Source organism: Rhipicephalus microplus, chromosome X (genome assembly GCF_043290135.1).
Source record: "Rhipicephalus microplus isolate Deutch F79 chromosome X, USDA_Rmic, whole genome shotgun sequence".
NCBI classification, from domain to species: domain Eukaryota; kingdom Metazoa; phylum Arthropoda; class Arachnida; order Ixodida; family Ixodidae; genus Rhipicephalus; species Rhipicephalus microplus.
In genome coordinates, this window is record NC_134710.1 from 230,078,523 (window position 1) to 230,150,611 (window position 72,089).

The following is a 72,089-nucleotide window of genomic DNA, read 5'->3' on the forward strand; positions in this document are numbered from 1 at the left end:
CAGGTGGCGTTATCCTGACCTACGCATGGCTGGCCATTGTTCCGTCTGGGCAAATCATGGATGATACGGGGCAGTCGCCACGTGTTAAACAGACCAGTGAAGGCAATTAAATTTATTGCACGTTCAGGAAAAGTGCCGAGGGCTCTTCAGGAAGGAAACAAAGGGTCTGGGCGGAAATCACAGCACAGACACAGTGAAAGCAGGAATAGCGGCATTTCTAGTCCCCGTTGAAAATTCTCTTGAAGCTAGCTTGCAAGTACGCTCGCAAGGTACTTACTACACCATAAGTCCTAATTCTTGTTACATAGAGAAACCGCCACTTCGCCATTATTCACATTGTGCGGAAAAGAGAGGCATTCTCTACACATCTGCAAGACAATATGTTCACTTTTTTGATGCGGTGGCTGATGACGATGAATAATTACAGCTGAGCCATTTGATTGGAAGATTTAAACTGCCCTCTAGTTGCGTAAGTCACATTGTGTGACGCGCGGTCGTTATTTAACTCTCTTGCGCTATATTACATCACATGTTTACGTAAGAAGGAGAACTCTATTGATGTCCTGAGGAAATGAATCGTGGTGGTCTCGAGGGCTTCCTTGGCATATAATGCGGTTTTGTACCCTGTTCCATCCTAGATATTTTCATTTATTGGATTCTTTTTTTTTTGCTATAGCGATTACGAACACCAGCGGTGGCGGCTGCGAAACTATGACGCCAAAGACGGCCGATGAGTGTTCATATAACAGCTTTTGCTGTAAAACGTATCCTCATATGTCCGAAGCTATAACACCTCTGCGCAGGCTTTCGACCATCCTTTCTCTTTCCCTGTGGAACTGCGGACGAAGCCAAATGAAATGTTCAACGTCATCGATGTCACCGCACAAGGCACAAAGCGATGAAGCGCACCGCAAATTCTTGAAGGATGCTTTTTTTTGCGCTCAAACTATACGACTTTTAGGATCAAGGTCCCACGCGCAGTTCGCAATAGCGCCTGCAGGTGAACATCCAAAAAATAAAAGGTCCTCACTGGAGTTATTTATCTTAACAGATTAGGTGAACAGATGCACACAATAATGTGCGTTGTTCAACGTTGTTACACGCCGGCCTTGCCCATGAAAACTTAAGTTGGCATTGTTTTTCTGAACGTGAGGGTGTGAGATCCTTCCCAGGTAACGTCATGTCGTCCACAGTAAATATTAAAATTGTTCATGTACTTACATGCTGGCGTGATGGTACGAATAAATTCGATGGCCTCCGCTATACAGTGTTAGTCATAAACAACTTTGATTAACCAAAAGTTGTAATTTGTTTTGCACTTCAAAATTGCTTGTCCATGCTTTATGCGCTAATTGGAGATGCTTCTTGAAGATTACTTTGCCACATCACACCAATATAGAGTCTCGGTGCTCGTAACATTCTCTTGAAAACAACGGTGTGCACATATTACGAGCCGTCGCTTACTGTCGTCGGTCACATACAGTATTTACGCGGATAGTGCAGCCCCTTAGATGACCATATTTAGCCAGGTGAAGTAGCCAGCAGACGCCACTGCTGGCCGTTCGGATTAATGTGGTAAAGGAAGCACTGAACTCAGATGGGCATTTACACATTTATTTACAAAACAAGTTGAGTCTTCGAAAAAAACAACATCAGTTGGGTGAATATATTTGTCCTGAGCCAAACTGTCGTAGCTGACAGACCACTATTTCTACTATTTTACATTCTCCTGAATTTAATGAGACTGTAAATGCGTCGCGTGCTATTTTTAAGTTCATCTTGACACGATCTTGTTCCCTCTCCCCTAAGAAAAGTTTTTCTTAGTTGCTTGTCTTTCTTTATGTAGTGGGGAATGAATTCAACCATTTAAAGTACAGAAAATGGCATGGCTCTATCAATGGCATCAAACGCTTAAGGGAAACATACATACATCGCTATAGAAACGATAACCTTTAACAAGCGTAATCCAGGTAACGACAGCGAGGATGAACGTGTGTCACACTGCAATAACAATTCGTTTCTGTTTCCTTTTCAACATCGGGCAAAATATGCAGCATGTACAGACGAATGCGCGTTGGCGCTAATCCCTGGAGTTTCGGCCCACCTGGTTTCTACTTGCAGTATTCGGTCACTTAAAAAAGCTCCCGCATACAAGGACCACCCGTGCAACTATTGCCTGTGGTGTACCCCTCTGCATCCAGGTTCCTCCACACGTTTGTGTTCTGAAGTCAATATGCAGCGCGTAAGAGCTTCGCGCTCTTTGACAGTTCGTTCTGCTTAGCCTGCCCACGCTGACATGCAAACATTCTAACAAAGCAGATAGATGACTGAAACTGGCCATCTCCTTGCCTGTGCTACACAACACCAGATAAATTACCCATATGACATGTGACATCATACAAGAAAAAATAACATGCATTTAGCTTGTGAGCGCAATACTAATGATCCAACGTTCGACAATGACTGTGTCGTCAGAGTCAGCGTGACGTTGCAAATTAATGGAGAAAAGGGTGGACGAGTGCGCAGAGTGTAGTCGGGATGGTGTAAACAGTCCCGCCATAGCGCACTCACAGCATTCCGAGTAGCAATATACAAGCCGAAACCTTTCAATGTACAAGCCAGTTTCCTCCTCAGAGGCGCTGCCGAGTGTTGTGAGAAGCAGGTTGCAGATACTCCGCCGCGACTGCTGTCATCGCGCGTCAGTCTATTGTCCAGGGCTCTCAGAGCCTAGATGAGCTGTTCCTCTCGCCTCCTGCTGATCTCTTGTAGTCGTCGGGATAGTGGTGGCCGTTGATGACAAAGTCGACGGGAGGCGATTCGGGGGCGTATGCCGAGTTGGACAGACCGTTCCCTGAGCGGCCCTGCTTCTTGGGTGGGCCGGTAAAAGGCCGCAGGATTATCTTCTCTAGGTTAAGCATGGGCACTTCGAAGAGCAGTGTGCCGATGAAGGCCGCAGTATAGGAGAAGACTAGGTCCGCCACCACGTTGTTAGCCTGAGAATGAGAGGCAGTGGATGTTAACGGCAGCAGCAAAGCTCGTTTTACATTAATTCTCCTGCAGTGATCCCCCCGTTTTAAAAAAACATACGGAGTAGCGTTAAATGTACACATCACGACAAAGTGATCGATATTTTGAGCAATACCTTACAATGTTCTTTTAGCGCTGGACACATAGCAATCTGAAACGCTTTCAAAGGAACGAAAAATGGGAAAATGAAGATTCAGAAAGTGTGACTTCGCTAATTCGAGCCGTAGTGCCAATAGCGATTGGTATAAGGGGTGCTTTCTAGCATTTAAATAGTTTCGAAAGATTTATAGAGTACGGTGAGAAAGGTGGGTAGGTACCCATAACAAGAATCTCCAATCGCAATAATAACAGCATATAGTTACAGAGCACAAGCTCTCGGTTGTACTGCATAAGTTAAGCTGTTGTTTCGAACGACTGTGTGAAAAAAGAAAAGATCTGAATGCCCATGAAATACCTGGAAACAATGAAAAATTTGAATTTGTTTTAATTGGGGTGGTATTTAAAGGGGTGGTAAAGGGGGTGGTAACCAAAAGCTATATTAATCCCACAGAGTCCCACTTCAACAATAAATGTCGTTGATATACATTCCACAATAAAACGCCAATACAATTTGGATGAGCTGAACGTTTCAATAACGACAAAGTTACTTACCATCTCAGGGAAATGCCTGAGGAAAAAGCGCTCCCTCATTTGGCCCTGCTTATACCACATGACAACTGGATGCAGAAGATACGTCATGAAGGTCAACCTGCTCAATGGAATAAGTGCTTTCCACTGGAGAAACTGGCCAATCCAACCTGTGCAAGAAGGACCCCCGTGAAGGGCGTCTAAGTATGGAATTTGCATGAAACATCAGCAGAAAGATAGAAAGCACTGGAAAGAATTGCCAGATAAACTGACTTCCTCGTGCTTCGTATGAAACAGTTCGTCGAGTTTTTTTTTTTTTTTCAAGATCTCAGTACTCGGGAGAAACCAAAACAAATATCTAAAAAGAAATGGCATGCAGCAGCAAAGCATAACCAGCATTAATATGGTAGACAAATCTTCTGTGTTTTACCATCTGAACGGTCATCTCATGCATGCCTGTAACATATGACAATTTGGTGTCAGTCACAAAAACGTCTCTTTATCTTTCTTTACTAGACTGTTTATCAATAAACACATCCCAACGATTCAGGCTCTGCGTTGATGATTTGATTGATTGATCTGTAGGGTTTAACGTCCCAAAACCACCATATGATTATGAGAGACGCCGTAGTGGAGGGCTCCGGAAATTTTGACCACCTGGGGTTCTTTAACGTGCACCCAAATCTGAGCACACGGGCCTGCAACATTTCCGCCTCCATCGGAAATGCAGCAGCCGCAGCCGGGATTTGAACGCAGGCTCTGCGTAGTTTGTACATATATTCCTGTTGTATGAATGAGTTGCTATCAATGGGTTACGCAGAAACCCTCTTGCAAACTGTGCCGCGGGTGATGTATATCAGTTCTTGTGCGTCTATGTGCATGCACATATGCGTGGGCGTATGTGCGCCCTTTTTATCGTCATAAATAACCAATGAGTAACACCGTAGCACTAATAGATGCATAAAAGTATTCCAAACCTCATGCTGCGAGAATCGGTGTGTGCGAATCGTAGTATGAGCCCAGGTTTCAGTATGACACATTTCTGCGTGACACGCAACACAATGTTTTGTCAAGTAGGCGTCCCTCAACTACCTTGGCAGCCTATAGTAGCAAGAGCAAAGCTATCATTCATTATTAAAATGTGTGTAATTATAATACACAATGTACTCAACTCGGTAGAAGTGCGACACGGCACAACAATCGGATGAAAGTCGCGCCGCTAATTTTGGCGAAGAGCAGCGTGCAAAACTCGGCGAGTTGGTTTAGTTCTATGGTGTAGAGTGCAGCGCGTAAAGCCGGCATAAGGAGGACACAAGTCAAGGTAGTTGCAAGTTCTGTGTGCCCTTTGTTTTGTGCGTCGTCTTTATGTGCTGCATTTTACACCATTTGGCGAAGAGCACGTTTTGTAACTGGTATGTTTGCCTTGGGATAAAAAATGGTCGCGTTCAACTGTTACAAAGAAAGTGTTCTGCGTGATTAGGCACCGCTAATGCGTGAAGCATCTCAAAGGGCTGTAACATTGATATGGAGAGTCATTCAGGTGCATAATTACGACTTTAATTGCGCTGCCAGTACCTGATTGGCTACTGTGCTATAAAGCACATTGTAATTTACAAGCCGTGACACCTTATAATTTAGGGTTATAAATAACTGGTCTACTCTGTTCGGAAGTTCAACTCCAAAAATTTTTCACCACAATGAATATTTCAAGCTATCTGTTGTGTGAGTCGTGTAAACACCAGTGCCGTATATAGCATAAAGTAGGCTCTCGCACTAATTTCTTTAACAACCATCAATATTGTCACGTGACCGTGTGGTTGAAGAAGGCAGCAGTTGGTGGGTTTAAGACGAGTACTTTTATTTGGCCCAACCTGAGCCCGAGAAACGCAGTCAGACTAGAAGCGATGCAGACTACTGAGAGCGGCGAACATAGCGTCGGCCATCGGTAATCTGACAAAGCGGTCAAGCTCTTCTACCTTTGTACACGTATCGCTGAGGATTCAAGCGTTATCGCTTTCAGCTGCCTAAGCGTAGATCTCTATTTCGTAAGTTCCCGAATTTTCTCGCATGTTCACGTTGAGCCCGTAATTTCATCTGAATTTTGTAGGATTATCTATAGATAGTTCCCAGAGCACGCATTGCGCAAGACAGCCCTTACGTCGTAATGAGGTGGAAGCGTGCAAATATACAGAAGCACGTCTGACATTGCTTCCCTTTGATAAAGCATTTCTGAAATAGCATGAAATGGCGAATGAAAAAGACGTGTTTACATAAATATTCAAGTGCATAGCAATGTCCAATAACAACATCAGGGGCTTAGCGTCCTAAAACCAAGATATAAGGGACGCCATAGTGGAGGGTTTTGGAAATTTCGACCATCTGGTATTCTTCAACACTAACATCGCACGCTACACCGTCTGAACCATTTTGCCTCCATCGAAAGGCGACCGCCGCGGCCGAAATCGAACCCGCGACCTTCGAGTCAGCAGTCGAACACCGTAACCGCTACTACGGCGGACGCATAGCATTATCTAACCACAACAGCATAATTTGATTCCGCCTACACTAGAATGTGGTCACTGCGACAGGGAATCAAAACCACGACATCGGGGTCGTCAACAAAACGCCATGTTCTCGGAGCCAAGACGCTGGGATTTCGGTGATTTCGTACCAGCCGTTACCTGTAGCAATTTTCCTCGCATCCTAAGTCTGATAGCTGAGCCCTGCTGCGAGGCAAATAATTGACGCGAATCTCTTTCAAAGGTAGGATGTACGTACAGGTCTTTTAGCTATTGCAATGCAAGTGCAATCAAGCGTAAAGCACGGATCATGCAAGTCAGTCAGATTACTGCCGTGGAAGATTGTTCGGGCAGATAACGTGCTCATTCTTGGAACGTTTTACGGTTCGTCGCGCCGCAGACATGACACGCTACTTGACGTACCTCCGAGGCCAAACTGCGCAGCGAACAGGACGTAGGCCACAGTGGCTGCCCAGGCTGTCCGGTGAGTGATGGCGAACACGTAGCCCACGATTCCCACTGTCTCGTAATGCTCGTGCCAGCCGCGGATCCCGTAAATCATGGCCAACTGAAGTGTGATGGCTGCTGCCCAGCCAAGGATGGCCAGCGCCTGCAAGACACAAAATATGGGTTGCGACCACACATCTAGAAGAGTTGATTCCAATTAGTTACCACTGTGGACTCGATCGTCGACAGGGTGACATGAAACGGACGACCACTGCATGAAGTACACGCTTCTTTTAAAGATTTTCGTAGCTTTTGTTTTCCTATTTCTGTGCTTCGAAAACTATTGGTAAATCTACACCAAGTATTTGTTGAGCATAGCACTTTTGTTTGTTGTTTTATTATTGCACTGCTGCCACGCCTTCGTCTCTTCACTTGTACCCGTGCGCAAGAATGATTGTCAACAGGCGACACACCGAGTAGACCAGTGGGAACCACATGGCGTTCACTTGCTGGGCGCAAGTGCTCAACTTATATCGACGACTAGGAACATTATCCATCACCCTGTTCATGCTTCTTTTTGCATTGCATTAACTAGTGGATACGCCCAGTATCCACTAGTTAATGCAAAAAGAAGCATGAACAGGGTGATGGGTAATGTTCCTAGTCGTCGAGCTTCGCATATAAAGTTGAGCGAGAGTGCTCAGAAGCACTTGTATTGATTGATTGATATGTGAGGTTTAACGTCCCGAAACCACCATATGATTATGAGAGACGCCGTAGTGGAGGGCTCCGGAAATCTCGACCACCTGGGGTTCTTTAACGTTCACCCAAATCTGAGCACACGGGCCTACAACATTTCCGCCTCCATCAGAAATGCAGCCGCCGCAGCAGGGATACGATACCGCGACCTGCGGGTCAGCAGTCGAGTACCTTAACCACTAGAGACCACCGCGGCGGGGCACACTTATATTGAGCCCTTCGGAAAGCTAAGAGACACGGCAAGAAATATTGTCATACTTTCACCCGTTCCCGTTGCAGGTAGTGTGCAGTCAACCTCAAAAGTTTACGGACTACGCGATTGCCTGCTAAACTGTCTGTCTGGACCACCAAACATTAACATCAGCACGAAGATGTAAATTGGTCTTCTTATTCACAGGTATATCAATTTTCAACTACTATGCAATCCATTGTTTATTAGTTGTTTGCGCGCAAAATACTCATCTGCAGCAAGGCCGTCACACTGCTACCGTTCTTTTACCATGGCCTCTTGATGGCAATGAACCTCGTTTTCACCAAGTGGCCATATTTTGATAGAAAAAATCGCAGCAATCACATAGTGTGTCGAACAGTGTTTTGTTGAATTATCTGATTGGGCGAATGGTTGTGGCTGAAAACAGTCACACTGGTATGCTGCTCTCGAGACGCAAGCACGTAGTTATGGCTGCCAAAATGCTCGCCACGCTAAAAAGAGAACGCTAGGGAAAAACACAATATTCGTATCACGGGTGCCACAGCGTATATGTCGCAGGGAGGCTGTTGGCCTCACCTAGCGTGGTCTTAAACTTTTGCGCTTGTAATTACCTCAAAGAATGCAGGGTAGTTCAGATCTGTGGTCAACATCTCAATAACATTCAAAAGGCTGATGTTTTGTACGTAATACAAAAGTTATTATTTTGTTTATCAACGTCGTATAACCAACATTTTACTCATAGAGTAGAATGTACGCTGTCGATTTACCGGCTTGAATACTAAAACGGTATTATTCTAGGATGTGATATGTGAAGTTTAATACCCCAAAACAGCCTTATGATTATGAAAGACGCCGTAGGGAAGGGCTCCGGAAATTTCGAGCACCTGGGGTTCATTACCGTGCACCCAAATCTGAGAACACGGGCTTACAACATTTTTGCCTCCATCGAAAATGCAGCCGCCGAAGCCAGGATTCGATCCCACGACCTGCGGGCCAGCAGCCGTGTACCTTAAGCACTATACCACCACGGCGTGACTAACCTTAGATGTGGTCGAGCCTGCATTAGTAATTACACAACCGGGTTACCGTTAGGCAGCAATCCCTACTTCACTCCGTGGATAACGCTGAAGTGACAACTTGGTGGCACTATCCACCATAACAAACCTTCCGTTAAATATCTAAGAGTATATAACTGATGTGAAGGCACATCATTGTAGATTCTAAACTGAAAAAAATAAATACTCACGAAATTTAAAATGAAGGTTACTGTTGCACAAGAACCACGGGGAAAACAAATAATTTCTGGCAGACATTCAAAGTGAACAGATGTGAGAAAAATTGCGTACAAAAAGTGTGGGGAAGAGTAAAAACTAACAAAGATAGTATTCTTGAAAAAGAGTCTTACGGCAATGGTTGCTTTCGTATATAAGACTACGGTATGTTCACGGTGGTGCTACAATAGCGAAAACAAATACCGCCATTTCTCAACACTTGCCTATTGTCGCCAACGCTTTCCTTGTCTCTAAGGCGCTCAAGCAAGAAAAATTGGCTCTGTGGGGTGACTTGAAGGAGTCAAGTGGTTGCAATCACTGGAGTCAAGGTTATTTCCTTGCTTTGTCTCTGACTATCCTGAAACAGTATCACTACGGCTCTTTAGCCCCATCGTATTTCACCAGCCCCAGGTATCCAAGGCGTGTTCTCTCATTAAACCCTTCAGCAGCTGCGCGAAAGTGTGTCATCAGGAGCGACGTAGCACATTGATCAATTCAACGCCACAAGGACAGTTGATGTGCAGTTCCTAGAGCCCCCTCCTCGCCCCTTAAAAGACGCACACTGTATTGGAGGTACACAAGGCTTCCAAATCAGACACGTACCTTGCTGAAACGAATTTTCTGCTTCCTGAAGAAAAGGAGGCCAAGGAACAGTCCAACGGCGTAAGGTCCGTAATGTGTGTAGGGCCTCCAGTGAATATAGAACGCTTCCTTTTTGATGAGTCTGCAATGGAATACGCACAATGATATTTTTTGTAACTTTAAGACAATGTTGTACTTCGGTCACTATGTTGTAAGCACGGTGACCGAAATATGAACCATGATGGTCGAGCAGAGGCCGACAGAACACTACGGAGCAATTATTACCCCTTAGGTAGCACTTCAAGCTTACACTTCCATTCCAATATACTCATTTACAATCTTTAAAAGTATTGTACACTGACGTCGTGAGAGAAGCCAAACTTAAGTTTTCTTGGTGTGCTCACTCTTAGAGATTCCCGAAATTCAAGCATGAAGATTACAGTTAGTTCGCCATTATGTCATTACGGTTTGGCCTTCCCTTGCAAAAGCAGTTACATTCTTCCAGCCCGTCTAATAGTGTTGCTGCTCACTGATCGAGCCTTTATGTCTCTGAAACAACTTTAATCAGTTAGTTATGTTGTACTTTTGCTTTAACAATAGTTCGATATAAGTTTCATGGTCATTTAAAAAATGAGCATTGTTCGATGATCATAGGTAAAAAAAATTAGTGTTCTCTTTCGTAAGCGCAAGCAAGGAAAAAAAACTTAACCATGCTTGGCGCAAACGTACACTTACTCGACATCAGGGTGCAGGAAAATCATGATGGCAGGGAAATTATAATAAACTATGATGACCGCCATTATTATAAAAGACACGACGAGAAACATGAGGTTGATGAGACTTCCCAGGACAGGATGCCTGCAACAAAGAAAGTAAATAGGTTTTCATTAAAACGCAAGAAGTCTTTTCCTCGCGTTAAATGTTCAGTTTCTGCTTTGTTCTTGCTGCATCTTTTGTCGTATATTCATTAGTGAGATAACATAATACACGGTTTAGTGGCGGATATCCCTGCCTAATACCACCGCCTATGAGACATTTAGTTTATGAAGCATTAAGTCTTGATATGCGGCACCAACTTGAAAATGTTAGTTTACCAGAAATTTGCTTTATTAGAAGGATAAGGCTGATGTGACAACAGATGAACGTGTATCAGGGACATTGAAATACAGTTGGTTAGAAAAACGTCACGATGAAATTCGTAATTTATACAACTGCCAGACTTTTCTTACTTGTACATGGGTAGAACGACCAAAAGGGCAATTATGTAAAACTGCATGTCGCACTGAAGGTACCAAGTTGTCTCCAGACACTGCAAGGAAGATGAGCCCAAAGCAGTCAGTAACAATGAAAACAACATTCATCAATTTTCGTTGAATATCAGCGCCTCAATAAGCGTTCACCCGCAGCTTAGCGGCTAACTTGATCGCATAATGCTTGGAAGCAAGAAAGTTTCTTTTTTCTAGTGACTGACCTCCCGTTGAAGAAACGTGCGTGAACACATCTAACAAAGCCGCATGCTGTGAACAAAACTTGTGTCATTATAATTTACTTTTGAAATAAAACATAACGTGGAACAGAAAAGCAGCTTGATTTGACTTTCTTTCAGCCGAATGCACTTCCAGACTACAACGCTATTGGATATATAGCACGCAGTCCACACATCAGCTACATATCTACAAATGCTGGGGTGCTTATCCTTTTTTGCTCAATCAACGCGTCTTGGCACACTGAAAATGAAATTCAAGGCACTCACTATCGAGTCGTAGGTGGTGACGAAATTCGCAAAGAAAAGCAGAGTCTGCCACCAGTTCTGCTCGCACTTATTCGCCTGCACGTCCACAATTTCGTGCCACACGGGTCCCCGGCCGAACACGGGCAGCAGAATGATGAGTGCCAGAGTGAAGCCCAAGGGTGGCACGATTCTATAAAAAGGATGGTGGCAGTGAAATTATTGACACGAGCTAGAATGCGACGGTATTTTGCAAAGCTAAACCGGGAGATAGCTTACAACGTCTCCAAACACACACGCTGCTTTAGTACTCACAGCCTTAATTGCATGGCGCGGTATGTCGCTCAAGTAAAAAATGCAATCGGGTTGCTTTGGATATTCAAGGGCCCATTGAGCCGTTGGAAAGTTATGCAATAGCGTTAAGTGAAGGCTCCAGGCGTGCATAAAGTTCACGTTGTACGAGTGCTGATTCACTGGTGTAAAACCTGCGAAACAACGTATCGCGATCATGTTAATACAAAGAACAGGAATGTTTAAGTACCTTAATATGCGATGAAAAAAGTAGATGAATATGTTGAGACGTCCTTTGTGTTCTGCCATATGCCGCAGAGTTGAGTAGGCAAGTGTTACTCCGCTGCAAAATTGAAGCAGATTTAGTTAGGCAACAAATGTATTAATCGCGAAACTATTTGTGAAAAAATATTACATACCCGAGCATAAAAAATGTGTCCACAGCCAACCAACCATTCATCATTATTTGGAAGTGCCATTTGAATGGATCTTCGTGAATATTCTCCAATGACACTGAAAACGACGTAAAATGATAAACATCATCTCATTCCTCGAAACACACCACGCAAATCGTTGAACTTGTATACATGCCGTGTATTGATCAACGTGCCTTTTTCCCGTTTAGAGCATGTTAATACTGAAAAAGAGCACCCTGGCGCAACCTATGTATTGAACAATCAAAGGATAATGTTCATCGGTTATTTTCACCTTAACGGTATAAAGAGGAGACAACGTTATGACGTTAGGGGAGCACTTACTAAAGCCAATTTTTGTGGCACCTGCGATTAGCAAGTGCATTCGTCAGCCGATTAATAAACGCTCCGCAGTGTGACCTGGTCCAGCTTGGACTGTGCCACAAAGTGTCGGTCACCATGTTCGCAGCGGTTGACGACAGCTGTAACTGTCAATACTGAGCCACTCCTCCCCGCCGGTCAGACTTTAGCGAAAGACAAGGCGACCAGTGCAATCAAGCTGTGGTCCAGCTGTCGTCAACATACCGAGACACGCTTCGCGGCAATGGCGTCAGTCGAAGTTGGTCTAGGACACGCTGCAGAAGGTTCGTGTTAAGAGTGGTGATAGCTGTACGCTGCCGCAGATTCCTGGAAGACTCTGGTAGCATTAACCTACTGAATAGAACCTTTTGCTACATGCAAGTCTGCAATCAATAGAAATCTAAAATTGGCAGAAGAAATTCAAATTTATAGAAACCTACAAATGCTTACCAGACCAAGCCCCAGCTGCTTGCTCTCATGCATTGGGAAAAAGTAAAAAAAAAGAAGAGGAATGCGAAGTACACGCAGCACAGAGAGGAAGCCGAATAAGCAGAATTTCTTGAGGTCATTGTAATTTTTGGGGGGATGGCTACTACAACTATACAGTTGCTACGTTCCCACTAAGCTATAAATCATTGTAATTTTGGCAAGTAGACCGCTACGCCATTGTTGACCATTCTGCGGAGAAGCGAGGCACCCGCTACCCATATGTAAGGCATATGTACACTGCACTCACGCTGTGGCTGTTGATGAACACTATGGCTGAACCCTATGCGATGGGTGGGAGCTTTAAACCCTCCACCTATTACGCGCTTTGCATTGTGTAACGCCTCCTTGGTATTTTGCCTTTTTACCGCGCTATTTTAAGTCTTTTAACGTCAGGCCTTGCCTGGCTTGAACCCTGATAAGGGTCTTTTTTGGTTGCAATTTTAAACATACTCGACGACCACATGGAGGTCCTGGATTCAAATTTCACTTAATCGAGAATATTTTTTCTCATTGTTCGCTATAGCTGTTGTGGACACTGGCGGTGGACAACTGCAACTTCAAAACTGGCTGTTATATCAAAACAGCTTTCACTGCAAAAGGAGGCTGCGCAGATTAGCATCAACTGGTGGTTACAGTATACGTTTAGTTGGAGCAATTAGTTGCATGTATGGAATATTTTTTCTCTTTTCAAATTATTGTTTAATAATAAGTAAGTTGTCGGCATGGTGAGTGGTCACAAATACTGTGAATAGCTTCAAGCTTATCGGGCGCATAAGTCGTCCCATTGCCTTAAATGTTTCAGGGTTTGCATAAAGGAGGATTCCGGTCACCCATTCATGTTTTTTTTGTCATCACGCTCCGACATTGGTGTAATCATATAGACAGAGTGACAACCAGACTAAAGACGAAGCGCAAAAAAAATAAAGTAGAATGGTTAGATTGTCCTGGGCCCGAGTTTCTCATTTTGTTACATTGCGTTTGGCATGTTTGCACAGAATTATACAAGTATTAATGCGTATCATGCAGTATTGCAATCCCTTTGAGCTACTGCGTAGTCTATAAAACTGCCCTTGCATAAAAAGTTCCAAAGAATAGGCAGTACCGACTCGTTCAGGGTTCATAAAGATGTAGGAGTGGCACAGCACAACCCAGCACATGCTCAGGAACTTGATGCCATGGATGGCGCCAAGCATTCCTTGGGATGACTTTGTGTTGAAGAGCTTCATAGCGTTGTCGTAGAATGAGAAGCATTTCATGACGTCGAAAAACAAATCTACAAATCAAAGGTAAAAGGAAGGCATGTTCAATTGAATGTCACGGTTTAAAAATCACCATGTAAATCATGTGTACAATAAAACACCACAATGAACGCCAAACGATACTCCGTATTATGCACATTGTCGTGGCAATTTTTTATTCTATGGTTTACACAATTATAATCAAACTTTCTCAATATAAATAGTATCATTTGGAGTGTCTGAAATTTGTGGGAATAACTAACCCTCAGGTGCTGTTTGCCGGTCAAGTACAAGTACTGCATGCAGGTTAAATCATTTTTCTACGGATTCAAAAACGACTGCGTCTTGATATCACGCCGTCGCAGTGGATTTCGTCCTTGCAATAATGGCAGGGTTACTTGCCAACCCTGCGATATGACCGGAGGAGCTTTGGACGAGTGCATTACTGTTTTTTTCGTACTCAGTAGAAGTGTCAAGTTCACAGAACATGATATGCGAGAAAAGGGAGATGTCTCGAATCGCACTGTATGCTAGAAAACTGTATAAAAGTTCTTTCGTAAAAACAGTTCTGACCACTAATGGTTAATTATCATTACTAAATCACGCTTCTGCAGCATGCCACGATCTCAGTAATGCAGAGTGCACACGAATGACATCTTACCAGGCATGTTGCACCGTCTTTCCTTAAGTGTTTCTAAGCATTGTTGTCATTTATTCGCACCGATGTCGGAATTCAGTTGAAATGACTTCGAATAGTATTGTGGTTAAAGTTGTGAGGTATGTAAAATTGCTTAGATCTACTCGCACTAAAAAGTACGAATCACGATGACAGCGTTTAGCAATGGAAATATATTGACATCGCACATGTAGATAGTTTGATTCTTATCTAAATAGGGTCAGTTTGAATACCAAATTAACTTACGCTTGTAAGTTTAGCCACACAGTGAACAGCATGCACGTGGGACAGTGTGCTGGATAACAATCTGAACAATAACATTATGAAACTTGACACCGTTGAAATGTATCGAACCTACTTACTCGGTCGTAGGTTCTTTGGATCTTGGGAACACATCCGGCGGCATGTAGTTAAAACGGTGCCCAATAAACACAGGGCTGCAACAATGCCCATGACGATGCTGCGTCAGAGAGCACAAAACATCGACAAATGTTACATTCCACTGATATATTGGAGATTGAAGGAATATCCTAAAAAATCCTCCCATTTTAAGAACTCCAAATGCGATTAAAAAGAAACCAAAGCAGAAAGTCGTTGTAAACGGTGCGAATGTCATGTGGCGAGCTTCCATAGACAATGTGGTAGGGCTTAGTAGAACTTGTTGCTATTCTAGTTGACGCATACTATCCACTCGGAGTAAAAAATAAGACGAACAAGCTCCGCAAAATCTAAAAAAGGCTTTACGCGCGAAAAAACGGAAGCATGTCGGAGTAAAAAATAAATAAATCTGCATCAGTGGTACGTCCGCGGTTTCGCGGGGCAGTGAATGTGAACTTTTTTTTTTTTTGATGCGTCCTAATAAAAACTTTTCAATCCCTTGTGATGTGAAGTGCGAAAGTGTTTTTTGTGCATGCTTGATACGGCTTCACAGGACACATTTTTTTTTGTTATATAGAGTTGGCGGCGTGTGACGACCTGTATTCCTGCCCATTCCTGCTTTTGTTGCGCTTCGTACTTTCTGGAAGTATAGAGTTAGCGCCTTACACTCCTCGTTGGCATACTTCGTGTTCCACACTTCTCGGGAATCCTATAGGAGCAGCTCGGGAGAAATATGCGTACGATGGAGAATGAAGGCAATTAAATGAAAGCAAGCAGATTCAGAGGACAAGAGGAGAGCAACCGAGGGAAAAAAAAGACCCCTTGCTGGAAGTACATAGCGCAACTGGGTAACGCTCCGTTGAGAAAGACTTAGCAATGATTAGGTAGCAAGGTTCCATGGTCCCTTCTTTTCTAATGGTGCTATTGACGTTGCATACAACAAAAAAGTTCAGGGTACGCTACCAGAATATATTAAGCCACAGTCACACTACATACATTTAATGCCAAGGACATGACAATTACCGTGAGTTGAAGCATAATAAACCTTTAAATTTTTAAATTGTGCGAAAATAGTAGTACCAAAAAAAAAGAAACGGCGAAAGGCGCGAGACGCACAAAATAAAAATCGTGAGAGGGAGAGTGCTAGAAATATGCACTGCATTTCCCTTCAAACCTGTCCTACGATAAGCAAGTAAACATTCTTTTATTTTCTGACGTTCAGTTGTATGCATGCGAAAGATTTTAATTGTTTTTAAAGTAAGAATCGCTTTTCCATCTCTATGAAATTAAACACGCGCCACGAACATACATCGGCATTCAAACAGCAGCGAATGTTGTCTCGTGCGAATGACCAAAAAAAGAATAAATGAACAAAGGCAACACTCACATGATAGCCAAGTGGTTCTTCTTTATGGTGATTGGTCCGTCAACGTCGCAGTTGATCGCAGTAGCATTCCAGTCCATAGGTTTCAAAACTGCGCACAATGAAATATGTTATTTAATGAAGAGATCATGCAATCTTACTTGCTGGTATTTCTGCAATAGTGTGCGACTAGGTTAACCTTCTTGAGCAGTCCCTTGCGGTGCTGTCACAGCTTAACAAATGACGCAGCCGTAGTCACGAAAGTGATTTGGTATTTGTGTATACACGTCAAATGATTTCACCATTGTGGCGTTGGTCATCCACTGATTACATGGAACGCTTTCGTATAGTCTACGCAAACCACCGAAGCGCTAAACTAAAAGTGCCTGACTCTCATGGCATTACGTTGCATCAATTAGCGTATAACGATTCCAACGACATGTGAAAAGCTCACGTATCACTTCCACCATTTCATGCAACTGGCTCGTCCGACATGAAAGCACTTCGGTTGAGGACCTGTCTGTCACAAAATATGTCGGATGGCTCAAGCTTAGCTCACTGGTATGAGCATTTATCGCTATATATATATATATATATATATATATATATATATATATATATATATATATATATATATATATATATATATATATATATATATATATATATATATATAGAACTTGAAGGGAAGGCACGACAGGTCCGGGTATTTTCTATATTGAAATAACTTGAAGATAGCACATAAGAAAAGGATCGTATTTACTAACGTTTCGGCCGTGGCACGGCCTTCGTCAGAGTAAGTAGGTATGATACAATGAAGCCGCTTTTATAGGCTCACGTGATGAACTCTCGGTATTGCAGCTAGGACAATCAAAGTAAAAATGGTAATCTGTCAGGACCTTGTGTTGACATGACTGACATGTGACGGGTGCATGAATATAAAAGTTTCAAATTTCATTGCGCATCGACACGTGGGGCACAGTATGGTTGGCAGGACATGTAAAAGAGCTCAGAAGTAAAGAAACCACGGTTGACTAATATACAATTTAATATACACTGAAATATTTTACTAATGTTAAACCGATATCGGAAGGGTGTTTCGGTTTCGCCTAAGTACTGCATTCCACAGATCAAGCATTCCAGGAGGTAAACTACATTACGCGTGTCGCAGTTATAGTCACCATTTATTTTCACGCTGAAGTTAGATGCGGTGCTGTTTGCGATAAGTGAAGTGGTCATATGCTGGCAGACTTTGCAACGAGGTTTGTTGCAAGGACGGCAGCCAGTAGGTTTACTGCGTACGCTTTTTGACGACATGAGTATAGTCACCCAGATTTTGCGCTCTTCTGTACGTCACACGCGGTGGTTCTGGGAAAATTGATTTAAGTCGTTCGCTTTGTAGAAGTATGTTATGGTGCTTTCTTAAAATGGCATTTACGTGTTGCGCAGGCGCGGAAAATGTTAGAACAAGGTTAGTGCCGGAGAGGACTGGCTGTTTATTCTTGGCGCTTAAAAGCGTTTTGCGGTCCTGGTTACTTGCACTTATTATGGCGTCATCTATAATCTTGGAAGGGTATTTCTGTTTTGATAACGCATTCCGACGCATTATATAACGCATATAACGCATTATATATATATATATATATATATATATATATATATATATTCTCGCACGACCGATATGTATCACCTCACGTTATAGTAGCATGCTTCGGTTATTGAGTCTCATTTGCGCATGCGTATATCACTTCCGTTTAGACGCAGTTGTGCGTATTCCCATTCTACCGTAAGATCAGTGAGATCAACGGGACGACAATTTCTGGTTCGCTACCTTAAACCAGGGGGATAAATTGGTGTTGTAAACATGGCACAAAGAGCTCTATCGAAATGGCATTTCGGTAGTAGGCCAAAGCTTAGTTACCGACGTTGATGAGGGACTGGATGTCTTCTCCAGAACAGGCGGAAGGAATGCATATGCCTAGCTTTGGAGACAAATGGTAGAAGTAGGGCGCCCCTCTGGCCATGTCTTCAAGAAGCTGTGGAAGAAAGCGTGACTTTGATGTCAACGACACTGTGTGTCTCAACAAACTATTCAGCTGAACCAGGGTTTAGGATATTTCATAATGCATGAAGCCGAGAAGAAGAACATGCACCACTTGTGATTGTTGCATCCTTACCCCTCCTTCATCCAGCGTGGTATTGAAGATGTTTTGGTGGTAGTTGAGGCGCTCCGGCTTGGGCGGCATCGGGGCGGCGAACTTGAGCGTGCAGTACTTGCCGCGGAAGTTCTCCTCGCCCGTGTGCTCGTCCACCATGCGGATCTTGAGACACTCGTCGTAGTTGCCAAAGTCGGACAGCGTGCCCTCCAGTGTGCCGGCCGCCGGACGGCCCGTCGAGTCGATTACTGCGTTAAGCGCGGCACGCTGTTACAGATACATGCACTGAAAAGAGCACCGGATTTGAGCTACATGGGAAGTAGGAAATGCTCAAGTGCGAAAGCAGGGAACGCAGTCTAGCTGGTTCCAACTTAGATACATGGGGATCAAGAGGTCCGAAGGCGAAAGCCTTAGTGGCGATGCATTAAATGAAGTGAAACACTAAATTATTTTAGACTAATTATTCATGCTGTGAACGCTCCGGCACCATTATTGTAATCACTTCATGCTTATTAATGGATTACAAAATTAATGCCAATTGTTTTACTATAAAATTTTCCACAAAAATCTCCGATGTTGACGGCACTTATTTCGATTTGTATTTTCACTCCATTTGCATAACGAAATTTTTCGAATATTGGTATGTCTCGTATTTCATCTGGCTTCTTTAAAACACAATTTATTTCTTTTATACCGGTTAGGAACTACATGGTCCCTAGAAGACGACATAAATTAAGTCAAGGCAACTATAGTGCGGAAAGTTCAAGGGGGCATCGCCAGTTGCATTTTTCACTTTGCACGTTTTCTCGCTTACCGAACGTCTTCTCTCAACAAGCTTGGCACTTTTGTTATCGTGAGAGAGTAAAATCATGAATACGAGACAATTAGTTTTTCTCTTTAATTTTTCTTATTAGAATGAAGCGCCACGTCAGAATCTGGCAAGCCGTTCAGCTCATCGCGTTCCATTTCATGCTTAAGTTGTTGAGCCTTCTTTGGCGTCGCATACATTTTCTGTAATAATAATGTTTGTTCGAGTTCAGCGTCCCAAAACCCCGATATGAGTATGAAAAACGCCGATTTAGAGAGCACCGAAACTTTACTAAATCCAAGTACACGAACATCAAGCATTATATAGCCTCCCTCCAAAATCTCCACGACCGGGATTCGATCCCATGACCTTCGGGCCAGCAGTCGAGCAGCACAGTCAATAGACCACCGTGGTTCGATGTTGCATACCTTTTCGGCCTACCACACAATCCTCTAGGGCATGGCTCTCTATCACGCACCTTTGCCGCGTCACTCCTTAGTCGTTCGTAGACCGAGTCGCGTAGGTAACTTTTTTTTTTTCCGTCACGCGAAGTGCCTCAAAAACGAAGCAAAAGCGCACATCACGCTCCTTGAGCCACTACGTGCGCGTGTGGAAACGCGCCTTTTCGAAAACAAATTCGAGTAGACGCCGGATGTTCGCTCTAAGCCGCCTTCTCTTGAGACATATACAAGGCTCTCGCCTTGACAATGGATTATTTTACTTGTCCAGTTCAGAAGAAATAACCCTGTCTGTTTTTTTTTATTATAATACACAAAATTTTTCTCTTTTACTTACAACGCACACCAAGTGTCTGTTAGCAGTTGGCACTAAAATGTACCATTGTTAGCAGTTGGCAGTTCCCAGTTGGCATTAAAATGTGCCTGGATAATCTGAGTGTGAGTAATAAATATTACACAGATTGTCATCACACAAACATAGGAGAGTGTGAGCGAGCGTGCATGAATATGATGGTTTCTTCGTGTCATGAGAGATTACGAACAAGTATATATGTCTTTACTTTGATCGGTTTATTAAGCATTCACAAGCAAATGTCAAACAGCTAAGTTTTCCTGAAGAGAGCAACGACTAAATTTTGTTTGCAAGCATCAGACATAATAATGAATCTTCCCTATCTTATTGAACACAGCCATTGCGGGAGCTGAACATGAATTTTCTCTTCTTTACATGTGGGTGTCTCAGATGTTTAGCATGCGTATCAAATAGAATTCTTAATCTTTTGCGTAGCATTTCATAATGCACCCGCATACATGTTTCATAAGATAGCCGCCGAATTGCTTCCGAGTTGCGTGATATGTTCCAAAGCTAAAGGTACGAGTACCAAAGCACTAGTCATTTCCTGGAACATTTGATGAGCAACCATCATTCCATTCTTGCACTTACTCCACTTCAAGGTTTTTCAGCAGCGTACACTATATGCCCCCGAAAGGCCCGCCCTTTAGTTTTGTTTCGTTTTTTAAACGCCCAATTTTCGTCGGAGTTTCCGATGGAAGCCTATCGTAAAAGTCTCTTGCCCCAAGGCTGAAGTTGAGGCGCCGCCACACGCTCCTTATTCAGCGGAATTTCTTCTTTTTTTTCTCTCTCTCTCTCCGCTGCCGCTAGGCAACGTGTGCACTTGTGCCAGCCTGCCAGCTTGGAGGAACGTGCCACCAGCCGCTCGACAATGGCAACAGCGGGAAGGAAGTGGTGCTGGAAAGAACCGAGTTACTTCCCCCACGAGACCAGCGGTCGCTTCCTCTTGGTGAAGCACGTTCTCAACTGGCGAAGCGGCTGCATCGCAGGCACCGGGTGGTTGGCCGATTCTTGGCACGCGCCCCCTTCTGCGCCACCTAAGGCCAGCGCCCGCACGTTTTGAGGGGCCCGGCCGGCAGGACAAGCTATAAACGGCTCGGCGGGAAATTGCCCGTATACATATCTCAGTTGTTAATCGATGGCGGCCGCACGCCTCGGCTGGCGCAAGATTATATCTACAACACCGGGGTTTCCCGTTCTCTAATTTCGATTGGACAGGATGCACTGCCGTCTATCAATTAGTGCGCATTCCCGTTATTCAGAATTCGCGCCGTGGAGATATTATGCAAAAAAGCGAATTAATGTGATTCTCATGTCGGGCACACTAGGCTTTTCGTTTTATGCCTCAGCCTGCTCAACAGAAAGGTTTGTACGCATTAAATACACAGTTCCTTCTTAAGTTTGTTCGACCCTATAATAAGAAGTCTATAAAAGCGAGGAAGCGAGAATAAGAAAAAAACACTGCGCAGTCACCCTGCTTTTTCCCTCCATGCTCTATATTGAGTCTGAAGCCTCCAAATGGTGTGTCCCAGATTTTGATTGCTGATTTATTTGCCCCCTTGGCAGATTAACTCTTTCCTTACCTTACAATATTCATAGCTTAACTATCAACGATATTCCTTATGAGAATTTTCAAACGAAGAAAGCAAAACGACCATGACCAGAAGCAAGTCAGGCAACCCAAGTTCTGTGAAAGGGTGGCAGATACAAGTTGCTGCCTAGTCGTGAACATCGACAGGGACGGTCAACGACCGTGAGCCGCATCAAATGAGATGCGGCTATTATTATTACAGATTCGCGAGAAGATGGGCATTATGGAGCTGATGCCGTTCGTGGGCCGCACGATTCGCACTTCTCCATGCAGAAGCCGGGCGGCGCAATCAGTGCCCGCCGCGCCGATGCAGCGACTGTAATTGTCGCGCTCTGTTCGCACCCGGGGCAGCTCGAACATCTCCGAAAAGAGTCCCACTTCAAAAAGAAAACGGGGCCACTGCACAGGGCACGGGCACGGCGTGCTGCGGCGATTGTTCTTTATTTAGCGGGACTTGACCTTATCTCGCCCATTGTTTCTCGATCTCAGCTTGTGCACGCTTTCCAGCCTCGGAGGCGCGAGTGCTAGCCAGGTAACACGACGACGCATTCTGCAGTGTACGTGACACAGTCGCCACGAGAGGCCAGGTGCAGCTAGGAAAATTGTGAACCGGCCTGGCGTATTATTTAACCCGACGGCCACCGTCACTGCTCGACCCGACAGAGAAAGAAGGAAAAAAAACCAAGCGCAGTTAGCGCTTAGAGCATGGGGTCACTGTACACTTACGAGTTATAGCATTAGCGCATTAGGGAGCGGCTTTCTTTTTTTTTTTTGTCTTATGTTACTTTTCTCGTGGTTCCTTCTTTCCTAAGGTCACGTAGAATGGGCTTCGTAAAATGAAATGTGTAACATGAAATAAGCGATGTAACGCTAATTAGAAGATTTCAAAAATGTGTAAATATCACTTTAATACTTTTTACACGTGTGTACCCGTGTTCGCAGCGACAAAAATGATTACGTTAGAATGCCTTCTTAGGTAAGAAGCTATCTAATTGGGACGCTTTATATATTTATTCGTGTTGTCCGTCAAACATTAAAAAAATTCTTGTAAGTTAAGAGCTTTGTGAATGAGGCTCCTAAGGCCTCCAGCTGCGGAAACAGCAATAAGGCGATCGATGGGTGATGGTTTCACATCACAAAGATCAAATTATTATACCAATGCTTTTCGGCTGGAGTTCGTAATGAAAGGCAGCTTCTGAAAGCGAGGCTTGAGCTCTTCCTTTGTATTGGATGCTTTGTTGTGGCTAAAAATCAGTGGCCCCGGTGGTTGAATAATAAGGCCCAGTTCCCCCATCTGCTGGTGCTGAAGAATAATTTGTCCCTTAATATAATAATTGCTTTAGTACCTAGATGGACGTGCTTTTCGGGCCATGTAGACAACGGGGAAAAAGCAGTAATTCAGGCGAGGAGAGGCAACAAAAACGTCCCTGGTGGCGTATACGACAGCTTTTTCTGTGTGTGTGTTGTGAGACAGATGCCTGTTTACCTCAACGCCATTTGTTTGGTCGAGCTGCGCTCTGAACGACGATAACTCTAAGTATGATGATCGCTGTCGGAGATGAAGGAAGAATAGTGATGGTAGAAATATTAACGCGATAGCCTTAAAGAGCTCGTTTCGCTGAAATTCCGGCGTCACCGTCGGTGGCGGCGTCGTTGGTTGTGAGCGAAAAATCATCATCTTGTGCATGGCTCAAAAATCGATAAATATGCTAATAAAGTGAATAATAAAAATTCTCGGCCTCAATAGGGTCCAAGTTTGCGTAGTAAGCGGATGTTCTATCACACGGCCACGCGTCTGCTTCGAAATACAGTGAAAATAACTTCCTGTGTTTCGCAATGCAGTGAAAGTAACTTGCATACTTTACGAACACACGCGTCCTGTATACATGCTGCACAATGCAACATGCAATATAGCCGTAATAATGCGCGGTACAAGTGTAAGTTGCCATCGATTGTAAGAACATGTCATTATGATGACTTCATGGTTTAAAGCGGGCCACCCACTACAAAAGGCACACGCGTTGCTGCACCTTTTCCCTTAAGGTCACTTAGTGGGTGCATAGCGAGCTCGAAAAGATTTCATGCGCACCATTGCCCGCGGTTTAAAACATGATACCCATTACACAGAATGCAGACGTATGCGAAAGCTGGCACGATTCGTTTTTAACTCAGTATACACTGTAGGAACAGGATTTCGCTATTGCGTTCAACTTTTAAAAGCGAAGCTTTAAGGGTCTCCCATTGTTTCACCAAAATGTGATTAAAAATGATGTACTAACGAACTCGGAGAAATCGTTGAACGTATGAAGCAAGCTTCAATCGTCTTCTCGTAATCTCATATTTGCAGTGCACCATTACGTCGTGCACCCTGAGCTTCCCGATTTTTCCGGGCTCGCGTACAAAATGTGCCACTTCTCGCCTTCTGACTTCATTGGCACGGCGTTATAAAACACGCGTTTTCGCGCAAAACTATTTCTCTATCTACCCATTGCTGTTCGATCGAGCTTATCACTTCTCAAGCAACCCTAATTATCAAGGCACCGATAATTAACGAGTAGCATTTCCACTAACCGAATAATGAGTTTTAATAATGGTTGGTTATTGTGTATCACAGTACAGTGACTTTCGCATGGTCGAAACAAGCCATGCTGGCCCCCTTAATGCTACACGTTATAAGAGATTCTGAGCTCCAACCTAAGCACTGAATAAACGTCTCTGCGCAACACCTATTCGAGACCACGGACATTCGCAAGACTTTGCTCGGTAACTCTTTAAATGACAAATTTGTATCTCTTTCCATTACTTACGTAGATATCCGCTACTTAATTGCAACATGCGATGGCCGGTACTTGCGACCCCGGTTTGTTCCCTGAGCCACTCTGCACTCTTCTTGTCTCTTAAGGTTACATCTATCATTTTCCTTTCCATCACTCACTGCGTCGTCCTCAATTTAAATTTAACCACCTTTCTAAGCCTCCAGGTTTCTCCACCGTAGGTAAGTACCGGCAAGATGCAGCTGTTATATACCTGGTATATATGCTTTTCTTGAGAGATAGTGGCAGTATACCAGTCATGTTTTGTAGGTGCTTCCCGAATGTGATCCACCCCATTCTTATTATTCTAGTTATTTAACTCTCATGGTTCAGCTCCGTGGCTGCTACTTGTCCTAAGTGTAGACATATTACTTTACAACTACCATGGGAAAACTCGAAACCCTAACGAGTCGTTCAATTATCATGTGGTAACACGCCCCAAAAAATCATTTTCCTCGTGCACCAAACACTGTAAATATGCACCCTTCGTGCATTGTTCACTTTTAATGATAGCGTATATATGTGGTGAACAATTTCGGAATTTCTTTAGGGCACTGCACAGTGCAGAGCTTATGCACCCTTAAACTGCGTCGACAGTACTGCGTTCACACGACTGCATAGCAGGCACCAAATGAGGCTCGCCCGGCAAGAAGTTTCAACATAAAATTAAAAAAAATTGTAATGGTGATGAGTATCTGGTTGGTGTCTACTTAACGGGTCCGGCAATTTACTCTTATCTTGTTGTACTTTTGAAATAACGCAGATCTTCAATGCGATTATCTCAAGACGTGCTTTTTTGTACTTGTCTTCTTTTTCTCAGTAACCCCAATGTCTAGAATTATAAATTTAGGCCTGTATTCAGATAACGTGATGGGGAATATTTTGAAGCAGAATTATTGTTGTGTGAGGAATCGTTCTTCTTCAACACTACATCTAATGGCTATTGTCAAGTGATAATTAGGTAACTGAAGTAAAAAAAATCTTAAGAATTAGGGGACCCTAGAGCTTCGCCTTTAGGAGTTGAACATGATAGCGAAATCTTGTTCCAAGTGCGTACTTCCAACACTTGGTGAATGAAACCTTTTCGAATTCGCTATGCACCCACTAGGTGGCCTCAAGATACTAGGCACAGTAGCGTACGTGCCTTTTGTAGTAGGGTACCGGTTTTCAACCGCGGAGTGATTGTGATGATGGCATAATCTGATGCCCGTTGGCAATGGACGCTTGTACCACGCATTATTACTGCTATATATCATGTTGCATTGTGAAGCATGTATACAGGACGCATGTCTTTGTGAAGCATGAATGCTACTTTCACTGCGTTTCCAAGCAGAAGAACTTCTTTTCAGTGTTATCACAAGACCAGGCGGGGCCGTGTAGTAGAACATCCGCTTGCCCCACAAACGACCCGGGTTCTATCCCCACTTGGACCCAAACAACCCTGGTTCAGCCCCAACTCTGCTCTAGAATTTTCTACCATTTATTTATTTTATTTGCATTCTTCTTAATTTTTTGCTCACGCATATTATGATTTTTCTCTCACAACCAACGACAACTCCGCAGTTTCTAAACGAGCTCTTTAACGCTAGCGCGTTAAAAAATGAACATTACATTTTCAGTGTTAAATCTGCTTCAGTCAGACGAATATTGGCTCATAATCACAATTATAGTAAAAAAATTATTATAGTTCGTATGGTTCGTAAGAAAAGGGTACAGAAAGTTCACCTAAAATACATGGCGGGTATAGGGCTATACCCTGTTCCCTTAATGTTTGTTTTTTTTTTCCTTCTTGACGGTAAGCGCAGCTGCTGCCCTCCACAGGGTGGGAACCCTCACTCCTCCATGAAATAAAGCGAAAAACCAGAGAGTGTCCTCCGTGACGGCAGTACACTTGCTGCCAGTTAATCAATAGTCTTGCAGAGATCGTCATCAAACTAGAACGATACCAGTAGCGTTACGAAGCCTCGCTTCTCCGACTTCTCGCTTCTCCGACTTCTCGCTTGATCGTCGTCATGTGTCTGTCCACTGCTATTAAGACGTGGTTGCGGAGATGAGCCAGCAAGCGACATTACCGTACATTTTCTGTGGATGATGCACAGTTAACTGAACACACTGCTAGAAGGAAGAAAAATAGGAGGAAAAGAACGGCATTGAGGTTAACCAGCCTGCGAAAAAGTCCGTTTTAAGCATTAGTGGCTGTCTACAGCGGCGTCGTAGAAAGTATTCGCCGCTTGCTGATGCGTCATCGTTGTATTCTTATCACCGACCGGGATTAGCGTTGCGCAACTGGGTCGGCCGGCTCGGTCAAGCGCAGCCAATGAAAGGGAACGCGAAAATCCTCTCTGTGTGGCCGACTAGAATCTCCTGGCGGAAAATCTGACTGCGTGCCGATCACGGGCATGATAAACCAGTGCGACGAGCTCATTTGTCGCTGCTCAAGGCATGTGTCAAGTTGTCTCCTCGCGCACCGGGAGTCGGCAACGTTTTTAACACTAAGGCGTTCTACCATGGCTCCGCTTACGTACCTCAGTAATGGAAGCCACGATCGAAAATATATGCAAAGAGATTGCACAGAAGAAGAAAAACCAGAAGGCTAGCATTTGGTGCACGGAATCGAACCAGCAGCCTCTCGCTTCTGAGCGCGCGGCGCTAACTGCTACGCCACGAAGCGTGCGTTGTCTGGGGTGCTAACTGTAAGCCATATATATATACGCCATACACCGTTTGGCAGTCCTCAGAGCTTCGAAAGATTACAGAGATTAGTTTAGCGCGCGCAACGGCCTAGCGTATACGCAACGCGCGAGAGGGAGCAAGAGTGCGCATGAGCTGAACCTAAGAGAGATGCGTGTGTTTGTGCACGCAGGGGATGCACACACTAGATTTCGGGGCTTACGTTGCACCCGCTACCGCCGTTGCGTATTTTACAGGCGGGTCTCGCGAGATCTCGAACAGCCGTGACCAAAACAGACGAGATGGCTGCGACCGACAACACTATGGCTGTGTTCCAATTCTTAGACAGCACGGTGACAGTCTACGAAGACTGTTTAGAAGACAGCATTGAGCCCATGCTGTCGGAGAATTGGAACACATTTAGACAGCTTTTACGCGACGATGCGCCACTTCGCGTCGAGAAGAAAAAGCTAAAAGAAACAAACGTAACAGTTGTATTTTCTGGCTTATTTCGTGTTAAAATAAAAAACAAATAAATGTTACATTGAGCGTCCGGGAAAGCGTCAGCTTGTGTGCAGATGGCCATTCTGGCGAGATCCGGTCTATCTGATCGATTCGCTGAGCCACCATCTTGTTTAGACAGCAAAGCAGCCTGCATCGTATTTGTCTACGATGCGGACTTCTCGGAGCGGTCTATTCTGCCAGCTACGTGAGAATTGGAATGGGGCTTAAGATGGCCGCCGTCTATTTAGCAATCTATTTAGCCGTCTACGGTGAGTATTGGAACACAGCCTATATACGTTGGTCGTGGCAGCGAAGTCCGTGTGAGTTTCGGTGCATTTGCAACTTAAATTAGTAACCTGTAGTCAATAAGTGAACGAATGCAGTGGATTGGGTTCGCTGCTAAGCTGGAGAGCAACGTTATACGACTGGACAACGTCATTTACGAAGAAGCCGGAACACGATGATGACGAGGAGCACGGTGATTGATTTGTGGGTTGTGTACTGGGCGTCATATGTTTGATCCCTTTGAACTGTAGTGGTTGCTGCGTGAGTCTAACCGGAAAATATTTGAATGACCATCTGCAAAAGCATTCAAAGTGTTGGAAAGTTAAGGTTAGTTTTGCTCGTACATTTAGCGCGCATCTGGATGCACGTTCGTGTTCTATGAAGCTTTGAGGTTTTTTCTCGCACACGGTGCCCTTATCATTGTGAAAGCAGCTGTCAAGACGTGAAGAATGACACGTGAAGACGCCGCCGCCAATGAGGGCATTTTTGTATTTAGCGTTGAGCATTCAGTTTGGTTCTTTTATTTATTTTGCCTCGTGATATTATAAAATGTCTGTAGCAAACAAAAAAATGTTAAATTGGCAGTAAGCGATCGTCTTCGCCATCTCTGTCCCTCATGCTGCTATTCAAACACCCTCAATCACTACTCGTTTTCGGAAAAGATCGCCTTGTTTCATGCCCTGATTTGTGTGTTGCGTCGACAAATATCGGTTATTACAGCTTCTTGCTTCTCCACGAGATGGCGTGAAACAACACTCAAAGGCAGGACTGTTCGCGTTCAGTAGCAGTAAACCTTTCAGATGTTGAGCATGGTAAACTAATGCTGTAGGACGCAGCCTTAAACGTAGCGTACGCAGCGCGCAGCACGTTGCGTACGTACAGTTTTGTGTACAGTAAACTAAAATTCTCTATTAGCGCGTTTTCATTATCTGTGTTGAGATGGCACGACGGGCTTGCGTTGGGCGCGCCCTGAAGTTCGTCGCTTCCACGACGCGCCGCCTCTACTGAGCGTCCTCTCTCCTGCACGCGAGCTTATCAAAATCGCAACTCGGAAGAAGACGAACATCAATTCGCACGCTGCCGCGGCCGCGTTTACGAAAGGAGCGCGCTGCTGGCACCCGACACCGGAAGAATTGTGATGGTCGTTCGTGCTTGTCCTATGTATATTTGTGCGCTCATTCCGTGCGTCTTTCTTTTGTTTGAACAGCACACTTTAATTGTCGAGCTGTGACAGTTGTTACTTCACGCTCGTCCCGTGTATAATAATTTCGTGCGTACTTTCCGCTTGAGGAGTGCGCTGCAAGTTTTTAGGTGCTTCGTGTTGTGAACGTGAGTGTGTTGCTGCTGCTGAAACAATGCACACTATACGCCCAACTGTCTCTCTAAAGACATCCTTCACTTGCATGTTATACCGATATACAAGGGGATTAGTCACGTTTTTTTTTTCAACCGACGCTCATATTTTCAATGCACCCTCGAACGCTCGAAACACCTCGCACTGTTGTATCAACTATTTTTTACTGAATTATGGATGGTTTATCCCAAAAAACAGGCACCAAATAAGCAAAAAAAGGGCTTTATTCACGTAAAAAAAATTTAATACCTTACTTTCAGTCTGACAATGTTTCGTTTATACCAAAGCGAGCAAAAAAATGCCAGTCTGCAAAATACAGCATAACGAACACAAGTTATGGCACAGTTTCATCATGTATAGCGTTGGTTTTTACCAGTTGTTTTGCGTATGCGTCCTTGCGTAGCGGAATTAGCGGACTGGGGACTATACTGAACGCCGACATAAGCGAATGAACAGCTTTTTTTTTCGTGAGAAATATCAACCGGAAGATGTAAAACTTTCAGCGCTTTGCGCAATGCTACAGGTACCCTTAATGTGACATTAAACTTGTTCGCATCACATTTGTACATTGTTTGAAAGAAATAAGATATCGAATGGAGTGGACATGGATGGCCAACTATAACACACCTTTATCTACCATGTGCGGTACATTTATTATTTTTCTGAAACGTGGTAAAGAAACATCGTTTTAAACACTTTGGCTCTCATATTAAGTTCCTTTTTTACGTCTGATAATCATGATATTCAATGGTAATATCTGGGAATTTCACATGCCAGCATCAAGACGTTATTACGAGTCCTGTCGTAGTGGAGGGCTCCGGAAATTTTGACCGTCTGGTGTTCTTTAACGTGCACACTGACATCGCACAGTACACAGGCCTCTAAGCATTTCGCCTCCATCGAAATGCGACCACTGCCAGCGTCGAACCCACGACTTTCAGGTCAGCAAACCTGCACCGTTGCCGCCCCCGTGGCGGACAGCGGGAACTTTTAAATGCTTCATAGACTACTATGTCACTCTCACTCATGCGGTCAATTACTCTAAATCTGCTTTTCCCAAGCTATGAGTAGCAGACACTGTCTCTCTCTCTCTCTCTCTCAATCTTTCTCACCTTCGGCAAGCTTTCACAAGTGAATCCCGATATTAACAGATGGCAAAAAAGGGGGAGGGGAGCACTGTCTCATCAATAAGAAAATGCTTTTCAGTGACTGCAGTTCTCGCTTCCTGAACAATGACACTACGTCAGAGTAGCCAAGTCCAAATTATTCATCCCGCCAATGCTCCCAAAAGATCACCGGAATAACTTTGTTTCTTTTTTTTTTCAATGTAGTTAACTCATCTACAAGGCAGATTCTTTTTTTTTCTTTAGCTTTCTTTTTTTTCGTTAAATTGTTGCGTAAAACAAACACCAGGGCGCTTTGGTTACAATAAACAATAACTATGAAAGAACGAATTCATCACATGCGTATTTAGTGTAGATTGATGACCAGCGAAGTTCAACATTGCAGCTATGCTATAGTTTGCTCTACAATGCGAAGTGGTGAAATGTATCTAAGTAACACAGAAAGCATTAAGAAATAATTAGTTTAAAAATTGTAAAATATCTGTATTACATATATATTCGAACGTGGGTCAGTTAAAACTATCTTTTATTGGTCACCTTTATTGCCGCATGAAAAAAAGAGTTCAGTGTTCTTAAAGTCTTGCAGTACCACAGGAAAAAAATGGCCACCAAATCTACACGTAAAAAAAAAGCGTGACCTTGTTTCAAAGTTTAATTAGAGAGGAATGATGCGTACAATCTCCGAACGGCGCGAGTAATATGGTTGTACAGATCGTGCGCATTACTGCGCAGATCCAACTAGACCATCTAACCTCCAACCCAACCCAATAAAATCACCTAGCCTGACGATACTGGCCCAGTTTCGCTCATGAGCATTAATGGGAGGTAAAGAGAAACAATTTTAATTTAACAAGTCTCCATGATTACTACGGATGGAGCCTCCAGTTCAGGGAACCACTCGCCGGGCCTGGTCAAAGGTCGCCAATTGCAGCTTCCTAAGTCCAGTTCTGTGAGTGCGCCTCCCACAACCCGTTTTCAAGCCTCTCCTTAATTAGCAGTAGGGTGCCGTCTGCTGGAGGCTGTGTGGACTAGCAAGATATGTGTAGAAGTGGCGTGGTGTAGCCGCACCACGTACATAAAGAAAAATATTATGTGGTGCCTATGGAAGTGGTGGTAGGTGTTTGTGGTCGTACAATGGGGCCCGTCTTTCGCATGTCGCCTGTTCAGTTCTGCGTAATGTGGGGCTTTTGTTCGCATATTCTGTGTCCCGAGGGTGTCTCTCAGTGTGACGCCGGGTGTCGCAGAGGCATTCGTTCGAGCGGTATGTATTGCGGATCGGTCAGTCATGCCTCGAGCCAGACGTTCCCGCCCTATCTGTGCCTTCCACTCGAGAATGTACCATTGAGTGTGGAGGGAAAGAGTGAGACTCGTTATTAGGTGCATCTGCAGGTAATGGAGTATTGGAAGTGGTGAGCTCGGACAGCGCATTAGGCATCGGAGGCTGTATTTATGCGATTCATAGTACATGAAGTGATTGCTGGAGGAAGAAGATGGCGCTAACCGCTACGATGCTTGCTGTAGCACGACTTACTTCATTCGTTATCTTTCTATGCGCCTTTTACAGCATTTTTTTCCTATGGAATAAGCAGGTTAGTCACCACTGCTTTATACGCACAGCAACACTTAGGAGAGAGAACACAAAATGACAGAAAGGCAGGGGAGGTCCATTTTAAATTGTAGGCAAAGGAGGAACTAGCTCTTGTCGATGCGGATAACGGCTTGATATGACGGTGAACCACCGAAACTCGGGCGCTGGCAATGCAGTGCAGATGCTGTTGTCGATAAATCGGTTGCAGTGGGTGCTTCGACGCGTGCCGCATAAGTTCTGCGTGTACGCAATCCTTCTGCGTTAACATTCGAGAGCAGACCGCGCGAAAGCGGCCGCGTATCACTTTCCGCTCCACATTCTCCACGACCGCGCGCTCAGAGATATACTCGAGCTAGTCAAATTTACCTCATGTTTCTTTCTAGTTTCGTGCTGCTGCACCACGCTTGATGGCCGCGCTTTCATAGCAGCTCCGCACGCTGGAATCTTAGAGGAACTACGGCAATCTGCATGCAGCATCTAGCCGTTCACCGCCTTTCTTTTTTTTCTTTTTGAGCCCTCGGCGCATGCAACAAACACATTCAGAGGACAACAAGCATACGCGCAAGTGGAAACGTGCAAACGAATAAGTGAGGCAGCGGATGGCGGAAGGCCGTGGCTGCGGTGTCCCGAACGTGCGCCTGTCTGTGAGAGCCGCTCGCTGCCCTGCGTGCGAACGCGCACGGCCGTTTACGCTGTAATGGCTCCTAAAAATACGCGAGTTCTCTCATGCTGAGCATGTCACCATTGGTCAATGCTCCACACTTTTTTTCAAGAGAAAGAAAGAAAGAAAGAAAGAAAGAAAGAAAGAAAGAAAGAAAGAAAGAAAGAAAGAAAGAAAGAAAGAAAGAAAGAAAGAAAGAAAGAAAGAAAGAAAGAAAGAAAGAAAGAAAGAAAGAAAGAAAGAAAGGCTGTAAACGTCACATATATCGGCTTCCGCACACCGCATCAGCGGTCGGTCTCAGTGCCTAATGTGTTATGTTTTGCTGCGTAAGCCGATATGAGCTCACTACGATAGCCGATTCAGGTAGCTATGTTGTGCACCGCCTTCACCACTGTAAGCCGTCGCAGTAATTTTCTCAATGACAGGGGGAAAAAACAAACGGAGTTCGAGCCGAAATCGAAGCCAGACATTGTGCCTGGTAGGCGAGTATTCTATACCACAAATCCGCGCACGTCACTGCCTGAAAATTCTTCGGAGAAAAACCCTCTAAAGATGTCATGTCGGGCGAGCAGCAACCTTAGCGGTAATTCCAGTATTGCGTTACAGAGGCCTACAATCGCACCAGGTATCGAACCATTCCAATTGCACAGTGAGTACGAATGGTTTAACGCTGCCCACCCATTACAAAGAGCACGGCCATAACTCCCTCATTCTTAACAACAACAAAATGTGCAGCAACGTAGGTGCACATACTGCCTTACAGACGTGTGCTGGGCTATGCACTGCTTCACAAAATCATGGTGAATTATGGTATAATATGCACTTCATAACTTTACTTGCAGTAGGCGCCCTGAAAGAGTTTACAATGGGCTCTTAGGAGGCAGCTCCTCCAGCTTACGCTGTCACTGTACCACACGTTCTGGGAAAGCCTGCATTAGAGGGTAAGAAAGCGTTACATGCTGTCAGTTGCTCAAACTAATAGCGCTATAGATTGGACCTCAAAACTTGTGCGCAATAGTGCCAGTTTGCTGCAATGATAACAGGAGGATCTTGATATCGGCAGCCTATTGTAACAAGAGTACGCATAGGGAACAGACTGTATAATTCAGTGTGACAGACTATTCAGGTCGCTTCTTCAGGTCACCATTTCTGACTTCCTTCTTAATGTCTCCTCGTCCCACCCCCCGCCCGTCCCCTTGTCATGCACTCTGTCATCGTCTTCTATATCGGCATAAGCTTGCTTCAAATATTAGATCTTTTTATTTGGTTGAATACTTCGTTGACATTGATAAAACAGTGTGATGAGATCAGTTATGTGCATTCAAGATAATATTCGCCGTTCGATAAATACACGAAGTGTTAAGGAAAGTACAGGTGACACAAGTCTATGTGGATTCGAAACTACGAAACTGCACGAGAAAGCACTATAGCTCGAGGGTAATTTAATCCAACGACGCCCATTCAAACGCGCGTAAAATACTGAAATGCCTTTATGAAACAACACCCGAACCATAATGAGTGAATTTAAATGAAGAGAGAAACATGAAATTTAGTAACTCTTTAGAATTTAGAATTTTCGTTTGTTGTTTAGTACCTGCGTTTTTCACAAATGCTTCTAAGTAACGGTTAGTATTAAAAAAACAAAGCTCCCGCTTCACAAATGCATTAATGATAATATTTTTGTATGCAGGGATTGCGTTTCTTTTCCGACACTCTAGAGGCCTCTATATTAAACCAACTTAAAACCACGTTGGCTTGCTCGCGATGCCTTGAACTCTATAAGAGGTGTAATATCAATACCTGCACCTGGTTAACCTGCCGACCTTTCTATTTTCTGTGGCTCTACATGGAAAGATCGCCCCGCCACGGTGGTCTAGTGGCTAAGGTACTCGGCTGCTGACCCGCAGGTCGCGGGATCAAACCCCGGCTGTGGCGGCTGCATTTCCGATGGAGGCGGAAATGTTGTAGGCCCGTGTACTCAGATTTGGGTGCACGTTAAAGAACCCCAGGTGGTCAAAATTTCCGGAGCCCTCCACTACGGCGTCTCTCATAATCATATGGTGGTTTTGGGACGTTAAACCCCACAAATCAATCAATCAATCTACATGGAAAGATTAATCATCGCAGTGGCAGGCGCAACAGCTCCAGAGATTACTGGATCCATGGAATATAGGCGCTTTCGACGTTACGCGCGAGACCGTGAAATTGCGTATGAATAGGGTTTATAAGGAATTCAAATACCAGAGAATTTCGGTGCGATGTTGTGCGAAGATGTTGAAAGACATTCAGCACAAGCTCAAAGCAAAAGGCGAGTTGGAAGTGATACCATGCGCGATCGCTTGGTGCACTCTGCATTTTTCCGCGAGGCTCCCGCACGGCTTGGAAGACATTACACATGGTAAACAAGCAGAGTTGTTTGCTGTAATTTCAAAGAAGCTTACAAATACGAGGATTGCACTTATATTAGAACCATAGGAAAGAGAAAGAAGTCATAAAGAACTGCTTTTCAAAAACTCAAGGGCATCAGGGTTCACAGTTTATTCATCTATTTCTTTATTTATTTATAATGTTTATTCATAGTGGAAGAAACGCGTACGTATAACAATATCTAGAGCGTATTAGGATATTCAACCTATTTGACCCCAAAACATGGGAAATATTTGAGTGAATCGCAAGGAGCTTAGGACTTCTGATGTATGAAACAGTGGGACATTGTGAGTAAGCGTACAATCATTTTCCTTTTTAATAATCATCGAACTTATGTGGGGGGAGGATTGGTTGCGCGCGTTGCGATTCGTTAGTAAATTTAGCCTCTGTTACAAAATAGCACTTTATTCTTTCTTTACCTATAGAGTTAGGTCTCATATAAGTTAGGTCTCATATAACTTAGGTATAAACCAAAATCGCTGGTCATATACAGCGACTGTGAAAACCCACGCAGCATGTCATCCGCTGTTGGCGGCTGAGCGCGTAGAAAAACCAGGTCTTCGTTTATCACGGCACGACAGAGCAGTGCAGCACTGTTCCACCAACACACTGAACTCCTTCCATGGAAGTCAGGCCACCGCGTTACGAATCGCCTTGTTGCAAAATCGCCGCGAGTCGCTCGCGCCACCACGCAAGCCCCGAGGAACTCGTAGTTACGTCAACCTAACGCTCGATTGCGTGGCCTCCTCTCAATCGCATCAACTCGGGCGAGCAACAAGAAAAAGAAGCACTTGATAGATATCAGCTGTCCAGTGCCTATATCGATTGAAAGCGAGCAGGCCGAGTGTCTGGCGAACGATGAACACCGGCCAACAAAACAGGCGCCGCTGGTGCCGTGGCGGCCTTCGGCGGCGGCTTCCGGGTCGACCGCACGTCGAGGCTGCCCGTTGAGGCTGCGCGTGTTTGAGGCCGCCGACATTGCGAGCGCGGGTCGCCGCGGTCGGTGCTTTACACGAGATCGACCGTTAGCGTTTCCCCCCACCAGGCTTCGCCGATTTCACCGCGCGGCCCCGCGCGAAGCGGGCCAAGTCGTAAAGTCGACGCCTTCACGCCCACTGGCAAGTGCCTGGTGGCGAAGATGACTAAATCTCTGCCATCATTTTCCTCTATCCTTTCCCTTCTGGCACGGGGGAGCTATCCGCGCTTCTTCTTTAAGATGTGATCTTTACAGGTCGCTTTTCTTTTTCTTCCTTCTTCTTATTCCTCTTTAGCGAATGAGCCAGTGAATGAGCTTTTCACCTCATTTCACTGATATGTTAATAGGAAGTAAAAATAATAAAATTGACTTGAGCATTCGCGCATACCCAGTGATTCGAGTTTTGGATGTGTCCGTGGAAGAAAAGTAGCATACAGTTTTTGGAATACCATAAATGTTCTTGGTGATGAGGATGATCTTTCTTGTCACGTCCTTGGAAATGCGCTGGTCATCAATGCTTACCTAACTTTTGCGACATAATCGGATGTTACTTCATGCACTGCGGCTTACTGCATATATTTTCTATTTTTTATTGCTTAATTTAAGCGGCCATTGCTACATTGTATACTTACCAGAGCTTGTGACGATTCCACTTCTATCAATATCATCCCTGCTTTTTCCCATCAATACTGCCAACGAATATAGCTTATCGTAATCACTGACAGGTTGAAACTGATATCCGCCTTGAAAGTCAGCTTCCCTATAGATGTGGACGCCTGCTACGGGTCTTGCTGGGCGAATATTTTGACATTCAATTGCAATGAGAAAGTGAGGTCATATCGAGCATGTAGAGCGGGGATCAAAAGATCGCAAACCATTATCCCATGTATTCTTATGAGAAATTTTGACCAGCCCTGACTTCTTACTATCTCATGCATTCTTATGAGACCTTTTGTCCAGCACTGTACCTGCTAGCGCAATGGTACTGGCGTAAAGGCTGACGTACCGTAAAATGCTGACCAAGCGCTCCCCTCCCTTTTTCGGGAGATCTTAAATAGGCGCCAAATAGGTGCCAGTGACCGGTACAGGACCGTGCAAGCACGTCCCTCCCAAATCTGGTCAGAGTGTATTTCATCGTAAGGGGGTGGGGGGGGAGGCACTGCTCTGCTTCTTTTTCCCTCACCCCTTTTACACTTAAGTTATCCGCCACTAGACAGAAGCTATCATAGCCTGTTGTTAAATAAAGCATGACGATACACACAGTTCATCCAGTGTAGCAGGATTTAGCTGATGAGATGCGGATAAGCTTACTAAACCGGTTATCAAATGAGCTCACTTTACTGCTCAGTTTGTTTGTTTTTTGTTCATTCGTTTATTTGGCAAGCAATCTTCTACGGCAGTCCTATAATCAGTTCTCTCATTGGCAGTCCATGCGTAACTTATGCTTGTAGAAAACAAAAAAGGAAAAGAATGCTAAACTCTTTACGCTCGCACGCGAGAGAGATGTGGGCTGGCGGTATTCGAGAGAGCGTTCGCGTGGCAGGCACCGCGGTAGCGGAAGTATTTTTCGTGTCTCCTGCCTTGTAAGCCCCTCCCCACTCCCTTGCTTCTTTATTTCTTTCTGAACTACCAGCGCTGCTGCGCACGCAACTGATCAGCTCTTCTCTTACTACATGCACCCGCGCCGGCAATAGTGAATACTTTTGATGCATTAAAGACAGCTACTGAAATGATCAATTCGTTACGCTCAACTGCATTATAAAACTATTATCATCACTGTTAACATCTTCATCAGTGTTAGCAATGTCGTTACAAGGCCAAGACGGTACTTAAAATCAAAAGCTTTAAAAAAAATTGTTGAAACCGCGTGTAATGTGTCTTTGGACTCTGACAAATATTAAACCACCCCGCGTACTCCTCGCCATCTTCTTCTCTACAGAAAACACGCTCGCCGATTTATCTGGTGGAGATGCAATAAGTATGATGGGCGAGAGAACGAGTTCAGAGACAGAAAGTGGTAGAAGTAAAGGCAAACAAAGAAATAGAGAGGAATACAAACTTGTATAACACCAGAGAAGGAGTAGAGAGAACGAAATAGAAAAAAAAACATATAGATAAAATATAAAGGAGGGAAATTTAAAGAAACACTGAAAGAGGTAAAGGGTATGTTGTCCATTAACTCCAATGCAATGATATCAATATGTTAGCCTTCGCATGTAAAATGCAAGATTGCTAAATATACGAAATGAAAGGCATGGTAAAAACTACTCAATGACAGTTTTTTTTTCTTCTGTGTGGTTCATGCTGACAGCCACAAAGAACATAGGTGTGACATACCCTGCACATATTGTAAATATATGAAGCTTCGCGAACTCCAATCAGCGATGCACTATGGCGGCGTTGTTATTAGGGTGTGAAACCTGCGTTACGTTTACCGATTAAACCTTAAGAAACATAGTGAGCATCTCAGCTACGTCAGCAGCTTAGATGCGAGGAACGACTACGGCACGGCAGTACGCGTGGTTGTCGCTCACGTAATAGAGAGCTGCCGACGTCGTTTCTCAGGTGCTCACGATCTCCACTTTCGAAACATGGAAAGCTCGACTGCGTACAAGGCAACCCGCGTTCATTGCTACGACTCTACCGTGCGGTGTGCTTTGCGCGAGGTCCCAGTCAGTACGGCAAATTGCGCGTGCGTCGCAAACGAAGATTATTCGGCTACTGGTCAACGAACTGGTCAGAGAACTCGCGCTGCTCTTTGTCTGCCCCGAGACAAAGCACGGACGGCACGAGTCCGGCCGAGGTCAATAAACTCATTTGTCTGGCCTCCCAAACACGGCTACGTACTGCATCGCGGTCCGTTTTCACGCTTCAGATGGCCCAGCCAAGCAAACGGCTGCAGCTTCTGCGGTGACAACATTGGCGACGACGGTAAAGGCGAAACCGTCCCACAACCCGTCCCCGTTCTTTGATCTTGCGCCCTCCGGTGCGCATTCTGCACGCTGGTTTGTAAGGCGCGCGTGGACGCCTTACGCAAGGACCGCGACATGCGGGTCGGCATGGATGGCTGCGCAGCCGTGACGCCAATCGGCGTAATCATCTGCGGCCGCGGCTCTCCGCGATCGGGCTTTAGCGTAGATGATACAATCTTGTGCGAAAGTCAGTTCTGCCCTAGAACATTTACCCTGATCACCTTTTTCAACTGAGTGGAATACTGAGAGACGTCGAAAAAATCGCAAGAGGGTTTTTCTGTTTTTGTTCTGTGTGCTTTTTTGCGGCTGGGAAATTCTTGTTGTTGCTTGAAGCCCCTCTTTGTCATTTGTGCAACCACTGTTATTAGTTCCAATGTTATTACTTGCTTTGTATTTTTATTAGTTATTAGTTATTAGTTTCTCTGTAGTTGCTTTGCTTTGTAGTTGCTTTGTATTGTGGCAGAAGTATCACCCACTAGCATTCTTTCCTATGTACCCCCCTTACTCTATGCTCCGTAATAGAGTCTGTAAGGTATTTTTAAATAAATAAATAAATAAATTAACCAATGGGTCGGTCTCAATATTTAATTTACCGTTGTTCTCGCTACAGTACAAACTGACTAGTGGGCGTATGTTGTTTCGTATTTATAAACATGTAACAAATGTGATCGTAAGCATGTATTGTTTATTTTTGATTTTTTAAAATAAAAATATAAATAAATTAATGAGTGAAGAAGCAGTTTTGTTCTCGTTTCGAGTGTCACGAACGAAGCGCTCGGCATTGATTGCGGCGCAATGAGGCCACTGTACGCTGCATGTGCCTCTATTGCTACAAAGGATACGTACTTACTTATTCTTTTTGTTTTTTACTATTTGACACACTGAATTAAAAACAGAGATGACTCAAATTGTTGAATAGGAGCTTTCACTGAACCGTTATGCCGACTTGCTCTTCGACTTGGTAATAGGGAGAAAGCTATTTTTAACCAGTCTGTCCGTAAAAATAGTGTGGCCGTTCAGGAAATCATACATCACAGGCACCACACGCGGGTTCCGAGAGTTTTGTGAATAGTTGAGGACGTCCTCAACTCAGTCGAATTTTCACTTCTGTCAGTTCATTTGTAGTTTATGTAAGTACGAGCTTGCTCTCTGACACTCCGCCTCCTACTAGATTTGAGCAACTAAGTCCGGCTTAGTAACCCTTCAAACTTGACGGTGCACTTTAGCGAAACAGCGCTCGTCGAAAACAGCGAAGGGCGCTACGACGCATTTGTGTCCTTGCAGCAGCTTTCCGACGTCTACCAGTCGCGCCGAGCGAGAAACAGGAATTCACACGCTGATGCTATTCACGTCGGCGCACCGAAGGCACAAACAGGGACACGCGCAATTCAGGCAGGCGGGTTTATATCATCGCGAAGTAGCCGGGTTGCGCTCGGCTTTCGGCAGGAGCGGCGAAACTAACCGGCCCCTTCGTGAAAACAATGCGCGCGACAGCAAGCAGCGACAGCAGCAGCACCGCCAGAACGAGCGCCGAGAAAAGCAGCCGCCCCGTGGCCACGGCGAGCACTACGAGGAGCGGCCGGATTCTTTTCCTCGGCCACTTCTCACTCGGCGGTTCCTCGTGCTTAGCGGAGTCAAAGCCCGCTTGAAGGAAGTGTACGGCGGCCACGGCCGGCTCTTCGTACAAGCTGCCGGCCGACATGCACGGCAGGTGTACCGGACTGCCGGATGGACGGCGGGGCAAGCGCTGTTGCGCCCGCTCGCTCGCTAATAACAACGGCGCGTGACGCTTTGCTCGTTCGCGAAGGTGTCGGCCACCGGCGCCGCACGACCTGTTACAAAGGTAAACACAGAGTGTGGGGAGGCGCCTCCGGAGACGCGCTTCACCTCTCACTGTTCTTGCATCATGCTGCTGCAGTTCTGCCACTATGGCGTGTTCGCGGTACTGAAAGGCGAGCTTGATAATGAAGACACTGAAAGAGACGAAGAAAAAGAAGAATACTAATATCACAAACACCAGCCAAAACATGACTATCAGAAAACGGGCATTTCAGCTAGTTATCATTTTACATCCAATCGTTATCGTTCCTTTCTTCATTTTTTTCGTCCATGAGCATATCGGTGTCTCTTCCAGCAAGCTAAAAACTTATCCGCGCATGCCCAAAGCAAGCCAGCGTGAGTCCACCAATTATGGAAGAACAAAAATTTTTTTCTTAGTTTTATTCGAAGCGAACAATATCACTGAGTCATTCATCAGCGAGAGGAAAAAAAAACTTCAAATGGCTGCAGGCAATACCTTTACCACAGATTATTCTAAATATTGAATTGTTTTAATGTTACTATATAAAGTTACTGTGCTCCCCCTCCCCTATTAAATCAATGTATGGGGCAGACTCTATGCCCTCCCCTCTTCTTCGGTCACTTGGGGAGGGGGAGGCTAATAATTTTCGCCCCAGAATTACTTTTCTTACTATGCACCAGCTATATATAACCAGGCAGCAAGACGTTACTGAACAGTTCAGCTGTATGTTCTAGTCCTGACTGGTTGTTTTCATGGTCGTGTATACTGGCTGCTACAGCTGAATTGCTAAAGCTGAACTCTAGAAAACGGAAGCGCCCCGCCGCGGTGGTCTAGTGGCTAAGGTACTCGGCTGCTGACCCGCAGGTCGCTGGTTCGAATCCCGGCTGCGGCTGCTGCATTTCCAATGGAGGCGAAAATGTTGTAGGCCCATGTGCTCAGATTTGGGTGCACGTTAAAGATCCCCAGGTGGTCTAAATTTCCGCAGCCCTCCACTACGGCGTCTCTCATAATCATATGGTGCTTTTCGGACGTTAAACCCCACATATCAATCAATTAGAAAACGGAAGCAGGGCGTCTCTGGCTTCTTCACTCATATTTTAAAAATGCTAGCTTCCTTCGAAAAAAAGGTGAAATGAAATAACATAACATATACATCTTTCCACAACGTGAATGCAACGCCAAGAAGTAACAACAAAGAAAAAAAGAACATCTACAATGATGTGCGAAACACCACATAAAATGGTCTCCAGTACTTAAAAACACGTGCCTTCTCTAACAACATAAAAATGATACTTTTCTGCACTCTTAGTGGTCTTTTCAGGGCTTGCATCTTATTTCTCTCTGGCTGAACGGATCAACGAATACCGCGAAAGAAGGTGTAGGCACAAAGAAAAAATAATAATAAGGCAAACCCCAGTGCAGTTTCTCTTTTTTATGTATTTTTGGTTTGCAGAATGCGCCTTACCTATTTGCTTTGTGACCTGCCATGCGCGCAAAGTAGCGACGCGATAGTTACCAAAGATGAATCGACGGCGGCAAAAAGACAGATCGCTGCTTTTGGCCAACGAGAGCTGTTCACTTTATGTCGACGCACCATTCGGGATCCAGGCATCGTGGCGCCCTACAAGTGACCGCCACCGGTGACCCTTTTTGGAGCGCATTGCTCCCGCGCCAAAGGGCGCCCGTTCACCCCAAACTCCGCGACCAATTCCGATGCATCTGCTCTTCCTCGTGCTCCGCAAGGCTCAGTGACCCTCGGACGGGAGAAGACTGAATACGTCCATGGCATTTCGCTCTTTATGCATGGGTCCCACGACTTCCCGCTATTATTATCCCGACCTTAACGACGCTCTTATCCAGAGCTGCACTCGACGTCGTAGGCTAGCTCAGTGTTTATATATATGGAGGTCACCGGCGACAGCGTTTCTCCATGAAGTTCGAGTCACATGTGCGCGCGCGGCGCGAGCTTTGTTCCTGTTTCCGCGAAGGATGTGGCCTCTCTTTCGCTTTTCGTTAGACCTATCAAATGAGTGCCACATAGTCACGAATTCTCTCGGAAGCGATTTTTTTTTCTCGGCCTCCAAAAACACAACATTTTCAGGTGGCGAAATGGTGCATCGTTAAACTACGTTTTTTTAAGGACGCATTTTAGTGATGATTTCTCTTCTCTCCTCACCCAATCGCGTTGCCCCTCACTCATTCTTTCTTCCTGCTCTTGGCAGCGTGGCAGGTCCAGTGCTTATTAGAAACTGAGACACTTACTAAAGTTTACAAATATTTTAATGCATCTCTATCCGGCATCAACTAGAAAACTGTGTTTCTGTCACACAACACGATCTCCTCTATTAGGAAAACAAAGAACAAAACAAAATGAATTTTCTTGCCCAGGCTCAACCTGCAGGTCCTCACGCTCCGAAGGCGAATGTCTGGACAAGTGGGCTGCACACCCATGCTTGCAGAATAAAAACATATCTGAACCACAAAAATGTTTTGTACTCGCAATGAGAAAAAAAACAGAAAGAATAACAGAAGAGTTTCTACGGACGCTTTGGTGAAGTATTTCGGGTTGGTTAAACAAGAACGCTTTCTAGAACCACTAGTAAAATCAACACGGAGCGTTCCACATAACACGAAACTTCCGAGTCTGAAAAAAACTTAATTCCAAACACGCGTTTTCATGATCGTGGATTGGGCACTTCGGTGGGCTGTTCCAGAAGCTGACTAACGATGAAAAAACTAAAAACAAACAGATGAAAATACGCCATAACGCTTGCGTATCACCAAGACTACTATCCATTCTGTCATGACATATTTTCTTTCAGATAAACTTGCCCTTTAATATGCGTTGGCATGTGCATAGTCTGCTTGTAAGCGCTCTTATGCCCTTGTTACTAAAACAGGTTAACTGCGGTTACAACCAACCATGGTTGAGTGCGTTCTACCATGGTTAGCACCAGCCACGGCTCGTTGATTTTACACAGCCCAAAAGCGTCCTCGATTAGGGTGGTTAGCGTCACCTCTAAGGACGCCGCTATTTCTACAGTGAACCGCCAAACTTGGGTTGCCAATCTCGGTTTCCTACAACTGCGGCTAGCGGCATAGCAGTGGTTTCGTGTAACGTGCAACATAAACGTGCCATGGTTACATGTAAGCACGGTTACGTTAACCGCGATTCAATCTGCCTGTGTAACAAGGGTGTTAGACATTTCGGACAGCTGATCGAGGAGGGCACGCAAGCTTGAAGTGCGCTGCAGCTACGAAACTAGGGGTGAATGACAGCATGTACTGAATATCATTGCTCCCGGGACACGTTAGTCACCGCTTACATTCATTAGTCCGGACAGAATTTTGAAATCGTCATCTTTGAAGGCAATCATATTGCTTGCGTGGGTCAAGCTGTTTAAGTAGAACCATAAACCCATGTCGAGTAAGAGGGGTAAAAATGGAGGACAACTGTACGTGTGCCACGAATGCTTTGTTTATATATATATATATACATATATGTGACGTATGAAGCGATGGTTGTTAGAAGCAGAGAAGGAAGAAGTGCTTTTAGAATAAACATGGCGTATGAGCCAGGCCACGTCTCCCATTCATCGTAGCGTCACACGAGTCGACAGGATGAAGACCTCCCAGCCACTTCATCAGTGTCTCATCATCGACGCAGTTCCACACAAGACGCCCTGACCATACATCGACTACGGAATCATCTCCTAGCCGCACACAGCGACCTGCACCATGACAGAATCATCGACCGACCTTCCCATCCCCAAGTACACCGGAGCAGCGGACGATGGACCTGTACAGGACTGGTTCGACCTGTTCGAGTTCCACACTACCACTGCATCTTGGTCGGAACGGCAAATGGTTACGAACTTCAGCGACTACGTCACCGGTGAGGCTTTTAAATTTTACCTCACCCACATATTCGACAACGACGAGTCTTGGCAAAAAATAAAAGAAGAAATGATCATTTGGTTTCAAGACTATAAGGAAGATTTGATTAGAACACACACTCTCAGTGCATTCGAACTCAGTCATCGCAGTCATAAGCAGCGTTCAAGCATTCGAGCACACAGCATGAATTTACAATTCCCGTCAGGTGAAGTTATCCACATGCTCACGGAAAGACCACGCGGTCGTTTTCCCAACCTTCCACCTGGCTCCTCACCCGAGCAAATATCGCCAGTGCTCAACTCTCCGCTGCATAAAAGAATGCAATCCACTGTTGATGACCCAGATGAATTCAATACTTCGTGGCACATGCGTACTTTGCAAACTGACTTGGTATTCAGCTCAGCAGTTCCACAAAGACAGAAGCATTCACAATCAGCATCTTGTGAAGAAAAGTATTTTGCAGAAGCGTCTAGTGTTCATCAATCACAAGATCGACGCGACGGCAATCCAGCATACAACCTCACTGCCAACACTGAAAACAAAAGCGCAGGTGCGAGTTCTGATGACACAAGTGCTATTCAGGCAACCACCAACAATGAGCGGTTTATAAATATAGAAGATTCAAGTGCACGAAACCTCCCACATTGTCTTGCGCCAGAGACAGCTGCATTGGTTGGCGTTGTAGAAGCCTGCGAAGGACTTGCTAAGAATGCTGGCACACCACGATCAATGTCACACCACACGCAAGTCGACGAAACCAAGAAACTACAACGTCAACGTATACTTCAACATTGTCAGCGACGAAAGAAAACTTCATCGAAACCACTCTTAAGGCTCAAAGAACATTGCGAAAAGGCCCATCTTTGTGGATACATTCTCTACCAGACATTTAAAATGCGCCTTCAATTAAAACATCTGCGACATCGCTATAGAAAAATCTCCAAAAGCCACAAAAGCACCCCTTGTACCCGGCAGGAACACAGGCAGCGGCCAATTAACCTCGATCAACGCTCACGCAAGCTGCTTGCACGGCCTGTGTATCACCCACGACGAGGAATTCGATGCCTAAAATATTGGAACTGTCGATTCTGCAAGATGTTCGAACCTCGTTCGTTCTTCACAAGAATTCCAGCTGTGATTACCCTTATCTCTACGTCCAAAGCATTTTTGTGTTATCCAGGACGCAACCACCAGCCTCGCCCACCAGAACTCCTGCGTTAACCGGACTGCTGCACTCTCTCCTGAAGTCTGAAAGTTTACAGAACTTCCCTGGAGCACAGAACCAATTGTGAACTATGACATTTGTGACTTTTTAACCTCTCCTTGTTTACTTTTTATTGTTCGTAATCCGCGCTTTTTTTCGGGGGGAGGGGGAATCGTGTGACGCTACGATGAATGGGAGACGTGGCCTGGCTCATACGCCATGTTTATTCTAAAAGCACTTCTTCCTTCTCTGCTTCTAACAACCATCGCTTCATACGTCACACGATTCCCCCTACCCCCGAAAGAAGGCATGGCTTACGAACAAGAAAAAGTAAACAAGGCAAGGTTGAGCAGTCACAAATGTCAAAATGCACAATTGGTTTCATGTCCCAGTGGTATATATATATATATATATATATATATATATATATATATATATATATATATATATATATATATATATATATATATATATATATATATATATATATATATATATATATATATATATATATATATATATATATATATATATATATATATATATATGTGTGTGTGTGTGTGTGTGTGTGTGTGTGTGTGTGTGTGTGTGTGTGTGTGTGTGTGTGTGTGTGTGTGTGTGCGTGTGTGTGTGTAAAGTGTGTGTTGAAGAATAAATCTTCGATGAAAAAATCGCTTACCACGTATTCTTGTCAGTAAGACTGACTTTCCTATGAATTCAAGTTATGTTTTAAAGAGATGACGTCATGGGCCACCAGTTCCTTTCCATTTATTCAAACAATGCAGTGATAACATTGGACGTCTTCAACAAAATGTAATAACAGCAAGGCAAAGTCGTGCCGCACTTCGTATTGTTCACCATTCCCTTGAACACTTTCGGCGTATCATTGGCATTGCCACTAACTACTGACTCAGACAAAAATAAAATAGACAAAAAAGTGTTATATTCGTTCGTAAGAACGAATGCCAGCCAATCTTAACCCCTGAAATTTGATTGGGATAAGTGGCCCGCCAATGACCATATAGGCAAGCGTCATGCGGAGCGAAGTGACGTTCACATACGTAATATTGCGTGACGGAAGCGCATAGGATCAGGCCAGGTGTCATACCACGTGAACTGCGTAAAGTAAGCTGCCCGATCATTGCAAAGACATCAGCCATAATTCATCATCATCAACCACGGCTTACAGTGCGCAGCATACGCAGGTGCTCGCATTCACTACAAGCACGTAGCGGCTATTTGCAAATCGGCGAATAATGGCGCATTCTGCACTGTATTTGCAGTAATGGCGCATACTGCACTGTATTTGCAGTAGGCGCTGTATGAGAAAATTGAGAACGGCAGATGTGCAGGCGCAAGCACGTTCTTTTCCTCTTGGCACTGTCGAGGAGCTTAAGCATCCGTCGAGGAGCTAAACCATAGTGAATGCCTGAAAAGCCGGTGCGAACAGGGCCCGAGAAGACCATCGCGTTCCACGCTGAAAAGCGGAGCTCGAGCGTTCTCTTCTTTCTGGACGTGAATTTCGGCCGCAGGGGTTCTCTCACCCAGAAGTACCTTTCTAAGTTCTCAGAGACCGAGTATACGTTAAGCGTTTTATGTAATTCACAAAGCTTTTACGTCCAACTTCATATTTGGCATAATATCAGTTATGATTAAGCATATGTCTAGATTCTTAACATCTCTCGCATCTTTCACGCTCTTAGCACTCCGAGCTTCGCCCTGGGCACATGTTCAAAATGCAGCAGTTATCTCGAAATAGCGAACTCGTTGGCCTTTTCTAAGTCGGAAGTAGCAGTCATGGGCTTACTCCTTTCCTTTTTTTTTTTGAGTTCCGTCCGTGTAGTAGCTGCACTAGCAAATATTGCAATATTCTGTGTAGTAGCAAATACTTTGCGAGGAAATTGCACAGAGACTACAACTCTACTGAGAGGACTCGAACTTACGAGGTCAAAACATTAATAACCACCTATGAGCGACTTTTTACATTTTTTATTCTATGTATTACTTTCAGCGTGCTAACATGGTATGCAAACACTGCACATGCAAAGTGCAACACAGTTCATGTAGAAAGGCCTTACAATCAACATTTCAAGAAAACAAGCCCAAAGGAGGTAGGCAATGACAGACAATTAATCGATCGAGGTTACCCGCGGGAATTTCCACCAGACTCTCAACCACTGAGCCGACTCATCAGCAGTGAAAAATACTGATACTGAAGAGCAAGCAGCAATTATTATGTAACGTCAACACATCTGTTAACTGCATTGCTGTGGCGTCCGCCCAATTTTCATGTTATGCCAGGTAGCCTTTCCAACTGCATGCAAAAGCACTCTAAGGTTTTTTCTACGCGTAATCACCGTGCTGAACAACGCTTTTTTGGATCGTCTTCTTCAATCTTCTTCTCTAGGCTTGACGTCAAATAATTATCTGGGTGAATAATGTGACATCTACTGATGTAGCAACTCCAGTGGGAATTTGAAAAACCGAACCTTAATAGAGCATGTGATGAGCTATATAAATGGCTCTGGTAAGGGCTGCAATTCAATCCGGTAAGGTAATAGAAGCAACAAAAACAGTTTTTATGTTTCACTACCTGGAGGCGAACCTTCCGAACAAATAGGACTCGTACTTCTTTCACTTCTCTGAAGGAGACCACCGCAAGAATAACCGCGCAAATAAGTCTGTTTCCCCGAACAACGTAGTTATAGTTCGCCATATAGTACCGTGTCGCTGCTTCGCGTTATGGACGAAGTTTCTTTTCTTTTTCGTTTACTCTATATTGTATACGAATGACACAAAATGACTTAATATTGGAATACGCGTCTGTGTGACGTGGCAGCCGATCTATCAATGTGCACGGATCGGCTTGAAAGAGCGCCTCCGGTGAAGCGAGAATCGCGCGGCAAAAAATCACTTCCGCGTTGAATCGGCGTAGCTGGCAAACACGAGATCCAGGACACCAAGGAATTCCAGCACCACTTGTCAGAAACGTGTCGATGGGGCCGTGGCGTGCCGCCGTAACAAGTGACCGCTGAGTGTTCTGGCGCCCCGTTCCCTCGTGTTTACCTTAAACGGTTACCGAAATAGCGGCACCAGTTCGACATCTTGCCATGCGTTCCACTTCTCTGAGTCAAAACAGAGCAAATGCACGCAGCCACTCTCAACTGGACGCTCTTTACATGTGAACGCTACTTCGAGGCAGCGCTCAGGGAGGGAAAGAAAAGTGCAACGAAGTGGGCAACGACGTGGGCGCTCTCGACATCTCCGGTTCTCTCTGGCAGCAAAGGGCATTTTGTTCCACTCGGTCCGGAACGCTGTCTTCTAGGCCGGCCTCATTTCCTCCCCGCTCTGTCAGCAGGGACAGAATGTGCACGGGAGCGCCTTTAGTGGTTCGGACTCGTCGTGCTTTTACAGAACCGTCCCGGATCGCTTGCTCCCCGCTCACGCTAAGCCGCTGACCCTGCTGCTTCATGCACCGTGCTGGATGCAATCTGTCCGCTTCTATAGGTTAAAGAATTCCCAAGGAAATTACTGCGGCTCGTTCAGTTTCTCTCTCTCTCTCTCTTGTGTCTTAATCGTGCGTCGAAGTGCTCTCGTTCAAGTGAAATGAGTTTGCGGCTGTCAGGAATGCATGCGCAAGTTTTAATTGCGCATACAGTATCTGTTGCGCAGTCTTCCTGTTTCTACAACTGTTGAGTTTGCCCTGCCTCAGTAGAGTTTATCGTATGCCACCAAAAGTTTCCCACTTCCAGCCCCTTTTTTCTTCCTAAATTTAAGTGGATCTTGGAGCGGACGCCAGTTTACTGCTGTCTAGGTACGCGCATGCTTTTTTTTTGTCACTTCCATTTGTGACTAAATTTAACGAACTTTCTCCACTAATACATGCATGCAAGAACCATACATGCAAGAACTTGTCGGGTATGCACGTGGTATCACTAAGTAATCACGCGTGATTATGTTGGGTCTACACTGTAATAATAATTGTTGGGATTCCACGTGCCAAAGTATGATTATGAGAGACGCTGTACATGAAGAATCTAAAAATTTAGACCACCCAGGGTTCTTTAATGGGTATCTAAACCCGTAAGTAGAACAGGCCTCTAGCACTTTCACCTCAATCGAGAGAGCGGCTGGGATTCGATGCCGTGACCTGCGTCAGCAGTCGAGCGCCTTAACCACTATAGACCACCGTGGCGTCGGGTATCGTTTGGTTAACATTTTATTATGTTGGGCCAGTTGATGCATCGTTACATGAAAGACGTTGCGCAAGCATAAACAGAGGAGTATTTCATATCATATCCTGTATTTTATCTTCTCTCTCTCTTTCTCGGTCCGGACGACACTTGTTGGGAGTCATCGAAATTTATGCATAATAAACTGGGAATTCTAGCGATTTTCTTTCTTTTAGAAGAACTCTCCTTAGTACATTCGTCGCAATCCATGTGGCCGCGTAATCTGTAACACTTTTGCGTGCAGCCACCGCAGATGAGTATAAGTTATAGGCATCACTCGAAGGGTCAAACTATTCAATAGTGACCACACTTCTTTCTTCGGCTGATCAGGCAAATGAAGTATTGAGATGGTCTTGAAGTATGATGGTTTTCCGAGAACTAATTATTCGACCGAAGCGTGGCGCATACTCAGAAGCGCAAACTAAGGGAGACACTGTCGGTCAGCCGTTTTACTCCTCTCGTGCAGCGTGTTGAAAGAGAAACGTCACGAGCCTACGGCGGCGCCGTCAGTTGCCGGCTGATGCAAACGTTAAAAATGATGAATGACGACCCCTTTCGCAGTCGTACACGCAACCCCTTGTCAACTCTAACGAAATACCAGACGTCACTCGAGTGAGTGAGCACGCGAAGAGAGAAGACGAACCACACGAACGGTGTTTGACAAGATGAAGAAAGGCCTGCGTCCCATGGCGGGGCCGCCGAGCAAAGTGCCTCGACTGTTTGCTCCTCGAAGCGTTCCACTGACCGGAATCGCCGGGGCGCGATACCGAGTACGCTCCCGTATAAATGACCCCCTTGCAGCGGCCGGGACCGGGCTCGAGGCAAGCAGCGGCGAAACCTGCAGCCGCCGGTTGCCCAACGCGCGGGGGTCGCGCCGCACACGCCCAGCGTCCGCGCCGAATTATCTCCGAGACGCGCCATCTCCATTGCGCGCGGAGGCCTGCCACATGGCACTTTCGCTGCTGCTCGCCACCTTCCGCCGATCCACGAACTATGTTCCCGCGTGATCGTGCCATCGACACACCCTACCGCGTAAGCCTACGTGCGCGCATTCGTAGTCTACACTCTGGAGTGGGATGACGGGAGCCTGCACTGGGGAAACGACGTTTCCGCCAGAAAGTGTGGAATGAGACGTGATGTACCTTCACGCCACTTCCTTCCAAATATGATGCGTTCTATCTCTTTCGATGTCGCTCAAAGTGAAATTGCAATGCTGCTGCATCCACACTGTCAAACAATTAACGACGGCCTGCTGCCCCGTTTCTCTAATAGAGTTGTTTTATTGTGTGTAGGGCGAGACGAACAGAAAGGATGATAACTCGCCAGAAGGAAAGCTATATCTATAAAGATGCGAAAGAGTAGTGAATTATAAGACGTAAAGCGTCAAAAAGCTACCACTCCCCCCCCCCCCCCTCGCTGCTAGACCAATAACTGTGTGCACGTTTTCTGTCAGTACAACCGGCATATAAGTATGTAATAAAAATGTGGGCATATCACTTGTTTTCGCTTTGAATGCGATATTTTCTTCCCCTACCCGCAGTGGTTTCTTTGCAGTGCAAGATGCCTCTGCGACGCTTTCACGTCATGTGCGTCGGCATTGCGGAGGAGACCACCACTGAGCAGTAGCTCTACAAGAAAAACTATTCCGTTCTGTTTTTATTCTATCTGTCCTGGCATCCACTAGTGTTGTTCGCAATATTTTTTTCATTATTATTAGTTGTGTAGAAGAAGATAGTAGTGTCAATCCGTGTCACCGGCTACACCTCTTTTTTTTTCATAGTAGTTCTCGTAGTGCGTGAGTGTTATTTGCGCCTTTAGGGGCGTCTGAAAAGGTAATCTTCAACCCAAGGCCACTGACCTAAGATAAAGGCGGCATATATATATATATATATATATATATATATATATATATATATATATATATATATATATATATATATATATATATATATATATATATATATATATATATATATATATATATATATATATATATATATATATATATATATATATATATATATATATATATATATATATATATATATATATATATATATATATATATATATATATATATATATATTCCTGGGTGGGAGGGTGAGGGGGAAGCTGATTTTGGTCACACTTTATGTGTAATTGTATGTGTGCGTCTATGTATGCACATGCCCAAAGAGAAATACAGGTTGAACGGTGCGCGCGGAGGGTGGGGGGGGGGGGCTAAGCATTTTTTCTTCCTTTTCTGGCTACGCCGCTGCTGATGACGATGAGCCATCAAGCCGTTCAAAAACATACAGTATACAATAACACATAAACACAACATAAACGAGACTATCGGCTCGGCTACCAGTTCTTAATACGAAGTTGCTTTTCACTTTTCTAGTCTTATGACAAGCTTTGGGTCTCAGGGAGCTGGGTGCTTTCCTGAAAGCCGGAGAAAGCTGAAACTTTTGAATTACGATAGTGTTTATCAGTCTACTGCGTCTATACTACAAGTGTGCTAAAAGACGTATCTACTGAATATGATTGAATAGATTTATAAAGTGTGTAAAACACACCTTCGGCATTTGCAGAATTCTCAAGGAAAGCAGAATTGGTGACTTTACATTTCTAAAGCTGCATGGCTCATGTGGAAGTTGCCATGCTGACCCCATTCTTTGATTGATTGATACGTGGGGTGTAACGTCCCAAAACCACCTTATGATTACGAGAGACGCCGTAGTGGAGGGCTCCGGAAATTTCGACCACCTGGGGCCCATTTCTTGTAGCGCAGTTGACAATGGAACATAAATGATAACCCCGATCCCATTTCGATTGCTCTGTAGAGAGCGCCATGTTTACTGTCTGTATCCCAGGTAAGTGGCCTTGGGCTCAAGATCGTTCTTGCGAGTGCGTCAGTATGCGTGAGTTACGTAGGCAAAAAGCTTGTGGAGATACACGATTTCAAAATATATATATATTTCTCAAGTTTAAAAAATAATACCCTCTAGTAACTTCACCTATTTTTCGCTAATACATGAGACTTTCAAATGAGATATTCTGCATATTTTTAGACCAATCACCAAGACAAGTTTTGGACGCTGAATACAATTCTTTTCCCCAAAAAAGTGACATTCGCATTTTTTTCCCAGATGATCTGCTATAAGTTCAGTGCCTAATTGATTTTTAGCTTGTACCATCTGAAACAGACCACCAGCACATATTTTACTATTTGTGTCCTTTGAGCTTGCCCTGTTCCCACAAAATAATCCCAAATTTGGCAACATTATTAAGTTGTGCTCGTGGGAACAGCCCTCGAAGAATCGATATACATAAGTCATACTTTTTACAGTTGAATCACTTCATTACTTTGGCAAAACACCATTTTATGAAGTGCATTCCAAAAGTGTCTTTTGTAAAAAAAAAATTATTGCTATTTGACGCTCTCTAGCTCAGTCGGCGCTACACTGCAGACTCCCATAAATAGGAGGGGAAATTTTTGACAATGGAAATAAATAATCAGGACGAGTTTCGCACTTCGAGAAACACGTGAAAATTTTTTCAGTCATATTCTTGATGTGGGAAAAACGCTGGATGATTTCGCGTGGAATGAATCAAAAGATATAATTATGACGCAGTGGGCGCTTTAAAACTGCACTTGGAGTATGCACTCTATAGGATAGGTTGAAACAAACTATATGTTGCGCGCACAGTCGCTCGTTTCCTGGTGGAATGTTTGAGGCCCGCACAGACTACCGAAGCTATTGAGATGGCAATGCGTTCGGGGCCCGATTACGCTATCGCGTTCTGCTCTTGAGGGTGAAGCTCAAATGCCCTCCACGCTTTTTCTACAGTCCTTACTACGCCCAATATTCAGCAGCTTTTTGACGGTAAAGAAATGCAATTCTGGGATTAAAGGAAATGTACCACTGAAAATGACACTATTGACTTGACCTGATTCGTGGACGAAAACTGTAAGTGAACGCAGCAATCGCAGAGCGTCGGAATGAAAGCAAACGCGCCGATATCCGCCTCACAATCTCTCCTTTGGTGCTGGCCCAATTTACAGATCAAAAGTGCTCGCGCAAGCAGAGCGACCAGGACTACCACGAGTTTGAAGGCAAGAATTCCAGCGGGGAAAGAAAAAGCGGCGGCTTTCTCCACGCGTAAGCGACCTCATTCAGTGAGGGATTTCCGGAACTTGGCATAGGAACGAACGAAATTCCGGAAGCTAAAGGTTAAGCTGTGTAGCGAAACGGCATGAAAGAAGAGCTTTACATGTCGGGATAAAAATCACCCGCGAAAGAAGAAGCAAATAAGACTCGTAAGAAGAGATAAAACGTGCGTGCGAGCTTCGTTCTCAAGTTCCCCGCGCAGTGGCTGTCAATCTCCATCCGTTACTGTCTGCGCGCCAAGTTGTCGCCAGCCCACCTCAGCTTTCCCCTTCCCCGGGCAACCCACGCGGCGGCGTCCGATGACTGCGTCTGCGTGGCTGCTTTATTTTCGTTTCTCGTTGTCGTTTTGTCCTCGCAGTACCGGCCGCGCTTATCATCGCGCTCAGCTTCCGGATTTTCTCGCACCGGCCGCTGACCGAACGCGATCGCCCGGAGCCCCGCAGTGTCTCGCTCTTTCTCGCGGCCCTCCGCGTGGTGTCGTCCGCGGGACACCGATATTGTGCTTTCCGGTCGGCGCGTCGGATGCTTCCTTCCTGGTACACGACAGACATCGTTCCCAATCAACGCCGTCTTTCACGGGCGTGACTTATTAAGACCGTTCCATTTAGGCGAGCCAGGGCGAGTGGACTTTTCTCGCCGAGCTTTGTTTTGTATGCACGACCTCTGTCTCATTACCGACGATGGAGTTCTCAACTGGTCCTTTAGTTTAGTTGTCTTCTTCCTTTATTCCTTTCACCTACTGTGGAGGGTCGGCCCGTCTTTTCTTCTTCTTCTTCTTCTTTTTCTTCCTCTTCTTCTTCTTCTTCTTCTTCTTCTTATTATTATTATTATTATTATTATTATTATTATTATTATTATTATTATTATTATTATTATTATTATTATTATTATTATTATTATTATTTTAAGATTGTGAGTTTGCGGGCCCTGTACGGCCCTCTGTTTTTTCTTTCCTTTTGTGCCTCCCAAAACATATTGTGTACTCGCCAGTGACAGCGTGTAATAGCGCACGTGCCAATAACAGCACACTGAACGTCGGAGAGTTTGAGCCGGACATCACTCACTCACAGCTCTTCACAACTAACGATTTCAAGTGAATAGCTTCGAGACATAAGACCTAAACTGTTTGCGGGCATTTCAAGGCGCAGGACTGTATAACCAATTAAAAAAGATACTACTTTCTACAAGGTCGCAATATTTCGCACCGTCAACAAAAAGTCAACAGTACATATAGAAAAAAAATATTTACAATATAGTTCTTACGAAAATGTTATCGCTGTCAAGCAGGTTTTTTGAACAAGAAAGTTGTCTGAATGCACCAAGGCATGTCCCCTCTCAAAATATAAACAAGGTTAACGTTAGATTAAAACAGACCTTTGCATTTTCAAGCACAATTCACGAGCTATACTTCTTTCAATAATGGCCGCACTCAGGGGGAACAGTGATAAGCATAGCTTAGCTACCCTCGGGAAATGAATGTAGCTTTTTCAAGGCTTTACGAGAACCATGGCCACTCACCCACTCACTACGCCTGTGATATACTGCATCCTGACGCGCAGGTAACAACATACTGTCGCCTTAGTATAATAAAGAGAGCAACAAGCTACAATATGATACACTTACTTGTAAATTAAGTGATTTTATTGTGTTCAATATGGTCTATAGCTTTAATTAAAACACTTTAGTAGGCAGCTGACCACGCTATTTTGCAGATTTCTAACTATTCTGCAGAAAACAAACTCCGTAAAAGCTTCAGACTGTTATAAAATGGGTAGTACAGCACAAGTTTAAGGGCGCATATCCGGGATAACGGACGAGAAACTACTTTTGTTATTTCTAAAACAAACAAATAGAATTAATTGCTTGGTTCCGCCACTTGCTCGACAGTATCCTTTCCTATAGCGTCACCCAGGTTCGCATATCGAATTTCACCTGAGATAAACTATGAGCGTTTTGCGCTTCTGTTTAAAAGAGTTATCTTACTTAATGTTTTCACGCTGACCGGTGTTCGAGCACGTGCCATTCATGGGAACCATTGCTCGAATAATGTAAATAGCTTTTGCTTTCTATGAATACCCATGTAAAGAAAGAAATAACGTTAATCCATCCCCAAAGAAGCCCGAATTCTCAGAATATGTATAAGTAGTAGTCAGCTTTTCAAGTGAACGTGAATATTCTTCGCCAAAAGTACGATATATAAGTACCATAAAGCAGTTACCTTAGTCATGTCTGGAAACTTCTGTTCTTGCAATTTCATATATACCAAAATAAGCGATGCACCTAGAATATATTCTAGAAAGAACTGGAATATATTCTAGCTCATATCTGGGGTAAATGGTAAAAATACACCCGTCACTTTGTGTCAAGCTTTGAAACAGTGCATCGCCATTCGCGTACTTACGTCTTATGGCCCAGGACTTGAGCTGGCGCAGTCCCAGCATGACCTTAAAGTTGGCCGCCTGACACTCGGGTGACATGCCAGCTTCGCCGCTGGCGCGTAGCATTTGAGGCAAGAGGCGACGCAGCTGGGTGTCCACTGTCGACTTGAGCATCGACTCCACCTTGGCCCACGACCGGCGCACGGCTTCGGCCGCGTCCGGCGTCGTCGTCGGCGGCTCGTCGGTGGTCGGCAGTTCAGTCGTTGTCTCCTCCGGCGTCGTCTGAGCGATCACCGCCTCTGCTACGAGCAGCAGGAGTGTCATCTTCCACAGGCTGAGCCGCATGGTACCTGAGGCTGTGGTTGCCGGGCGGGCTTACACTAGTATTCCAGCACGCGCTGACAAGGCGCTACGGACGTTGGTGGCTGACGGTGGCTCAACGTTCCGTAAAAGCCGGCGGCCCCAGCTCATGACCCGTAGGCAGCGAGTGTAGATAAGCGACTGGCGCTGGCCACCCGTGGGTCTCTGGAGCGTTGCTGGGCCCCGTGGAAAGGTGGTGCCGCTGGACCGGGCCAGGTGCACGTGCGCGCGGCAAGGAAGAAACGCTGACGTCGGCCAGCCAGCGTTGGCCGGCGCCAATGGCAGACCCGTTTACGTGACCAAGGGAAAGGGGCCACTGCGGGGAGAAAGCACAATTCGGGGAGGAAAGCGGCGACCAGCGCGGGAGTCTCGCGGCACCCACACACGCCGAGGGAAGAAAACGCGCAAGAAACTCACGAAGCTGACCTAAATTAGGGGACCCTCGCTGTCGCACAGAGGGCACAGAAGGAAACGTGGACAACGAGGCGGCCGACCGCATGTGTCTGTGTGTGCACGGCCATCTTCAGCAGAATCCGCAGGAACCCCGCGGACGCGCGTTAATTTTTTTTTTTTTCTTTTCCTCCGTACGTAGCGGAGACGGTCTACATTTTGGTCGTGCCTCTCAGGCAGTCGCGCAGCGGAACATAGCTGCTACTATTGCCGGTGGCTGTGGCGGCCGGCTTGTGCTTGTGGCTGCTGCGTGACATTCATATTTAATGGCATTTCTCTGCTTACATTCGCGAGCACCTGCGAGTGAGTGCCCATGTACGAGCCGGTAGTTTAGCTGCGTCACACGATTAACGCCAAGCGCAGGGTCAAAGTGCGCTGCCGCAAATTATTTTGCTACTTATGAGTGCCGCGTCGCCGCCGCTTGAATGAACCAATTTGTTAAGCTTTCGTTGCTGTCATGAAGCTTTGAGCAGTTATATGGTCCGTAATTTTTTCCCGCTGCCAAATTCGCAACCAGAGAGAGAGAGAAAGAAATAACATGCAGGGAGGCAGTAAGGTCAACCACACAATTTATAGAGTTAAGTACAGAGAGGAATGGTTGTGGCAGTTCTGTAGCGTCAGGAGAGGGAGGGAGCTGGTGAGCACTGCGTCATAACGAAAGATCAACTACAACAGAGCGTTTAAGGTCACTCGCGTTGTAACTCTTCAACAACTTCAGCCACGCTTCAGTTGTATAAAATCCACTAAACTATGATGGTTTCGTCAATGAAAGAAATAGTGGCCTTAGTAAAGGCTGTTATTTATTGTTTCCTCTCCAGTGGCTGAGTTTAGATGACTTTCTTAGATCACAAGCCAATGTTTCAGCTTTTACCCCAATTTATTCTTGTAATCTTTTATTTTACACGCAATAAATAACTAGTGGACACCACCTAGCTAAATTTCTGGCACAAACAACTTTACCATCTTACCATGTGGCCTGGGTTCGAAACGTGCGGTTGACAATAAGCACACCTTTGTGGGCGTGTGTGTGTGTGTGTTCTGTAAACGGAGTTTCTACAGGATTGCGAACTACCTCAGCTGCGGTAATTATATGACGTTTTCCATGTCTTTCTGATTTATACGCACCTGTCTACATGTTCTTGATGACTCGTTAGGTATAAAATATTTCTGGCAGATTCTTAATTCATCAATTATTAAGTTGCTACATAACGCTGACCACGTGACTTAATTACTTCTTTTATAGCTAGATTTTATAACTGATAAAGTTGAAAGTGGCTCTCAGTGAATCTTCTGTATATGGCAGCATTCTGTGTAAAAGGTAGCATGCTTTAAACCACCATCAATTATGCGCATGAAATGTTTTCGAACTTGCTACGCAGGCTCTTAATGGAATGCGCACAGTAATGTCTGTGCCTTTTGTAATGAGTGGCTAGCATTACACCACACATTCGTAATGATAATTAGCGCATTAGCTGACACCCGATGGTGAGATACGCTCTTTACGACGCAATATAACTGCGATATCACATGTTGCATTGTAAAACCTGTATGCAGAACGCTTCAACTTGCAAAACAAATTATTTTGACTGTACTTTAAAGCAGATGAAGGTGTTTTAATTGTATTTCCTAGCAGGACGTGTCACTGTGTAAGTAGGGCACCTGCTTGCCGCGTAAACAGCCAGAGCTCGATCCTCACTCAGACCCAGAGTTTTTTTTTTTTTCTTTGCGTTTGTCTCGATTTTTTGCATGGTGGTGATTTTTTTTCTTCAAAACCGATGACGCCGATGCCAACGACAGAGTTTCTGCGGAATAAACTGTTTAATATTACCGTGCTAACACACGCAACGTATTTAGAAGGTTGAAATGCCCAAACAAATATATCTACAAGCACAAATACTCGAATACGAGAGACACGTTTGTGCGTATTTCAGCTTTAACATGTACTAATGGGCTAGGTAGTATTGCAACAGGTTTTAAGTCCGCTTTAATACATGTAAGCATGCTTTACGAGGTACGCATATTCTGTGTCGTCTGGCGTACCCCTGGTGCCGCCACGCGCCGTATAGATATACTTACGTCACTTGGCACTTCCGGAGGTCCTACGTCACGTTTACGTTTCTCGCTCCGTATGCGACAAGCCTCTTGTTAAATATGCCATGCAAGCAGTCTATGACAGTCTACGAAATACTGTTGACGTGAAGTAATGTTTTATATCGGCCAAACCGGCCGGTTTATAACATGCCCTTTAGATAACGAATACAAACCGGTTCTGCGCAATCCAGCAAGGTACAAAAAGGGCTGAAAAAGGGAAAGTGACAGCTCACGTTTGTAGCACGAAGCCACAAAAATTTGTAGCACGAAGCCACAAACTTCTACCTTTTCTTAATTTCGCATGCCGGTACATGTAAGACCAGCGGTCACGGTAGTATTAGTTGAAAACCCATTTGCGAAGAGTGAAGTGCAATAATCCTCTAACACGCTCATATGTGATAGAGACAGGAACATAGCCTCTAGTGGAGGTGATGATGACCTCCTTCAAAGACATGGTACTTGCAACCATAGAAGGGCTGCCAAGGAAAATAAGTTCGGACCCTGTTATTAATATTCGGGCAGTAAAGCAAAGCTTCAAACCGTGGCACCGCATTAAACACTTTCCTGCATCAATAATTTGCTACACTAAATTTCATTTTTGAAGTACTTAATTCATTTGTTTTACCAAGCATAAATCCTTAGATGACTCATCAAACACGCAAATTGACATTTTCGCATCGCCTCTGTTGATGCTCATCACGCATGCATCACTCCTGTTGCATTGTTTTCTCATCGCTTCTGTTGGCGTAGATGCGTCGTCGTCCACAGGAGGAATGCGAAAAATCATCATCATGTGATGGCTTAGCATATGACGAAACAAACTGCCAGTACTTGTGAGAAACATGACGTCACACTGACGTCACTGTGACGTACCATGACATCATTATTTGAGGCGTTCACGAAGGCTGTGCAAAACTGCGTTATAAGCCCAGAAAGGTTTCAAAAGGAGGCGTTGGAGGGTCGACTGAGAAAGGATTACCTTCCTGTCGTTTTAGGCGAATGCACAAAGAGCCCTGTAAATTTCTCTCCTCTTTTTTTATTTCTGTATTTATTCATTTACCAAGTTTTTGTAAATCTTATTCTCATTTTTTTATTATTATTGACACGAAGTAACAGACAAGGCTGTTTTCTTTCCCCGACTTCTTCGGCGTTTCCATTGCCAGCTACTTACCGTCGCTCAGCGAAGAAATACAATGACACATTATGTCGCAGTGTGTTTTGCAACCTGCCACGGCGCCCCATTTCACTCCTGTGGAGCCAACTCTAGTGCTGTATATAGCTGCCTGAAAAGTATAGTGAAACCACCTATTTATGCCCGCTACGCTCGAACGAGCACCAAAAAAAATAAGAAGAAAGCGAAGCAGCCACAAGCCTGGCAAGCCGTACCGCGCTTCCTGCACGCCATAATACGGCTGTACGGAACATAAACTGTAGTTGAGTTGTTCGAAAAAGAAGCCTCTCAAAACGAAAGAAACGAATTGTGGCGAGATATAGCATGACAGGTTTGGCGAAGGTTCGCTGAAAAATGATAGTGAAATTCACGCCTTTGGGACACAATGCGTTGAGCAAAACGAGCACGCAAAACTTAAGGGCTACCACCGCTCAACCATACGTATACTAACTGCAGCAATGTATACGACGTGGCGAGAGGGATAAGAAACATTTCGCCTGAATGCAGACTTACTTCTTTTTTTTTCACGCATTTACGTTTTCTTCGAGCAAGTGCCACAAAAGGCACTTTCACGTTCAGTGAAGAAGTTATCGTAAGTTAAGCTGAAATAACTGAAATAGAGAGGGGAGGAGGGGGGGGGGGGGGTAGAATACATATAAAACAGGCGTCGGTGACCGCGGCGAACGCCGCCTAGACGCACGCTTTCGTTTTCGCACGATGTCTATGTACGAGGAGCCCGCTGTTCCACTGGCCTCAGCGCCCCATGGACATCACGATGCGAGTAGGCTCGTAGTTGCTGCGGCCCCGCCGCGTGCAGCAGCGGTTGATCGGCGCTGCGAAAAGGTCAACGCCTTCCTGGTAGGAGCCGGCTCTGCCGCAAAATTTTGCGCGTGAATTGTTACGCGTTGCTGTACACTGCAACCAAGGTCGCCGGCGTCAAGCACCAACAGTCGGTTGCTTCCGTCTGATTGAGATGGACAGCGCTTACACAACAGCTATCGATGCAAACCTTCAATCCAGGATGTTAAACGCAACGTGCAAGACGTTTGAGACAGGGCCCAATGCAACGTGTAGTTACAGGCATCGTGCTTCCGTGCATGTAAGTGTCCTTATATTGGCCGGTGTTTCAAGAAACGGTGTCGGACAGCTTTTGGCTCCTGTTGAGAAGTGGGGGAGACTCCCACTGTCGTGGGTGACCTGGTTAGAGGGAAGAAAAATAAACACCTTGGGAATGAAGACGCGCATGGAGTCGAATAAACTGAGTAGAGGAAGGGCTCTTTTTAATGCGATAGCGGTAAAGAGCTTGTTTCGCAGAAATTCTAATATCGGCGTCATTGGTTGTGGGCGAGAAATCAGTGTTGTCCGTTACCAAGCAAAAAGAGAAAGATGAAAATAAAATAAATGATTATAATCATCACAGGGCCGAGGTAGAATGGAACCCAGAACTTCTGCGTGTCAAACAGTCAGTGTTCTACCACAGAGCCACGTCACTGCTTGGAAAAGCTTTGAAAAAAAGAAACTCTAAGTGAAAGTCATGTAGTTGGATGATTGTCTTTAAAGCATGTAATACTGCGTGACAGCAGTGCTGTACACGTTCCTCTAAAACAGGAGCGAAAGTTAGTTTTTCGCTCCTTCCCAATTTCGGAACGAGTTCCCGTCACAAGTTCCTGTAATATGCGAAAGGAATTCGTTACAGTTACATTCCGAAAATTGAAATGTGTCATTACATTCACGTTACAATTGACTTTGTGATATAAAAATATAGTTTCCATCATTCCTGGGGTGAAATGAAGTAAGCTCATACCAAGCTACATATATTAAACTAATTTAACATCGCCGACAGCAGGTTGTACGCATGCAAAAGGAATCTAAACAAATAAACGGTACGGAGAGGATTTCCTAGAAAGCACCGGTCAAACTACGAGCATGATTAACTGAAGCTTGCGTGCTCGTCAATTCCAAGTCTCACAAATGCGCACTTTCCAAGTCGTTCTTCAAAGATGGAAGCCAGGTACCGCGTTCTAGATATTCAAATAGAAATTTGCACGCATGCACCAACATAATTAAATATCTTGCACAGGAAACCGCACTGAAAGGGACAATACTTAGGCGTTTAATGAGCGCTGATCGAGTGTGAGTAGAAAATAATACTCAGGAAACACATTTGAAACTTCGTCACGTCTCCTGTCTGCAGTCGGCCAACATATTTCCGAATATTTTTCTCTGTTTTTTCTGTCTTGTCTTTTTTTTTCTTTCTCTTTTCTTTTTCTTTCTTTATGCATCTCTCTCTCTCTCTCTCTCTCTCTCTCTGTAGCCATTCTGTCGCCTTCTTTGTTTGTCTCTCTCTTCCTTTCGTTCTGTTTCTCTTTTTTCTTTTTCTCACTCTCCCTTGTCTTTTTAATTAATGGCTCTCAGTGTTTTTTTCCTCCTTACTCTTACTACCCTTTCCCAACTTCATCACGCAATGATCTGCTATGCTCTGATAGCGTGTGCGCATATTGAAAAGAAACGCATAGCCAATAATTTCCTCCACATTCCACCTAATCAGGATGGTCACCAGGGTCAGAGATCTATACGAGCAAATGAAAAGCCACCCAAAATGGTATGTTCATTGATGTGGCGCTTATACATCCTTACTTCCGTTTTAATCTATTATCAAAAAATGTCAGTAATTGATATATTCACAGATAAATGTTGTTTCTTTGGAATTACGTGAGCATAGCTGGCCCACGTTAAGAGCAGAATAAACATATCGGTTCTCTGCGCGTACGAAATTCCTTCAAAGTGTCATGCCTATGGTAAATAAATACCATGAAAGAATAAAACCTTGATAGCCGAGTAGTTCCGACACTCGCCTTCGTATCGCGGATTGGTGGTATCGAATGTAGCCTAAAAAAAATATGTTATGCCAAGAATATTGCCTCGCCGTGGTGGTCTAGTGGCTAAGGCACTCGGCTGCTGACCCGCAGGTGGCGGGATCGAATCCCGGCTGCGGCTGCTGCATTTCAGTTGGAGGCGGAAATGTTGTAGGCCCGTGTGCTCAGATTTGGGTGCACGTTAAAGAACCCCAGGTGGTCGAAATTTCCGTAGCCCTCCACTATACGGCGTCTCTCATAATTATATGGTTGTTTTGGGATGTTAAACCCCACAAATCAATCAATCAAGCCAAGAATATTTCTGTTTCTCTGCATTGAATTCTTTTGCTCTCTTTTTACTCATTCTCTCACTCATCGAAGTTATTACATCCCGCGCCGGACCAATCATTGCACGTGTTTTGAGAGCAAAGCAGGGAAGTAGACAATGAAGGTTCATGTTGTTGGTAATCTTCTTTCAACGACAGACGGCAAACCTCGACCATAGCAGCTCTGCGCTAAAATATCAACTGTTCCTTCCACACGCGGTAGGCCTATAGGCGTCGCGCTCTTCCCTACGCTAGAGGGCCTCTTAAAGTGAAAATTAGGACGCAGCATGTTTCCGTGCCTGACGCAGTCGGTCATCCCATAGAGTTTCCTAATATACACTATAGAGGGAACTCTGGCGCTAGTGGCCATGGGAGCTGCAACGCATGGCACTTCAGCGAGCATGGAAATGATGGGTAGTACACACATTTGTCTAATTTTCGTACTTATGGCCTGCTTCTGGCTTCGTGTGTGTTCGTGTGGCTTAAAGTTCTTCTTTCACGAAAAAAAATATTAGGAAATATTCGGTGTTCGTGCTTCACAACCTTGTTCTTTTAAGCTTACCATTTTGAATCGGGTCACAAAGTTAAAAAGTGTTCGTTCTTTCCTTCAAGACAAAACCGTAACCAGCAATAAACGAAGCCACAAGTACGATTCGGCCCCCGCAAGTACAAAGACTAGGCAAATGTGTGTACTACCAATCATACCCATGGTCCATGAATGATCGCAGCGGCTAAGTCCCCTCTAGTTGATTTTGGGAAACTCTATGGGCCATCCACCCTATTTCGCATTATGTGCTGCGTGCGGGCGCGCTCTTGTTGAATACCATGGAACGTTTAGAGAACGAACGCCGTGCCCCCTGCCGTTCCGTCGTATAGACGTAACAGATTACCGTTACAGTTTCAACGATCCTGAATGGATTGGTGTCGTTCCATTATTCCTACCAAAAGAAACTACTTCTTGGAACGCCGTTCTTGGGAACGCCTTTCCGCACAACACTGCGTAATAGAAGCGTATAATTGCACCAGGCGTCAAAATATTTCAAGTGCACGACGAGTGGGTGCTTTAAAGGCCCACCCATTACAAAGCAGTCAGAAATATTTTATGATTGTCAGCTGCAAAAGCATCAACAAAATTAGCAACTGCGTGGACCCGCGTGTCGCAGACTGGGTGCTTCGCCAATTCGCAAAAGGAATAACTATGGCGTAGTGGACAGTTAGGAAGTACCACAGGCACTCTATATATAGGAAAGCGTCTGACCACCAATGTAATGTGCACAGGCGTTACTTGCAGCACGGTGTCCATTGAAAAGCAAAGCCTGTAAGCTATTGAGTTGATGGGGCATGAGCCCCGACTATTCTAGATGGATTTCCAAGACCATGTTTCAAGACAGGGCGTCCTCATTATCATATCATGGTTTTGAACATAAAACTCTGGGTATTCTTGTCATATATTTCAAGAGGGAGATTTTTTCCACCCTCTGTCGGATGATGCAGTCCAACTGGGCCCATCAATTTTTTTCTGTTTTAATGAAATCTTTTGGTCAATTATGTTACTTTGATATGAAATGCAATATATCCTAACTAAATCACAAACCTTGGTTCATTGCAGTGCGCAGGTAGAACAGAGCTCTGCGAAATTGTTGAATCCCTCTGCAGCAACGCACCTCTCGAAGCAACACGTGTACGTCAAGCTTAAACTCGACAGCATCTTAACCTCCATCAGTTCTTTATCGTATCGCATCAAATTCCTGGGTATGCATCCCAGCGTGCTGTTAGGCTGACCCCAGTCACGTGACCAAAAAAAGAAATTTCAGTAGTTTTTTTTCTCATTTTCTGAATGCGACCGACAACAGCGACCGATCCTGCAGGCGGGATGGACACAAACTGCATTTATTCCTTCCTCCTCATACATCACAGCAAAGGAGACGCGAATGTGCTTCTTAGGGGACTACCCATTTGTGAATTTACTTAATAATCGACTACTCGGAGTAGCTACGCACTAACACCGGCGTCCGCTTATTCCAGAAAAAAGGGACAAATGAAAGCAGGAATTCCATTCACTCGGCAAACATCTGGGCACTGATCGAAATCCCTAAAGCCTGAGAATGCGTAAATAGGCCTGTTGCGCGTGCTGGAAACGAATTGCAGAGAGAAAGAAGTGCGACGGAAACTCTGTCTCTCTCATACACAGGAGCGTCCGGGCCGGATTCGCTTGACCGCTGCGCTTCTCGCTGCCGCAACTCGTTCAAGCGCCGCATGCTCCACATTGGCAATCTCGAATCGCTTGATTCATTGGACCCCGAAACGTCTGACTCTTCTTCCGTATACGAAGCGATTTCAACGTCGAACAACTGTGAAGGCGCCACCTACAGTCGCTTCACTATTTAGGCCGCACTGAGTACGAATCCCTACCCTCAGTGGGCCTCTGGCACGAGGTGCACGCTCTACTTTAGCCCCGTATCATTTCCCCGCTTATTGATAGCGCTGTCTGTTTTACCTCAAGAGTGCTAATTGGTCTAGCTGTTATTGCAACTGAAACTGTGGATAAACGACACACAAGAGACACGATTACCATAGCATTAAAAGCAAACCAAAAGTGCCCGTTGCTGCTCAACAGACATTCGCCGCTTTCTGTTTCTCTAGAACATACGGTATAAACATGACAGTGAAATTTTTAGAGATCCAAATAACGCATAGGTGACTTAACTACGACTTCATTAACTGACACATCCAGATAACGTATATGCTATTTCATTTAAAGGAGTTAAAATTTGCCAACAAGTCTATGAGCCCAGACGCACGTGCAGCTGTAAAAACTATAGATTCAACAGTTCTAGCAGAACCTATTTGTTTTCGTACCAGTGAGACTGCACACATAACTGTATTACTTTGTTTAGACACGAACTCGTGTTATTTATTAATTGATCGAACATTGAAAAATACTCTATTCGATATATAATAAAAACATTAATATTAGATTCGATTGCGCAGTTTCACAATTACAGTGGAGCTGAAGTTTTTTGTTATGCCGATTCTTGTCAGTGGATAATTATCATCATGCACTGGAAAAAGCTGTATTCGTCATCTTCTTCGGCTTCGCTCCCAAAACACGTAAGCCATTCTGTCCGGCGTGAGATGTAAGAACTCTGATGGGTGACTGAACGAATACAAAGCAAGGGGGAGTAAGAGAAATTCTTGGCAGAAAAAAGTTCTTCGCAAGGTAGGATACGAACCCGCGTACCCATGATGCGAAGGCGATCATCGTAACCTCTCAGCTATTCGACTTTTTCTTTTTTTTTTTTGATTGAGTTCACAGGAAACATGGTGAGGCTAAACACTACAGCAATCGCGTAGCAGTTCGGGCTAATGTCAAGGCTATCGTGATCATGATTTACTGAGTGAATAGTCATTCGAATTAAATGTGTGTTTGAAGAGATGCTTGGCTCTACACACGCATCTTTTACCCACTGTGCATGCCAGTAAGGAAAACATACCATAGGGCACTTCATCGAGAGATTGTTGCACAAGATGACGAACATACAAAAACGCGCGAAGGGGAAACAGAATTTAGGTGGCTATATGAGATTAAAACGTTCGCAAGTATAACGTGGCAGCAGAAAGCACAAGACCTGGTTGATTGGTGGATCATGGGTGAGGTCTTTGTCCTGTAGTGGGCATAGTCAGGCTGATGATGATGATTATGATGAAGCAGGCACGTAGCCAAATTTTTTTTTTGGGGGGGGGGGGCACCACTTTGATTTCGGAAGGGGCACCCTCTTAAAAGGGCAATTTTTTGCTCTCTATGTCATGGGGGGATATTTGGGAGGGGGGGGGAGTGCATTTGCCCCTCAGTGTGCCGCCCCTGGGCTACGCGGCTGTGAAGAAGTGAATGCTGATCCTGGTTTGGAGCAGTGTGCATCGGATCACAAATCGTGGCTTTCTGTTTTGTTGTGGTTCAGTTTTTTTTATCTTGTTCTTGTTAGCCTTTCGCTCAGTGATGTGTTGTAATTGATGGACCAGTTTATATCGATGTTTTTGTGGAGTTGTAGCGTTTTGTTTTGTTTGTTCTGGCTAACAGGTTTTTGCTAACCTTTCTTGTTGTCTGTACGGACGTTTTCTTCACATGTTTTGGTGTTGCCGCTTTGCCGCTTTGCCGCTTTAAGGGGGTTGGGGCTTTCTCTTTTATTCCGGTTAGGAACCTTTTATTTTCTTCCTGTTAACATTTTTTTATTCAGATATCCTAAAGACCCCGAAGGGCATTACATAGGGGGGGGGGGGAGAACAATGAGTTGAGTACATTTCAATTCAAGAGCAAACACAGTCAAGAGTGGGCATGTAACAGAAAACGGTATAAAAGCAAACAAACAAACAAAAATAAATGGAAAAGAAATACAAAGCAAGCGCACATAGTACATGGTTCATGGCTCTGATAATAAAAATCGCTTCAAGTGGCTTACAAACATATCGTGATTATTAATTGTGGCAATATCTTCTGGTAATCGATTCCAATGAAAGATGGCCAAGAACAACGGGGATTGACGAAGAAGATTAGTACGGGCAAACAAGGGGAGGACTTTTAAAGGGTGATCTAGACGCGGAAAAATGCGATGGGCAGGTTTGATATGCGATGCAGCAAATGACGACGCACTATGATAGAGCCGGTGGAAGTGACATAGTAATGCTAGTATTCTTCGTTTTTCCAGGGAGGGCAGCTGTAGAGATTCTTTAATGGCAGTTATGCTAGATGTGCGGGAATAGTTCTTAGTAATAAGACGTGCTGCTTTATTTTGCAAGGCCTCCAGTCTGTTTGTTAAGTATGCCTGGTGTGGGTTCCAAATAACAGACGCGTAGTCGAGTTTCGATCGAACTAATGAAGTATAAGCTAAAAGTTTAGTTGACTGGCTAGCTAAATACAAATTTCGTCTGATGAAACCGAGTGTTTTACTTGCCTTGAAAATTATAGCATCAATGTGTTCATTCCACGTAAGGTTGGACGACAAATAGACACCCAGATATTTTAGCGTAGAAACGTTTTCGATAGCTGTGTTATTAATAGAATACGAATTTAGCTGCATGTTAGTAGACCTAGTAAATGCCATAGCTTTTGTTTTGAAAGCATTTATTTGCATTTGCCAATCCTCGCACCAGTTAACAATATTATTCAGGTCGGTCTGTAAAGTATTAGAATCTTCAGAGCTCTTAATTTTTCTGTAAATTACGCAATCGTCAGCGAATAACCGGACGTTATAACTTAAGTTATTGCCTACGTCATTAATGTAAACCAAGAATAAAATTGGTCCCAGTACAGAGCCCTGAGGCACTCCTGATTTGACTTCGGTTAAGGGGGAATTGTGGTCATTTACGGAAACGTATTGATAGCGCTTGGTTAAAAATGCTGCAATCCACTTGAGTACTCTGCTGTATATGTTAAGCCGGGCAAGTTTCATAATTAGGCGTTTATGGGGTACTTTATCAAATGCTTTTGCAAAGTCGATAAATATGGCATCAATTTGGGATGAGTCATGAACGGCCTGATGTAGGTCGGTTACAAGCTCAAATAATTGGGTTTCACACGAACGCCCTCAAAGAAATCCATGCTGATGAATATAAAAAACTTGTGCTTTGTAAGATACGTCATAACGGCTGATGATATGATATGTTCTAGAATTTTGCATGGTATGCTTGTTAAGGAGATCAGTCTATAATTTGAAAGTTCTGATCGGTTGCCGGATTTAAATACGGGAACGACGCGTGCGATTTTCCAGTCATCCGGTATTATACCGGTGTCGAGTGACTGTTGAAAAATGGCGGCTAAGATACAAGCTATAATTGGTTTAGTCATTTTTAGCAGTTTTGGACAAATGCCATCGGGTCCTGGGGCGGAATTATTCGAAAGTCGATCAATGCCACATTCAATTCCTTCCGGTGTGATGGTAATGCCACTCATAAAAGTCAAAATAGAAGCTGGTTGAAGTTCATGTGGTAGTGGGCTTTCATCGGTGAAAACAGAGCTAAAAAAAGAGTTAAGTTCGGTCGCAACCTCGGATGGTGAAAGTAATTCGCCTTCTTTGACTATATCTATACTCACTTGTGAGTTCCGTTTGGTATTGATTATATTCCAGAATTTTTTGTATTGTTTTAACATGCTGACAATATCATTATTATATAATTTTTCTTTGGAATTTTAAATTAAAGATTTGCAGTTTTTTGATGCTTCGCGATAGCTTTCCCAATCACCATCCGAGTTAGAGGACTTGGCTTTTGAGTACGAGCGTTTCTTCTTATTTATTGCTCTTTTTACGTGTGACGTGAATCATGCGTTTTGAGCTGACGAAACGATTTCGACCTTGGGGATGTGCTCACGCTTCAGTTCGACTAGTTTGTTTTTGACACAGATCCAGTTATCATTAACATTGCGGTTACGCATTGTGCACAAAGATTCAACGCAAAAAGATGACAACTCTTGGAAGATAAGATCAACATTTGCGCGTGCGTAACTGTAGATAGTTTTCTTTGACTGCCCAGGTTTGTTATTTTTTTAATGCATATTTACAGTGGAGAACATTATGATCACTAATAGATTCCGAAACACGGACAGTCATTTTTCCCGGCTTGGTAGTTAATACCAGATCCAAAATGGCATCGCCACGTGTGCATTCACAAACTATTTGTTGCAAATCAAATAAAGAAAGCACATCTAAAAATTCTTTGCATTCGTTCTTTCTTGTACCGCCCAGGGGTGTGTAGGATTGCCAATCAACCGCAGGGTAATTAAAATCACCACCTAGAATGATTGGTGATGCTGAGTATTTGTCCTGGATAGCGCTTAAAGAATCATTTAAATTTTCCACGAATTCTTGAGGATAATCGGGTGGGCGGTAACACACCCCGACGGCACAAGTTAGAGAAGGGCACATTTCAATCAGAACCCACAGAATTTCTATATCGGAGCTCGTCAGAACAACGCGTGCACGAAACGTATTTTTTACGGCCACTACCACTCCACCACCGCGGGCGGCCACTCGGTCTCTCCTGAATATCGTAAATGCTTTAGAGAGTGACAGTTCGGTGTTTTATTGTCGGGAGTCAACCATATCTCTGTGCCCAGAACAATGTCTGCCGAACATGATTCTACAAATGCACATAACTGATCTTGCTTTGGGAGCATACTACAAAAATTGCACAGTAAAATTGATAAATTCTTTGCTGCCTTAATGGTTTCATGTCAGGTACCAATAGTATCATCTTTCCCTTCTGGATTAGCCACTCTGTGTGAAGGTGGCATGCTTGCTCTCCCATATCCTTCAATTAATAGGTGGCTAAAGATCGGTGTTTTAACGATGCTGTGACCTTTCATTTTTTTAAACGATATACGTTCTGTGTACGTTCAGTACTCATATACTTTTCACCTGCGTTTCAATTGTGCTCCCAAACGTATTGAAGCCGAATGGCCATTTTGAGGCCCCAAGGAGCTTTGCTTTAAAAAAATGGCCACCTTTTTAAACAGGTTTTATATATGCAAAAAACCTCACCTCAAGTGACATTGGGTGCTCCCTTGTAGCCATTTCTTTAGTTTAGGCCCGTAACCAGGAATATTTCTTTCAGGTGAGGAGCTCACCTGTCGACGGCCTTGAAATAGTCACTTTTCAATCAATATTCTTGGTAAAACACCCCCTCCTTTCGAATTTTTTAGAGCTGAGGTGAATGGGTGCCAGGGCACTCCCTCTGGGTACAGGACTGCCTTGGTCGAATAATAAAAGGCATGGAGGATTCATTAAACACACACACGCACACGTACGCACACTCAAACACACTGCACATACACACGAACAAATAAAGGAAGAAAGAAAACAAAACTTTCGGTTTAGAGAAAACTACAGAATGCAGTGGAGCGCAAGGCCTAATACAGCAGCTGAAGTTTGCCTCAGTGCCCCTTTAACCTAACCACGGTGCACTGCAGTGCATAAACGAACAGCGTTGGGTGCGATGATGGCCTCAGGCGCCATCAGTATCGGGCACCACGGCCAGAAGGTGCGTTCCCGCTTTAGTAG

General features: G+C 44.5%; 1 protein-coding gene across 1 annotated transcript; it reads right to left on the reverse strand.

Annotated features, from left to right (window-relative positions):
- Nucleotides 1-1,600: 1,600 nt before the first annotated feature.
- On the reverse strand, nt 1,601-57,404 carry LOC119187865 (nose resistant to fluoxetine protein 6). The gene is made up of 15 exons (XM_037435964.2): nt 56,809-57,404; nt 18,558-18,784; nt 18,302-18,416; nt 16,405-16,492; nt 15,002-15,099; nt 13,828-13,998; nt 11,883-11,976; nt 11,714-11,806; nt 11,197-11,365; nt 10,673-10,752; nt 10,179-10,301; nt 9,465-9,585; nt 6,597-6,783; nt 3,679-3,824; nt 1,601-2,993 (listed from the first exon to the last, which is right to left on the reverse strand). Exons 1-15 carry the CDS (start codon nt 57,128-57,130, stop codon nt 2,721-2,723), a joined length of 2,307 nt encoding a protein of 768 aa, XP_037291861.2. The 5' UTR covers nt 57,131-57,404; the 3' UTR covers nt 1,601-2,720.
- Between the last annotated feature and the right edge of the window lie 14,685 nt (nt 57,405-72,089).

Coding starts and splice junctions, on each gene's coding strand:
- LOC119187865 (XM_037435964.2), bottom strand. CDS start 57,130: ATGCGGCTCAGCCTGTGGAAGATGACACTCCTGCTGCTCGTAGCAGAG. Junction 11,366..11,713: donor TTTTTTCATCGCATATTAAG/GTACTTAAACAT, acceptor TCCTTTTTATAG/AATCGTGCCACCCTTGGGCT. Junction 2,994..3,678: donor TCAGGCATTTCCCTGAGATG/GTAAGTAACTTT, acceptor TCTCATTCTCAG/GCTAACAACGTGGTGGCGGA.